This window comes from Folsomia candida, unplaced genomic scaffold (genome assembly GCF_002217175.1).
Source record: "Folsomia candida strain VU population unplaced genomic scaffold, ASM221717v1 Fcan01_Sc013, whole genome shotgun sequence".
Classification (NCBI taxonomy): domain Eukaryota; kingdom Metazoa; phylum Arthropoda; class Collembola; order Entomobryomorpha; family Isotomidae; genus Folsomia; species Folsomia candida.
The window spans coordinates 1,646,876-1,716,311 of NW_019091205.1; the positions used below are offsets into that span (position 1 = coordinate 1,646,876).

Genomic DNA, 69,436 nt, shown 5'->3' on the forward strand with positions numbered 1-69,436 from the left:
AATTCTTTAATTTTCTTTGTTAAATTTACGCAAAGCTTGGGATAAGTTTCCACAGGAAAGTGTGCGTAATCCAGGCGATCAGTTTGCCATCAGATTTTGTAAGTGTGTGTGCTCCAGAAGAGGAAATTTGGATATTTAGTATTTTTATATTATACACAGGTATATTATGCATCCGTGTGGAAAATTTTAATTAAAAATTCTTACCCGTTATTTTCTGCAGTAAAAAACGTTTATCAAAGAATTTCGTACCCGACTACGAAAAACAAAACAAAAACTATGGTATGTATTTTATAATTAGAACTTTTTTCTTGATTATTTTGGTATATAGGTTAAGTGGCCGACCTTCTAATGCTAAGTACATTGGAAATGGACATTGTCCCCAATTTGTCAGTTGTCTACCGATTTTCAAAGTTTTGACCGTTTTCGAAACTTTGAACGTTTCTACGAAATATATATTTTCAGAATTTTGAAATACGACCACACCCCCTTGAAATGAGGGTCACAAGTTAAAAAAATGTGTAAAATTCAACTTAGTAATGCAATTGAGTTTCAAAGCACAAAATTCTAATTGCATGGCGAAAAGATAAACCGACACCCAGGTCAATCCCTGCGAGGTTCAAGTGGTCACATGCCCCACCCCAGTGGGTGTGGGTCTCGGCGACTTTTCGATTTTTGTCAAAATATGGGGTGTGATATGTCATTTTTTCAGCTCGATGAGGAGATCCCGATGCACTCATTACAATTCACCAACCACACCCCCAGTGGGTGTGGTTTTCAGGAAACTTTCACTTTTAACCAAACCATGGCATGTGATATGTCATTTTTCTCAGCACGATGAGGACAACACGACGCAAAAATTAAATTTCCGAAACCACACCCCCAGTGGGTGTGGTTTTCAGGAAACTTTCACTTTTAACTAAACCATGGCATGTGATATATCATTTTTCTCAGCACGATGAGGAGAACACGATGCAAAAATTAAATTTGAGAAACAACACCCCCAGTGGGCGTGGTTCTCAGCGCATGTATTTATCTACCAATACGTCGAAACTAAATAACCACACCCCTTAGGGGTGTGGTTCTCAGCGCCCTTGTTAATCTAAATAAACCATGGCATGCGACTTATTATTCTGAAACAGGTAACGCGGTCTTCAGAAAGTTAGAAATATGCTAAAGGCATGCAATTAACGAGTCTAATAAATATCGATGAAACGTCTCATAAAAACTATTTGAAGTGTCTGCATGAACATGTCTCCTAATACCACATCCCTCAGACAACCACACCCCTCAGGGGTGTGGTTATTTAGTTTCGAATGTTCCCTCGAGTTCGCCTCAACCGGATGATCAAACTGATATCCCGCAAGTCATGGTGTTGGTAGATAAATACATGCGCTGAGAACCACGCCCACTGGGGGTGTGGTTTCTCAAATTTAATTTTTGCATCGTGTTCTCATCGTGCTGAGAAAAATGATATATCACATGCCATGGTTTCGTTAAACGTGAAAGTTTCCTGAAAACCACACCCACTGGGGGTGTGGTTGGTGAATTGTAATGAGTGCATCGGGATCTCCTCATCGAGCTGAAAAAAATGACATATCACACTCCATATTTTGACAAAAGTCGAAAAGTCGCCGAGACCCACACCCACTGGGGTGGGGCATGTGACCACTTGAACCTCGCAGGGATTGACCTGGGTGTCGGTTTATCTTTTCGCCATGCAATTAGAATTTTGTGCTTTGGAACTCAATTGCATTACTAAGTTGAATTTTACACATTTTTTTAACTTGTGACCCTCATTCCAAGGGGGTGTGGTCGTATTTCAAAATTCTGAAAATGTATATTTCGTAGAAACGTTCAAAGTTTCGAAAACGGTCAAAACTTTGAAAATCGGTAGACAACTGACAAATTGGGGACAATGTCCATTTTTAATGTATTTAGCATTGTGGGAGGATTGGACAATGTCCAATCCTCCCACTATAGAAAACGACGATAGTTTGTATCTTCCGACGTCACTAGAATCTGTAGAAATTCTCGTCGGATGTCCGATGTCATCTCAATTTTCCCACGACGAAACCGTAAAAGTACGTCCGAAATCTGCTCCAACAAATTCGGACCTTTTTCCAATGTCTCGTTGGGTGGTGGGGTACGTTTCGTCTTGCAACTCGCATCAAATACGGGACGAATTGACGTTGTACCAATAATGTTTTCCTGTTTGATTATTACTGTACTGCGTACTTCGTCAACATCTGCAATTTCTTCAATAATTACTTCTTTCCGCCACGGCTCAAAAACCTCGTCATTCTTGTCGTAGTAACCTGGCTGGATAATCTGTTCAGTAGCAGAAAGAAGTCTTCTTTGACCGTCCTCCTCACTACAAACGGACTCCAAAAAATGCTGCTGTACTTCTATGTCTCGATCTTCTTTCGTAAGATGTTCAGCGGGGTCCTTTATTCCGATGACTTCAATATCCGATAGTTTGACTCATCCATTTTTGATGAATTATCACCACAGCCATCTTCTTTTGATTGAGTTCTCCTCCGTTGTCATTCCAAATCCGGAACATGTCAACGCTTTTCTCTCATGTACTTCTAATAAATCTCCAAGTTTTTCCAGTTCCAACTTCGGTAGACGATTCGTCTTCTCCTCACGGTTGGATACAGCCTCCACAAGACTCCGAACGCTGGCTAGACAAGGGCTGACTGACCGCTCCTTATTCGAAAGAAGCCTGCGTACTGCGTACCTCATGGTCACCAGCTCCTTGTTGTATTCCTCACATGAATATATCTCTTCATCTAGTTCTGTATCCGTTGCATTTGCATCCAGTAATGCGTCGAAAATCACATTATCAAGCTGAATCATCTTCTCAGCATAATCTTCCAGACAAATAAGTTTGACTTCAAGGACCTCTTCGTCGGGGTCTTCCTTGGCTAACTCCTCCTTTATTTTATTCACTCGGCCGAGTCTCATTTCTCACCACTCGGTGCATCCCTAGTGTATATACATATATATATTTATATTTATGTAAAATTTAGTCCACCGTCTTAGTTTTCGGATTTGCGTTAATGTTTTGGCTTTTCATCAACTAAAATATCGCATATTCAATAAATTATTCAGGTGAGCTGAACACGAACTGTAAGCACTATCACACGATCAGCCCTTAAGCATGCTCGACAGCATATAAAACTTGATGGAGTGTTATATGTAAAATTTCAACTCAATGCAATTAAAATAATTAAAACATGTACATTGCTTCTTGCTTATAACCATAAATGTTTTTTGAGGGAAATTTTCTTAGCTTCTAAGCAAATTCAGGGTGCTATACTGTCGATTGGTAAGTTAAGGTAGTATGTATTTAGTTACCCTGGGCATTTATTTTTCACGGAGGTAAATCCGGCACGACACGCGATGCTTATCGACTTTATCGTGTTTTAAACTCTATCCAATTGTCTACCCTGCCACTATCTTATTCTGCAGGATAACTAGTTTTCTCTCATAATTCTATAAATTTGAAATATTTTAGTGAAATACGGCGAAGATTTCTGAACAATGACTCACAATGTAAGTCATTTACGTGTAAAACTTAGATATCCATGGGACTATTTTATTTTGTTCACCACAAAAACATAGACAAAGCCGTATTATTTCATTTTTCCTAATGCGCCAATTTGAACGCGAGGAGCGAATTTTAAACTATCCAAAACCTGAAAAAGTTTCTAAGTTAAGCAAAGTTTCTAAAAATTCTGTAAATTTTTGAATTTTCGAATCCAAAAAATTCGAAAACATGCATTATAATTCGAATCACATGTATTCAATCTTTCTCTTATTGTGCTGTGATACATATTTTCTTTTTATCGAACCCACGATGACATTACCCGCAATTAATTTGACTTCTTTCCTATCGCCCCACGCTCCTTGTCGATATCACCTCGTCTTTAACAATATTTCCATCTCTGAGCTACCAACTACCCGTGATATTCCGATTCCATGTCAAATTGACCCCGTCAGATTTCCCCGCGACAGATTTCCCCGGTCATATTGACCCCGCGACAGATTGACCCAACGTCATATTGACCCCGCGACAGATTGACCCCACGCCATGTTGACCCAGCGACAGATTGACCCCACGTGATGTTGACCCCGCGACAGATTGACCCCATGTCATATTGACCCCGCGACAGATTGACCCCACGTGATGTTGACCCCGCGACAGATTGACCCCCGGCAACTATTAGTTAATACACACATAAATAGGTATGTCCCATGGACATTGTCCACTAGCGTACCAGACGCAATTAATTAACATTTACGCCATCTCATAAAGTGTTAATTTAATGTATGAGATGAATCGACATGTTCAATCATAATTTTGTTGACAAATTGTTATATTTTTAGCCCGAGTAAGGGCTTATGGAACCGTCATGTCCGTCCGATAGAGCCAAAACGGCTGAACCGATTGACTTCAAATTTTTACCATATGCATATTGGGCAAAGTTAGGAAACGAGTTCGAAGATGGGCGAAATCAGTCCAGTGGTTGACCGGTGGGGGTCATCGGAGTGGGTGGGGTATGATGCACCAAAATTTCAAAATTATCGTAGAGAGCTAAAATTTAGTACAGAGGTTGCTAATGGCTTATAATGCACAAAAACTCATTCAAGTTGGAAAAATTGTTATCTTCAGGGACCCTATGGGGTGACGCATACAGATTTTTCAAAAATCATCATTTCAAACTGAAATTTGGTAGAGATGTTGAAAATTTTTATCTGGAGCGACCCTATGGGTTGACCCATACCGATTTTTAGAAATTGCTTTAAAAAGATGAAATCTGGCAAGCTAATACTTAATGGCTTCTCATTATAGAATATGAAGTTAAAAGTGAGCAAGGTGTAACCAGAGTGACCCTGGAGGCTGACCCATACCGTTTTTAAAAGTTGTTATTTCCATCTGAAATTTGGTATGGGGATAAAAACCACTTCTGGATAGCACACACAGCTTTGAAAGTTCAAGATGTTAAGGGATTTGGTGCCAAATAATAGAAAATCTAACAAATATGACTCGGGCTATAGGTCTGCACTGTAGATGTTTTAGCTTAAAATGAGGATAAAAATACATTATGAAATTTGCATATCAACAATTAAAATATTACATGATGTTTGTATACTTTTGAGTGGAATACATATTTGACTTAAATTTGAATAGGAAGTAAAATTAACTATTTGTGTGTAAATACATTAAGTAGTACCTGTATCTATGGCCTGGGGTCAATCTTTCGCGGGGTCAATATGGCGTGGGGTCAATATGACATGGGGTCAATATGTCGCGGGGTCAATATGGCGTGGGGTCAATCTGGCGTGGGGTCAATCTGTCGCGGGGTCAATATGGCGTGGGGTCAATCTGTCGCGGGGTCAATCTGTCCCGGGGTCAATATGACGTGGGGTCAATCTGTCGCGGGGTCAATATGACCGGGGAAATCTGTCGCGGGGAAATCTGACGGGGTCAATTTGACGCCCTACCGATATTCCTCTTACTCTGACCAAACGAAACTTTCCGGTGGAGCCATGTCCTTGGAAGACATATAACAAATGTCTTTCCACCCTCCCCTCGATATCCTCCAAAATCAAGGCTGGCTGTGCGAAATTGTCATTCTCTTTGTCACCATAAATTCACCAAATTATACACAAACCCACGAGGAATCATTGGGATATTGGATGTCCGCTCAAAGCGGACGCTATTTAAGACTAAACGAAGAAATCGATTTTAGACTTTATCCAGATTTCTTTCATTGTGTCTTAATTCCAAGTAGTTTCAAAATATATTTGAATCTGGAATCTTGCCTCCATGGCATGATTTAAGCCTGAATCGGAGCCAATGTATCCGTCATTTTCTCTTTTGATATCTCCCTCAAATCTAGAACGATGGAATAGAACTTGGTTATTTGTATTATGGATTTGTCGTACATTGGTTGTTGTGAACTTAAATTTGTTGCATAGCCGCCCAACTTTTACTAGTGGAAATATAATATTTAATATTTCGCCGGCACAGATCTTTATAGAGTTTTTACTCTATAGTCCATAGGTACTTAGGGACTTATAACCTACATATAGTCCAGGAGAGATTGGTTTGACAAATAGTTTCAAAGTTTTCTGATGTGCAACTATTCGCGTCATGTTTTGGGAAATTTTACCAGGAGACAGGAGACAGGAGACAAGAGACAGACCCAGGAAACATTTCGACCTCCACACGGCATTTATAATTCCACCCCCACCCCCACCCATATCCACTCAAATCCACTCATATAAATATTTGACATATTCCGCCTAATCTGCCGTTTGCCCATTTGAGAAGGTTTGTAAGTATCTAAACAATAAAATTAACTACGGAATAAGTGGACAATAAATATTTATTATTGAATGAGGGCTTACTTGTATTACATGACAGCTAGAGACGTGTGCGAGACGTGGTGGTGTGAGGTTGCCCTCTCTGCAACTCTCCTCGACTGTATAAGTGGGCGTATTTAATTAATTAAGAAATTAATCACTGTTTGAAAATTTTGCAATTGTTATCTTGCCGCTAATGTACTACGAAACTATTTGTACATTTCCAACTGTATTATCAATTTTGGACTTGTGATTTTCATAAAAATTGCCTCTACTCCAAAGCTTTTTAAGCTCAGGTCCCCACATTCTGATATGAATTAAAAACCGATAATAATAAATAGTTTGTAAGTAATTAGTATTAGCAATTATTTTTAGTATAGGTATGAAAACATAATACACATACTAACATCTCTTAAGTGGTTCCAGCAATATCTACTTTGTGCATCAGGAAGGTGTTGCCTTGGATTGCAGAGGATATTGCTGCCTCTCGAGCAGTTATAATAATTGTCGTATCAGAATTTAATAACGGTAGTTCTGGACATAAAGTATTTTTGGAAACCATGCCTTCATTATACGTTGAACACAGGCCAGATACAGATGGAAACGTTTCCTTAATTGTATATGCAAACTTACATACATATTTATGCATAGTTTCCTTCACGATCATTGTCTTCAGACTTGCATACGTCAGAGTTTTGACTTCTCATCAACTAAATGCACAGTTATTAAATTATTTACGAAAGCTGATCACGACTTCTTTAAACCTCATGACACGCTCAGGTCTTATCAAATTCCAACTGCGTAAGAAGCTCACAATATAGCCTTTTTTCAAGCTACACCAGGATTAGCCAGCGAGTTATATAAAAAATCAAGCCAAACATCACGACTCACGTGGCACTCATCTTCGCATTAAATGTGCTCGTTAAAGAAAAATATAATCCACAAAGCCAATTTTTTGTATAAATTTGCTCTCGCTTTTTCCTCCACGGGGCGGAAACCTAACCCACCTTGGGAGCTTTGCCCGTTAATATTATTCTTCAAAGGAGCCATTAAGCGGAAAGATGAGAACCACGTGATCCCTAATTTATGACTTGAATCTGTAATAAAACTCGCTACAAAATCCCGGTGCAGCTTGAAAGAAGCTACCATTGTCAGTATACTTTTATAAAGCTCAACTTATTATGCATAGAAGCTGAACACGAAGTTTTTTAATCCTTATCGCACGCTAAGGTTTGAGCAAAGCTAAACCACGTAGAAAGTCTTATCTATTTTTGTAAAATCCCAACCCCATGTATGCAATTATGCTAATTAAGATATTTTAGTTCATACCGTTCTGGTATTAACCTTAAATACTTTTTAGAGACAGTTCTCTTAGCTTGTATATGTACCAATGCCGGCTACAAAGAAATTATTTAGTTCCACACGGCATTTATTTTGCGCGGAGTCCAATCCGACACTACAGACAATGCTTATCCCCTTACCAAAATTATTTTTCAGTCATGTCAAATGGTTAGGACCGGTTGGTAAAGATTACTTGACTCAAGAGTTACTGATATTTTGTTTTTATTTTTGTCAAACTTCTTATTCCATCCGCTTATATTTAAACGGCTTATATTTTCATCCTAAACTCTTGTCAATTTCGATTTTGCCGATGCCTTTTCCTATAGGTTGACTAGCTTCAGTTTCCCCCATAACTTGGAAAAACTTGTAATCTTCTAGTGAAATCCCAAGATTTTTGAAACACGAGAAAAATGACTCAATTCAATCACCTTTATCCAACATTAGTTGTGTTGTGCTGCACTATAAATTTTATTTTCATCGATTCCAAGATAACGTTACCCGCCATTAATTTGGCATCTGTTCTATCACCCACACCCATTGTCGATATCGCTTCGTCGACAACAGTATTTCCAGCTCAAACTTACCAACTACCCGAAATGCCCCAGTAACACTGACGAAACGTACTTTTACAACATACATTCTCTCTCTGTTGATAGACAGATCCCTAGGCCTTGACCTCTTTAAACTTGACATACTCCAAAATCGAGGTTGGGTTTGCGAAATCGTCATTTTATTTGTCACCATAAATCCGCCATATACATACATTGACCGACATTCGTTAGGATCTTGGCTTAGGACTGAAAGCATGGATTATTTCAAAGAGCTTGACGAGTATCGCCAAGTTCTTCCGGATTGTTTTGATTTTTTCTTTATTCCAAGCAGTGCTAAGGTAATACAGTCTGAAACTAATTCCCTCCTGTACTATCTACCTATCCGGATTGGGTTTGGGGGGCAACTACCCGTGAAATTTGCAGTGCTATTATTCCTCCCCGAAAATAGGGTGACATTATGTTACCAAAAAACTATTATTCCAATTCTACAAAATTTTATCTGTACGACTACCAAAACATCAAGTGAAGCTACAGTAGTAGAAGTGTCTAGGTTTTTTCGCCAAAGATTTCTCGCCCGCTTTATTTCTTATGGGGAAATCCTTGGCTAGGTTTTCTCGCCAAGGATTTCTCGCCCGCTTTATTTCTTATGGGAGAAGCCAAAGATTTCTCACCCACTTTATTTCTTATGGGACAAGCCAAAGATTTCTCGCTTGCTTTATTTCTTATGGGAGAAGCCACGGATTTCTCACCCACTTTATTTCTGATGGGAGAAGCCACGGATTTCTCGCCCACTCTATTTCTTATGGGAAAAAAGACGGGTCCTCATCACACACTTCTTATGAGGAAAAAGAGGGCTCCTCGCCACATACTTTTCCTTACGGGAAAAAATACGGGTTCTCGCCACCATACATTGCCTCATGAGGGGAAAAGACGGTTAGGGCTTCTCGCCACAAGGCCTTTATAGCATGGGTATGTATTGCAAGGATATGCTGACTGCTTATAGCCGCTTTATTTCTTATGGGAGAAGCCAAAGATTTCTCGCCCACTTTATTTCTTATGGGAGAAGCCAAAGATTTCTCGCCCGCTTTATTTCTTATGGGAGAAGCCACGGATTTCTCGCCCACTCTATTTCTTATGGGAAAAAAGACGGGTCCTCATCACACACTTCTTATGAGGAAAAAGAGGGCTCCTCGCCACATACTTTTCCTTACGGGAAAAAATACGGGTTCTCGCCACCATGCATTGCCTTATGAGGGAAAAAGACGGAACAAGAAAACGTTCTTCCAAGAAAATGGAAAAATGACCAGTATTTTTATAAATATGAGAAATGCGGTTAAAAATAAACGTTCGCTTGCAGGAAATGAGATGAAAATGTCCAGTAATTCTTAAATGAAACGTTTCCTCAGAATAAAAGTAGCAAAGAGGAGGAAAATAAGTTAGTAGAAAGAGTAACATCGTGCAAACCTGTGGCAAAATGAGAATTTCTGATTTTATAGTTCCAGTGGCTACTGGTTATCATTGCTTATTATGTAGCGAAGCAAATTCTAATTCACTTCGTATCATCAAATATCATATAAAAAATAAACATGTTCAACAATGTGACAACTGCCAAAAAGAAGTTATTCAGCCTCATATCTGCGATAAAATCTGTGCCTTGTGTATGCAAATACATAGTAATTTGTGTGGTATCTGCTCTGGTAATCATTGCCCAAGTGTGTGCCAACTCGTCGGTGAATTAATAAGTGATGAAAAATGCGGTTACTGCCAGGAAAGTCATGATATTAGTTCATGTTCCAAAGTTGGTGAAGTTATGGACGTAGATTATTCTCAAAAAGACGATCCAATTGCCGGAACCAGCAAGTAAGTAAAGTTTTTGAGATTATGAAATGCAGTATTACGCAGAGGGGTAGTTTAGCCCACATGAAGGGCAAAAGAGGGGGAAGTAAAGGTCAGATTAGGGTTTATGATCTTAAAGTGTAAGCAGCCTCGCTGCGGCGCGAACAGTTGCATAACATCGCGGTTATGTCTCAGATTACCTCAAATATCTCACATTGCCCCGGTGTCTCAGATTACCCCAAATATTGTTTCAGATTACCCAGGGTCTCAGATTACCCCAAATATCTCACATTGCCCCCGATGTCTCAGTTTACCCCAAATATCTCATATTACCCCATGTCTCAGATTACCCCAAATATCTCACGTTGCCCTCGGTGTCTCAGATTACCCCAAATATCTCAGATTCCCCCAAATATCTCATATTACCCCAAATATCTCAGATTACCCCGTGTCTCAGATTACCCCAAATTTCTAAAATTGTCTCAGATTGCCTCCCGTGCCTCAGTTTACTGGTTTATCTTTAGCTTAGTGGGTTTTTCTTACCTTTTCCAGCAACAAGCGTCCAAGTGATGAGCCTACTCCCTCTCCAAAACGTTGGCGTGAAGAACCTGACATGACCATGTACATCAACAAGTGTTGTCCCCAGTGTTCAAAAAAATTCTGCACCAATTATGAGTTGGATCATCACATGCAGAAAACACCCCTACAAGGGAATTCCTATTCAAGTTGGTGGTGGATTAATTAAGAGGTACTTGCCCCTAACAAGAAGCTTGTACACAGGCTTGATCAATGTGTACGAACTGAATGTGAAGAACAATGAGTTTAAAGATGCGTTTCAATTCTTTGAAACCATCTTTTCCGAGCTTGAGTTCATTCTGAACCAAGAACTAGATGAAAAGAAATGTCTGAAGATCTCGTCAGAACTAAAATGTCACTTTTATAAGACGTCAGTGGATCCAGTCACCATGCAAATGATAGTTTCTGACCGTACTAATCCTGACCCTGTATTTCGCGGAGTTACCCAATCAGTTTACCGTTCTGATTCAATCAGAACGATCGTCAACTCACTCGCCTGGAAAATGTGTAACTCAGTAGCAGCTTATATCAACAAAAAGTCTGGCTGGATCTTGGATTTTGTGTCTGGCTTTGAGATTAGCGTCGGAAGATTCCAACCAATTGGAGGAACAGGATTCAAGACACGGAACAATTTATTGAAATATGTTAGCCCCGCTACAGTGTTATCGATTGACAATACGGATCCAATGACTGGTCGACCAGACCAAAATTGTTTTTCACTGAGTATTTTGGCATCAAAAATTCTGCCCAGCTTGAAGGCTCAATATAAGGAACATGTGAACCGTTTCCAAGAGAAACGGTCTACTCATATTAATGAACTGAACAAACATGGGTTCAACTGGGATGGTTTATCAACACCTATTGATATGTCTCAATTTTCAACGTTCTCTAAGAACAATCCCGATGTCGATCTGCACGTGTTTGTCTATGAAGAAGAAGATGCTGCTAAGCAACTTTACTCTGACCTGTTAAGCAAGCCGACTCGCACCGCTAAGGATAAACTACAAATCAAAAAAAAATCCGCAATTCCATCTATCCACTTTACTCTTCAAACAAGATTCCCCAGTTCCGTGTTAAAGAAAGAATCTTAAAACACACCCATGCCGATACTGAAGTTTCAAATCTTCAGGAAATCGACATTCTTTTGATTTTGGAGGAAACTGAACAGGGATGGACAGGGCACTATGCCTTGATACGCAATTTCAACGCTCTAATCTCGCTCACTACAAACAAGTCATATTGTTGTAAAAATTGTGTGAACTGCTTCACCAGCGAAGACCGATTGAACGAACACCGTCCCAACTGCTTGGCGCTAGGAATGCAGCAAGTGACTATGCCAGAAGACAAGACGTATTCCTTCAACAAATATGGCCGGATGGTAAAAGCTCCTTTCAGGTACTTGATAATTTTTCTACACTCTGCTATCTTTTCTAAATATCTTTCATCTTTTCAAAGATATTTTGGTGATTTTGAGTCACTGTTAAGAAGCAAAAACGCCCGTCTCCCTGAAAGTGAACGTCAACTTCATCTAGCCGAACACACACCATCAGGTTATGCGTGGATTTGCCTGGATTGGAATAATACAATAGTCTCTTACAAGGTACATCGGGCAAAGCGCGACGATGAAAACGTTGTGGCGAGATTTTTTGAAGACATTTTTGAGGATCAGGAAATACGACAAGAAGAAATTGAAAGCATACAGAAGGAAGCAAAATATAATATGAAAATTAATCCTCAACTAAAGAAACGTCTGACTCATCTAATTGAGAATGACCCTGACAGTCTCGACCCATGCTACTTTTGCAAAAAGAAATTACAAGTAAACCCAAAGGATAAAACCATTTTTCACCACGATCACTTTTCTCGTCAATTTCTTGGGTTGGCCCATGACAGGTAGATCAAAATAGAATGATTAATCCGTTTATATTACTCATCATACTTTTTATTTTTGTAGTTGCAATATTGATGCCCGTATTAGACGAGTACCTCCTGTTTACTTTCACGGACTTAGGTAAACATATACTTATTAATTTTAAAATATAAAAGTTAAGATCAATTTGTAATGCAGAAATTACGATGCTCACTTCCTGGTATCAAATTTCACCGCGGACATGGATGTAGAAGTTATCCCATGTACCAGTGAGAGGTTTGTAAATATTTTTAAATCAAATTTTTGATTTTGTTGACAAGTAATTTTTTTGTTAGGTTTCTCTCCTTCTCGGTACAGAGGGGAAAACGTAAGGTGAGGTTTGTGGATAGCGCCGCCGTGATGCCAGCCTCAATTGACAAGTTGTCAAAATCCCTTGCCCACGGCAACAACACGGAACATTTCAAGACGACCAAGAAAATGTTTTCCAGTTCCAACGGACGAACCGCCCTCTTCCGCGATGGGAATGTTGAACTATTAATGGGGAAGGAATCTATCCCTACACTTATATGCAATCCTTGGAGAACTTCAAAGAGGAGAAATTACCAGGAATTGAACATTTCTTCAATGACCTCACCGAGGAGCCCTGTTCCCCAAAAGACTACCAAAACGCCCAAAAGGTTTGGGACAGTTATAAAATCAAAAACTTGGGGGAATGGCATGATCTATACTGTTTACTGGACGTCAGCATTCTCGCCGATTGTCTCGAGAGGACTAGAGATATTTTGTGGGATTCCTACGGGTTGGATGTGGCGCACTACCTAAGCCTCCCCATGGTGGCCTTCGATGGAGTCTGCAAACTCGGGAACGTTGAACTGGAGTACTTGGGCTTAGACGAGTACCAATGGTTCGAAACTGGAGTTCGCGGGGGGGTCTGTGGAGCCGGGGGAATGAGGTTGCAAAATAAACCAACGTCGTATATATCTTTTTTAGATATCAACAATTTGTATGGTAAGAACTTTTTGTTTCCGCCAAAAAATTATTTGCTTCTTTTAAAAATGTGATCACTCCTTAGGATCTGCAATGTGTGAATTCCTACCATTAAAGGACTACAAGTGGATGACTCAACCCCAGCTCGATTCTGTATCCCTCGATCCTCACAAGTTTTTCAACTCTGTTGCCGATGACGCTACCACTGGTTACTTTTTCGAAATTGATATAATCGCACCCCCAGAGACCCATAACAAGCTAAATGACTACCCCCCCTGCTCCAACACATCGTATAATTACCTCAGAAGAACTATCTGAATTCCAACAACATCAAGTAGAGCAATTGGAAATTCCAAACTCAGCCTTTACGACTTCAAAACTAGTGGCGGACTTGAACCCGAAGCTGAATTATGTCTGTCACAATAGAAACATTAAACGTTTTCTACAATTGGGGCTCAAGATTACAAAGGTTTGTACCTTTCTTTATAGTGCTTTTAATATAAAACTAACATTGATATATAAATAGATTCATCGAGGCATGCAGTTTACCCAGGCTCCGTGGATGAAAAATTTTGTCGACTTCAACACTAGAAAACGTATTGAAGCGGTCACGGAGTACGAGAAGGACTTCTACAAGCTTCTCAATAATGCGGCCTTCGGGAAGGTGGTTACATCCCCTCAAAATTAACCACACCCCCAAAAAAATTTTTTTTGTCTTTTGGGCGCCAACTTTTCGACTTTTTTCTAAAAATAACTTTTTTTTTTTTGGTTCTTATTTGCAGTGCATAGAAAACAAGAGAAAACGACAATCCATGAGTGTCATCAGCACAGAAGCTCAAATGAAACGCGTTCTCCGCAAACCAACATATCAAAGAATTATTGAGATCAACAAAGACGTTCAAATTGCAGTCAAGAAGCGTATGGCAGTCTACTTGGACAAACCGATTGCAGTGGGCGTGGCTATCTTGGATATCAGTAAAACTATGATGTATGATTTTCACTATGACTATATGGTGCCAAAGTATGGGGATGCTGCGAAAGTCTTGTATGGAGACACAGGTGCTGAACGTTTTCCTGCTTTGCAGACAAATTTTAAAAAACGTTTTCCTGCAGTCAAAGTTTTAAAAAAACGTTTTCCTGTTATTTCAGACTCTCTTGTTTGTTTTGTGGAGACGGAAGATATTTACAAGGACATGCAGGCCAATAGTGACATGTTTGACCTGAGCGAGCATGGAGGGATACTAGAGTTCATGAAGGATCCAACCAACCACAAACGTTTAAAGAAAATGAAGGATGAATTTGGCTCAGCGGTTCTGTGGAAGTTTGCCGTTGCAAAGCCAAAAATGTATGCTGCAGAAGCGATAACATGGGATGCTGAAGGAAACATGATCAAGAAAATCAAGATTGCAGCAAAAGGATGTAAAAGTTCTGCCATCGCTCATCAGATTTCCTATGATTTAATTGATGTCATCAGGAACAAATTTCCTTCAGGAGCATAGTTAGTAGTAAACATACCATTAATACCATATTTTGCAAGAAAAATGCGTTAAATGGATTTGATACTAAAAGATTTATTGTAAATCCAATGTTGACATATGCTCACGGTCATGTTGATGCGCCCAAATATATTGCCGAGCAAGCTCTTTTAAATTCACAAGGTTTTTGTAATCACAACATTTTGTGTAGAGGATAAATTGATTGAATTTTTGTAAATAAATCTCATTAACAGTACAGCAACCATGGAAGCTTGTAACGACGTTGATATTCGCTTAAAAACACCATTTACATTAACTATGGCAGGCGGTACCCAGAGCGGGAAGAGCACGCTGACAGCCAAGATCATAAAACGTCGCATGGAAATAATGCATCCGCCCATTGCATCAGTTCATTATTGCTACCAAGAGTACCAGCCAGCTGTGTTTGAGCAAATAAAAAAGGACGCCCCATCCATTGTATTCCAGAAGGGTCTGCCCACAGAGTTTGGAGGAGATGGCGAACCCTTATTGCTGATACTAGATGATCTAATGACCGATGTAGCAAAATCTGAAGAAATGGTCAAGGCGTTTACAATATATAGCCATCATAATAATATTTCAATTATATTTTTAACTCAAAATTTTTTCGAGAAAGGTAAAACTGGAAGTATTACTTTAAACTCAAAATATATTGTTGCTTTGAAGAATCCTCGAGACACCACTTTTGTTGCACAGCTTGGTCGGCAAAAGAATGGTGGTAAAAATAATCCTGTCCTTCAATTTGCATTTGACGATGTTATGAAAAAACCGTATGGTTATCTTGTAATAGATTTAAGTCAGACACAAGACGAGCGTTACAGGTTTAGGTCAAGTTTATTTGAGGAAGATTGTATAATATACACAAAGAATGAATAAATTAAGTTTGCTTAGAACTCGAAGTAGCATGATCTATCAAATTCTTTCGATATGCAATTACTGAAATGTCCACCAAATCCTTTAGAAAACAAGCTAGAGATGCCGAGTTGATTTGAATTTTCTGCTCAAGTCCCTCAATCGTCTGGCTAATGGTGATGAGCGTGTTTCCTTTGGTTGATTCAGTACTTAAAACGTATGAACGACTTCTTTTTTGTATGCATTTTCGTTTAGGTAAATGAATAAGAGTGTCAAAAAACTCTGCATCAGATATGCTCTCTGGTGGTGATGCCATAATGAAGTCAAAACTACAAATGATTACAATATTTACATTTTATTGGTATAAAAACCAAAAAGAGCGCGAGCTCAGGGACCTAGGTATAGATATGGCAATAAGCCAAAGTTGTATATGTTTACATAGGAATATATATGGCAATAAGCCAAAGTTGTATATGTTTACATAGGAATATATATGGCAATAAGCCAAAGTTGTATATGTTTACATAGATTTGCCATATTCGCATATATATGGCAATAAGCCATATGTTGTATATGTTTACATAGATTTGCCATATTGGCATAGTTAGCACAAGGTTAAGCCCGGCGCGTCCCACGAAGCGTGATCACCAGCAGAATGCTCACAAATTCCACACTGTATACCAGAAACATCGAGTGGGGGTGGTCCTGAAGGGCAGCCCTTGTGTTGTCGATAACCTTGCACATCATCCTGGGCAATAAATCGTTGGGTAAGAAACCTGTGCTTTATTCGGTTTTCCATCTTGGATAGAGTTGGCTCCTTATTTTTGTCAAATGGGGCAATACCCGTCCACTGCCTAAATGGGTATGTTTTCGGTTTGTACTGGAGTGGAAGTTCGGGATTGGTCAGATATGTCCCCCTCTTGTGTTGCTTATTATTCATATCTTCCAGCAAACTCTGACACTCACTTGAAAAAAATGCAATGTCCCGCGATGAGGCAGGCGAGTCACGAGCAACCAGTACTAAATTTAGTGCCAAATGTAGCACTGATTCAATTTCAACTTCAATACTTCCAGTCGCATTCTCCTAAACAACACGGTCACTCAAAAAATGAAGAGGAGAATACGAGTTGCCATGGAGTTTGTACGCTCCATGTTTCAGAAAAGTTTGCAAAAGTCCAAAGGACTCTTGAACAGGAAAAACTTTTTGATCGTTCGACGACTCCATCGCAACTGAAGGTTTACAGGCTAGTATCTTGCACTTTATAGCTCGGCTGCAACGTTTTCTTTTCACTCTTGGGTATATTCTTGTTGCATCCTTCAAAATACGTTTTAATAAGGTCTTCTTGAGGTTTTAATGGACATGGAGTCTTTACGTCAAACGGACGAACCCAATTATCCCTGTTATACTGAGAAGGTCAGGGTTTGCCTTCAAGCATAGCTTTAGAACTTCTTCTATATTCTTCCAAATCTTCGTACCGAAAAGGTCTTGAGAGGCCAGCTTCAAGCATGCGTAGTGAAATGTCAAAGAGTTGAAGTTGATGAAATTCCACACGCCCAGTGTCGTTCATCAAGACATAAAGACTCCGTGGTGCGCACTCGGCTATTCCATTAGCCGAAACCAAATATTGAACGTCCTTTGGATATAGCGATAGATAACCTCCACACGTTTCATAAAATTGAAAATGATTGGCGTAAAGCATGGGGTTCACAACTATTGTACCGTCCGAGTTAGAGTGTAAGGATTTCTTGCGAGGTAGTTTTGACGGTTTGGGTTTTCTAAATTTTTCCACGTCTGGTCGACGTTTTTTCTTTATGTTATCCTTCTCCATACTTGAGTTGTTGTTGTTGCGTGAACGTTTGGAGCAAAACTAGTTGAATTCGGCATTATTTCGTGCTTTATATTCTCGAAAAAATATATAAGAAACTCACGATAGTACGCCATGCAGTAAACTAGTGTCACAATAAAAAATATTCCAACAAAGAGAATAAGTACAACGCACAAACAGCCGAGCACTGCTTGACAGAATTCAAGCATACAACGTTCACACTTTGTCTTTTTTCGACGGGGGGTCTCCATCCTAACGTTTTTAGACTAGTCCAAGAGTAACATATGTAAAGTTTTTAGTAGTGTCAATATGATGATCTAATACTATGCGTAAGCTGGCAAATGTTCCTATATACATGATATAACTTGTAACAAAAATAAGACAGGAAATGCAAAGGATTATGAACGAGTAAAAACGTTCTATAAACGTTTTTACTGACTGAGCTACAGACTCCATTACTATGGTCTTGTCACAAACTGCAAAACTCAAATGATTGTTTTACTGTATGTAAACTTGCTTTTTAGTCAAGTCCCATGAACTTGAAAGGAAAAGGTCTGGTAACCACAAAATGATGATCCAACACTATACGTATTGTAGCAAATGAACCACTATATATAATGTAACTGAGTACCAAAAGAAAGCAAGAAATGAATATGAAAATGTATGAGTTTCGTTCAACAAACGTTTTCGTCTTTGATGCTTCCATGCTCCTTGGATAGCTGTATCATGCAAATACAAGATTCAAACTTATTACAAAACAATGGTGTGTATACCAATTTATTTACTCTTGAAAAAAATCAAATAATTACATTTTTATATTGATCCATTACATCGGCATCAGAGGACATTTTAACTTGAAGTATTTATTGTTGCAAGCTTTCGATATTCATACAGAATTTCTTCATCAGGCAAAAATATATTTGTAAACTAAAATTCATGTGTACGTTTCCTCCTCCAAGTCAAGTTTTGTTTGATATCAAATAATTACGTGGTTACATTTATAAATTTTTACGTGGACTTTGAGGGCTATTGTGTATATGTTAAAAAGTTTGTTAGTGTACTTGACCAGATAGGGCTGACTGCGACTCCTCTCGAAATATTCATCTTGTTAGTGGTACTTTTGATGAACAGTGCTTCTTTAAATTTCCGAAAATATCTTCTAGGTTCTTTTAGAATTAATTTATACGAACTTGGGTCCAAATTGTGTTCATGTTCATGCATGTGTAGAGCAACAGGAGATAATCTTACATTTCCACTTCTAATGGCATGAATGTGTTCCTGAATCCTTGTAGTATAATCACGTCCTGTTTCTCCAATATACTTTGCTGGACAATTACTGCATTGAATTTAATAAATCCCACAATTTATTGTTCTCGGTTTCTCTTTAGTGTTGGTTAGCATTCTGGATAACTTCGGGCCAGGAATGTAACCTATTTTCATTTCTAGTTTTCTTTCTAGAAATCGTGCAATTTTTGCGGTGGTTTCACCTGCCCACGGTAAATAATTCTTTTGACTGGTTCGTCTAGTGAGTTGTTGTTATTGTTATACTGCATTTTGTTTTTGACTTTCTTCAGTCTGTATTCAATCATTTTTCGTGTAAAATTACATTTTTGTCAATTGCCCGCAGTTACATTTTTCTGGAACGAAAAAAACTGGAACCGTAACTTCACGTAAATCTACATAGTCCTTCATCCATATCTGCCCCTCTGAATCCACCAGCCAGGCGTTCTTCCGCTTTCCATTGGTATTGGGTGGAAAATCACCATACTTTGCTACCCGTTTCCATTTTCGCAACTAAAAGTATTTTGCTGGCCAGTTACCATGAAATTGGTGATGGGGATGCATGCATGGCTTTGCGTCCTTCCCATCTGTAATGGTTTTGTCATTTGGTTCTTCCTCGCCATCCTTGGGTTTGCATAGCTCCTCCAAAACTCCTTCCCAAATCTTTACGTCTTGATTTGCTTCAGTACGAAACTTTTGCCAAATCTGCCCCGTTTCGTCAATCCCAAAAACGTAGACCCCCTCTTTCTCGGCTATGTCTGCCCAGTCATCTTCCGCAACTGGTGTCCATCCAGACGTCTCATAGTACTCAGCCATCATCATTATGTCAAACTTGGGCTTGGTTGGTTTTGTACGTTTTCGAATTTCACGCAACATCCTCTTCTTGGCACACATTTCGGCTGGTGAGATAATGCCATAATTCTGCAACGGATGTTCGTATAAATTCAGCAGCCATGGGTTGAGCAGGATATCAGTTTGGATTTCACAACCCAGCACTTTTCTTTCTTCATCTTCTTCATCTTCATCTTTGGCTTGGTTAAAGTCGGGAATGGAAACACTAACCCAGTTATTCATAACATAAAACTTGGGCGTGGCTCCCTCTCGAACTTCGTTGAATCCAAGCTTCATCATTTCACCTTTCAATCTTTCGTAGGTGTTTGCCATGTGGAGATCTTCACAGGCGTACAGGATTTCGCTTAAAAATCGTTCAAAGCATTGGAAAAATGCAATGTATCGACCCTCATCGCCAACCACGAGAGGGAATGCAGTCTTGGCAATTTTGTGGATAACATCCCATGAATCGTCAAGTTTGAAATTAACGGACACTCCTTCTTGCTTGATAAACACATAGTAGTCGTCATTGAAGGGGCTTACCCAAATGGCTGGATTCTCACTTCTATACGCAAGCTTGCTTTCTTTGAATCCATGTTCTTCAGCCTCTTCGTAGAGCATTCGGCTCGCAAAGAAAGGGAACTCTTGGTACATCTGCATGCAAAGCGTACTCAGTTGGACTCGTATAGCAGGATCCTTGTGCATTGCTCCAACGAGTCGTTTAATCACGTAGAAACAGGTTGGCAGATCCAAGTAGATGCACTTTTTCTTTCTTTCAATTACAATTTGGATCTTTTCAAGTAACTCGTTAGAATACACTTGGATGATCCGATCATCTTCAATCTTTATTTTCTTGTCGTCGGTTGCAAGAGTAGAGGTTTCCAATTCTCGCTTGTCAGCTCGGGTTGCAAAAGATTGGGTGGGGTTGGCACTTGGGGTTGCAGCAGACGTCGGAAAAGTGGGGTTGCCCTTCTCTTCTTGGTTTGGGGAAGCTGGGGAATTTGGGGGTGGGACAATTCCCGAAATGTTGGATTGTTTTGTAGCCATAATGATTTTCGAAAACTTGGTTGGGTTTACAAACTTGATGATATAACCATATAAACATTGAATATATGCTTTTGTATATTTCAAATGTTTGAATTTCGCCACGGTCACGATTTTAGGCCTCAAAACCGTTCTTGGCGAAAAATTCCTGTGGGCGTCAAAAAAATCCTACACAGTCAAACGATAGCTCATTTTTTTCGTGAGGCCTTGCCGCAACCAATAAAAAATATTAGAAAGTCAAAAAAAAATTATTCGTGAAGTTTTCATTTTGGCCTCTCATTTTGAAGTGGTAAAAAAATGCTGACCTTTGACCGGGCGGTGACCTTAGAAATCGGCGACGAGGGATTATTCGCCAATTAGTTTATACAAGTGCATGCAGAGTTTCGAAGCTCTAAGTGCATGGGATCATATCGCAATTAAAAATACGTAAACGTGCCTTCAATTTTTTGAGACACTGTATGTACATCTGTAAACATAATTAAATTCACAGAATCAATAGTGTAATTTACTTGGATATTTACCTGTAATCTTGTACATGTACTTTCAAACAACGCAAATTTAACAATTCATCACGGAACAGAAGTTGTTCAAAAGTGCATTTTTATCTATTAAGGTATACAAAATGTATTTATCTATTAAAATCATATACCTTTTATGAATGGACTTTCGGAAATGTTAAGGTAAAATTTAAACTGATTGAGGAGGAGTTATTGCAATGTGACAGATCCGCTTATGGCGGACCGTCGACTGAGGTCGACACCAGCTACGAATATATGATTAGAAATTATCCCGTTAAAAAATGGTATCGCGGAGAGAACACAATATTAGCCGGGCCTGTCGGATTTATTGTTCAAATTTGGCGGGAATCACGCATGCTGCTATATCTCAAATTGTTTTTGAGCTCAGGGATTTACAACCACGTGGCTCGTCAGGTTAATCTGAACGCGACAATGTTACGTGAAAGGGAGGCCAAGTCTGCAAAGCTGGAGGAAATTCGCTCTGCCGCGACCTCATATCACGTGGTCAGACTTGGTGGCAGTATTCAAACCGTCTTCATTCTACTCGTCACCTGTCTAGCGACATGTTTGTGCCTGTTTTTCGTCGAGTATGTGAAATACAATAGGGCAAACATCACAAAGAGCTTTGCATTAGTTTGGGCACGGTTGTCAACAATTATGGAAGAATGCAGGTTTTGCAAGATAATATGTACGAAATGTGTAGGTAGAATTAATTTGCGAAAGAAAAAAATGAGGAATGGTTAATTATGGTACTGAAAACCGGTGATTATCGAAGTTCATGTTACGATTTGTCGCGGAGAATGGAACATGACAATCAACTTGAAACACTGTGAGCAAAGTTGATGCAGAATTTTATTCTACGACTTCTCTTTCTTTGACAATTGGTGATTTCGGAATTTCTATATAGCGAAAATCAGGTTCCCATTTACTTAACATTGGAGCCGGAGTGAAATAAGGTGGAATACATCGTGTATTATACAAGTAACTAAATAAAAGAAATGTGTTGGTTATAAAATTTATGTATGTACTAAAGGGAGGGCAGCCTGGTGGATACGAATTTGGCCTTGAATAACCCCGGAACGGTTTGTCGTAGCGGGTCAAAATTTTGAACAGAAGAGCATGTTATCCTCAGATAGTTGTGTGCAAAAATTCAACTCTCTACTTTCAAAAATGCCTCCCCCACAGCCCCCAGAAGTTGAGACACTCGTTTCAACTTTTTCCAAACTCCGTCTAAAAAATTCGGTCCCCACAGAAAGATTTTCTTTTCATCTATCCGAACTCAAACAAGTCGATTTGACTTATATCAGGGGATTGTATAGGTATTTCACTATTCCAAATGATTTTTATCCCCAATCTAGTTTCAAGGTCATTTGCATAATCTTGGGTCAACTTTGCCGTCTGGGAGGACGCTCCGTCATGATGAAAAATCACCTTAATTATTATTTTACCGTGCAAATTAGGAAAATTGTATTCTAAAAGTGGTTTCAGTACAAGGTCCACATAATACTTCGAAGATTCCTTCACTTTTTGGGGGACTTTGATAAGTGGGAGGACACCACGACAGGACATTGCACCCACGACCATCAACTGTTTAAAAAAGTTCTCCTCACTGAAAAGCACCAAATTTCTTGAATTTTTTTTCGGCATTTGTCGTGTAGTAAGCTCTTCGAACCCAATTAGTAACTTGTAGGGAAAATAGTTCTTCGTCAATTGTCACCAATAGCTCACTTCTATTCCTCAACAAAATATTCAAATAAAATTTTTTGCAAACACGTGCGAGATTTTTTCTGGAACTATTTGAAATGACTGTCTCAGCTTCTGGGGGCTGTGGGGCAGGCATTTTTCAAAGTAGAAGGCTGAAATTTTGCACACAACTATCTGAGGATAACATGCTCGTCTGTTCAAAATTTTGACCCGCTACGACAAACCGTTCCGGGGTTATTCAAGGTCAAATTCGTATCCACCAGGCCGCCCTCCCTTTGGTATATGTATGTATGCGTATGTAATTAAGTATAGGACGAGTACTGCACAAATAAATTTTGGAGTTTAGAAACCAGACTCGTTTACTACTTAACTCTTTTTATGGAAGACTTTCAAATAATTCTGTATAATGAATTGATTATGTACTCAACAATAAGTTATCAAATATATATTTACATACTTACAATGGAGGTCGGTAAACGTACGCTCACAGAATTGGGCCAAAGTAATGTCAATCAATCACAAATATAATTAGTATGAAATTTGCAAATGGAACAATCTGCCAATGCGCGGGTTTCGCGAAGATATTTGCATAAAAAGGTGAGAAAATGCACCCCCAAGGCTGGCAAATTTTTAATTTTCCAAATTTGCTGCCAATTTTTCCCGCTTTGGGATGCAATTATCTCCGCCAAACCTGCACATTGTCGGATAGTTACATACATTTGCAAATTCCATACTCATTATATTTGTGATCGATTGACGCTAGTTTAGTCCAAATCTGTGAGCATACGTTGGGAGACCTCCATTGTTAGTTATATATCCGTCACAGGCCTTCGGAAAATAAAATAAACCCTCGCAAACGCGCGTACGCAAGCAGCTTCAGACTTATTTCACCCCAACCACTCCCACGACATCGAACACATAATTTCACTGTATTTCATCTACAGGGTCCTACGTATGATGGCGAAAACCGATTTCCTCGATCCGTTCTTCCGTAATCCTGCTGACGGACAGACAGACGGACAAAGTCTTCACATAAAGTAGCTGAAGCTACTTAATAATGATTAAACAGATAACAGTTATTGCTCTTGTTACAATTATGTATTTGAGAATGAATTTCATGAATTATACAGAGAGTGGGGCACTTATACCGAGACTTCGAGAATTCTATTTAATACATGGTAGCATACTTTAGTATACACCGTTACTAAAAAACAGATTTAGTCAAGATAAAATTTTACAAGACATGTATGTATGGATGACCCAACTACTTTATCATGTCATGTAACGGAAAAAAGGTGTAAGTAATCAAGTGTGAAACCTCATCTTAAAATTAGTAACATATTTATTGATCCTTCATCAACCGCAATCATACTATATTCATGCAGTGCAATTTGAGACGAAAATATGCCCAAGATGTGTTTGGAACAATGTTAAAAATGTGGCGAAGTAACATATTTACATATAGATTTCGTGCTGGTACTGATTTGGTAATAACTGCAGACTGTACGGTAGTGTTAGTAATTACAGTGCTGGTAAAGTTATACACATACATATGTATCTACTCCGGTCAGTAATGATTTACTACCAATTTTTTGGTGAGAGGGTAGATATTTATGGGGTACACTCCAAACCGCATTTGAACAATAACCTCCGGTACAAGTTACAACCTGAATATCAAAATGGCAACGGATTAACAAAGTACGCACAACCGATTTCTATTAGCATTGACGTGTTCCGATACTGATACTTGGACGGACACAACAGTCTTACACATAAAGGGGTCAATAAAACTTTGTGCCTCAAAAGAATAAAACGCAATTCATACAGATAAAACCAGTTTTAATTATCAGGAAAACTTGTCAAAAATGCCCAATCATGTCATCATTTAAATTAACTTATATGTATAGTAGGTATAATTTGCATTAACTAACCTCAACGAATATTGAGGTCTAATCTTTTTTGTGTTATTCAGAATGCGCTACTTAAATCTCGAGCATGAATTCTGCTCTAAGCTCTTCTCGTATCTAGCTTCACGAATATTGGCATGAGTTTAACATTTCAATTGGAGTAATCCCATTGAATTGAATGTGCAGTGCATAAGAGCACAAATGTCATTGTAATTAGGTGTATCTATGCATATCCTTTATGCATAGCAAAGGAAGGGAACTAGTTCAATTTTGGCTACTCTGGAAATGGTTACATTACACAGATTGACTCATCCTTAAAACATTTTCTGAAACTAGTTTGCTCCTACTTTCCCACAGTTTGATTCTTTTGATTAAGTCAAACCTTTATTCGCATAATTTTGAAGCAAATACAGGTTTCATGCATACAGTAACTCAAATTATTGATGGCACCATACGCAGTCATGACACAAACTATAGTGTTCTCACGTTCTGGGAATATGTCATTATTGTGAAATATATCGATTCTATAGGAAATTTAATGGGGATTTCAAAAATCAAAGCAGTTTGTTGCTAACTTTAAGGGGTTTCGAAATATTTTAAATACAGCCACAAAACTTCCAAAATGCATGCAAAATAATTAATGGCACCTTCATCATTTTTCGACCTTGCTGTTTGTCTCCCAACTCCAAACTAAAAATTGCCCTATTTCCACACACTACATTTCCTTATATGTAGAATTTATTATGGGAGGCAAAATATATGGTACTGTATACAAACTTTTTGATCTCACAGATTGGGGTGCGGTAGCAGCTTGAAAATTTTCAGGTGGTAGGCTTGAATGATTGTGGTTGTCAACCTAAACGGCTTGTTGTAGATTTGAGAAAAAGTTCAATCGTAGATAATGCAATGGTGGCGCACATACCTATCCGTATATTAATTAGTTCAAAGAAGCAGTCGGGGTCGCTAATGTGCAATGTTTATTATTATTTCCACCGAGGGCGCTCAGTGTGATTCCCATTCTCTCCTATCTTGTCCCTCTTCCAGTCTAGTAATAGTAATCTTATTCCATGGTGGTTGTATAACATTTATGTTGTTCAAACATCTCCAATGGCTTATAATTTACGTCAAAGTCCATTTTTCAGCCACGTACAGCTATTTTTTTGCCTGTGTGTTTTTACTTTTACGAGTTGATAGCTAAAAATGCTCTTCATGCATTTATGAATTTCTAATATTAGAAATTTTAAAAAATTCTTCCATAATTGCAATATTAAGCTTTTTAAATCTGGCAATCAAAATGAAGATATCAAAATGTTTAAGATGAGTTAGGGTATCAAAACATGAGTCAAACCTCGGGGACAAAAATTACAAGTGGCAAAATGTATAACTGCAAAATAAGTCAAAATTGTTACACTTGACTTTTTGTTACATTTCTCAAAGTTAAACATGTAAGAACGGCTTGGAGCAACAATTCTTCTAGACTAGTACCCTGAAAATTTCCTAGCAGATTTTCTACAGTAAAATTTATTCTGTTACTCAGTATACTATATTTGTGGGAACTGATTATCAATTAACCCTGATTAGCCTGATTTCGTATTTGTTAAAATAATAAACCGTTGCAAATCAAATGTAGAACAGGGGTGAAGCGACACAGTCACGCCGTTATGGCACTTAAAAACTATGTCGATTTTTGAAACCCCCACCCAAAACTATGTCTAAAACTACCAAGACAAAAAATTCGACATTATCGAATTTGTCGTTCTCTACACGGTCACACGGTCATTGCACGTCAAAACTACATCGATTTCTGAAATCCCCGTCGAAAACTACGTCCAAAAAAGTCCAAACAAAAAATTCGACACCTTTTTCCGTTTACCTTATCACCACGGCGTCGTTACCTTATGACCTACCACGTCCATTATCGAACTCATCCGTATTTCAAAAATTAGAAGCATATGGGCGAAAAGCACATGTCGAAATTTGAATCCGTTCTAAAGTTATCGTGGACACGGACCGACGGACAAACGGGCAAACGGGCAAGACATTTCAATAAAGGGATTCCGCTTTGCTTCGCCCCTTAATAAAGATGCATAATACGCAACTACATATTATGTAGTTGCTTACATAAAGCCCTTGCGATGGAGTAATGAGCAGACCGCGAGCGCCGAAGGCGCGAGCGGGTTGGGGCGCCTAATTTCTTTGCCCAGGTAAGATTTTGGGTAAGATCGGGGCCTGCCTGATGGCGAACTATAACGCCGTGTGACCAATTCAAAAACTTAAAAAAAACTGCCAATGGTAACACTTCATTAATACCAAAAAGAAGTAGAAATGCACAATTATTGACACTCTGCCCATAGATTATATAAATTTTAATGACATTTATTTGCCTTGTTAACAATCACATTCATACTAAAGCTGACTTTTATAAGCATTTCGACAATATGAAATCCTCACAAGGGTTGAGGACTTGATTGGATATAAAATTTTGCTAATTAATTCGACAGGAGTAAAGATCCGACGTGATAAATCAGGCATCAAGTTGTGAATGTGAAAGATTGAAACGAAATCGAGAGTTACAGAAGGGTTTGGCACGTACGTGGATACGAATTTGACCTTGAATAACCCCAGAATGGTTTGTCGCAGCCGGTCAAAATTTTGAACAGACGAGCATGTTATTCTCAAATACGTGTGTGCAAAAATTCAACTCTCTACTTTCAAAAATGCCTCCCCCACAGCCCACAGAAGTTGAGACAGTCATTTTAACTTTTTCCAAACCCCGTCTAAAAAATTCGGTCTCCGCAGAAAAATTTTTGTTTTCAAGTATCCGACCCCAAATAAGTCCATTTGACTTATATCGGGGGATTGTATAGGTATTTCACTATTCGAAGTGATTTTTATCTCAAATCTAGCTTCAAAGTCGTTGGTATTATCTTGGGTCAACCTTGCCGTCTAGGAAGACGCTCCGTGATGATGAAAACTCATTATTTTGAATCATGATGAAACTTAATTATTTTTTTACCGTGCAATTTATTAAAATGTTATTCTAAAAGTGGTTTCAATACACGGTCCACATAATACTTCGAAGATTCCTTCACTTTTTGGTGGACTTTGGTAAGTGGGAGGACACCACGACCCTACATTGCACCCATCACCATAAACTGTTTAAAAAAGTTCTCCTCACGCGGAAGCACCAACTTGCGTGAATTGTTCGGATCTTTCAACTACCCGTAATGTCCCTGTTACACTCACCAAACGACCCTTTCCGGAGGAGTTTAGTCCGTGGTTTACACGAAAGATTGTCCCCTCACAATTCGATTTCCTCCAAAACAGAGGCTGGCTTTGCGAAATCGTCATTTTATTTGCCACCATAAAGTCGCCAAATTATACAACATCCCACCAACAGTCGTTACAAATTTGGATTGCTTTTCAAGGTCAAGGCTACACAGTGCGAAAGAACGATTTGAGACTGTACCCAGACTCATTTTATTTCATCTTAATTCCTAGTAATCCCAAAATATTGGTTGCACATATGCATTCGCCCCTGCTCGTCGAATCTATTCCGTCCTATTTATCACTACCCGTGAAATTCGCGGTGTTATTATTTCACCCTGAAAATCTGGTGACACTCTGTTACGAAAGAAGTATTCGAAGTCTACATGATTGTGTCTGCACTACGACAACTTTAAGTAAGGATACGATTTTATTCACTCCTTCAAACTACCCGACAAGATTGGAGCAGTTTTGGGTCGATACTTCTGAACCTTCACATCCACTCGCAGATAGTTTAATTGGTATTGCAGTCCGTCAACTTAATGCAACTTGGGAAAAGGTTTTCCGTTGGGGTTTCGGCTTTGCTCACTGGCCAACTACGTGCCTCTACTACGAAGGTAAATGGTTGGATGACTTTTCGGGAAGCGAACATCTGTATAATTCACAACTTGTCACCACGAGTTTTTCCGGGTTCTCGTTTTTCTCTTACTTCCACCTTTCCAGAGGACTTTCATTTTCCCTGTATTTAGCTCCTTACGATTCATCCGTGTGGATCGGCACAGCTTTCATGTTGCTCTAGTCAACTGGCCTCCTTTCGGTAGGATTTTACCTGACCAACAAAGTATTCTACCCGCTGAAACTATTCTTGTACTTTTTCGGTCTCCTGATCGACGAGGTGGACAAGGTGCCGACAAAACTGAGCGATTTTCTACCCTTCCGATTCCTAAGCTTTCCCTGGCTCCTCGTCGGCATGCTGCTAAGCACGCTACCTGAGTAGTTTCATAAACAACTTAAACTCACCCCTTCCCGGGGATCGGGGCGACACGTATGATAAAGTTTTCTGTCAAGACAAATCACAAGCAATAATAAGTGGGAGGATGATGGTGGACAGACATAATTCAACATATTTTAGGAGCTTCCTCAGGAAACCGGGTTCCCCGATTGAGAACTTGGGAGGATTCTGCTACACAATGTTGTCTGAATTCACTCCGCAATGGTTTACAAAAAATCAAGACCATGAAGCTTATACATTCGGCACCTACTTTCACAAGAGAGTTTACGTTGCTTACAGGGCCGATCTTTCGGAATATCCACAGCATCTAGCACGATTACTGTATGCCGCCATTGGTCCAAAAATTCGGTGGTACCCGAATAAATTAAGACTTTTAGGAAACAATGGAACCGCCCGCGAAGTAAACGAGGCGATCGAGGAGGAGCTAGTGCAATGTGACAGATCAGCTTATGGCGGTCTGTCGAATGAGATCGACACCTACTACGACCATCTGAAGAGAATCTATCCCGCCAAAAAATGGTATCGTGGAGAAAAAACAATTTTTGCAGGGCCGATTGGATTTATTGTTCAGATTTGGCGGGAATCTCGGATGCTGCGATATCTTAAATTGTTTATGAGTTCAGGAATTTACAACCAGGTGTCTCGTCAGGTTAACTTGAACGCGACAATATTACGCGAGAGGGAGCTTAGACGTGGTAAAAATTGGAAACTTCGACATGAAACGACCTTATTTCAGGTGGTCAGGCTTGGCGGGAGTATTCAAACTATTTTTATTTTACTCGTTACCTGTCTGGCGGTATTTTTTTTGTTGTTCTTTATCGAGTATGTGAAATATAATAGGGCAAACATCGTGGAGAGGGTGAGCTTAATTTGGGCACGATTTGTGGAAAAAGTCAGACGCTGCTAGAAAATACGAAGTAGAATTAATTTACGACGGAAGACGAAATTGAGGAATGGATAATTATGGTCCAAAAAACAAGCCAGAATCTGAATATTAAGGTTACGATTTGTAGTGAATAAAGAGGGTATTTCTTCGTATCCTTGAAAATAGTTTACGAACAAAAAGCAGGGGTTCAGGGTTCGTAAAAATTGTAAGCATGATTATACAATAACGTGATTTTAGATGACAAAATCTCGCAAATATATACTTAGCTTATATTACGAGCCGAAGAATACTAAGGATGCGAATAAATAATGAATGCCCTCAATTGAGACAGGGTAATAAATTTGAAACACTGCGTGACCTAAGTTGATGCAGAATTTCCCGTTGTAAATAATCTTTCCTTCACACGGGGTGATCTCGAAATTTCTAGCCAAAACTGTATATCCATTTAGTTTACATTGGAGGTGGGTTGAAATACATTTGAATATGCAATTGTCCATTGTGAAAGAAGTGGAATATGTATGCACATGTAACTAAATAGGAAAAGTGTGTTGTGTAGAATATTTAAATATGTATATGTACATATGTACTGGTAGTTACTTGTTAGTATGTTACGTATGTAGTTATGTAAGTATCTAGAACAAATAAATTATGGGATAAGAAGTCAGACTCATTTACATAATATAGAACTGTTTTTGTGGCACACTTTCAAACAAGGCGATATGTAATGAATTAATCATACGCACAAGAATAAGTTATCAAAGATATATTTACCGATATATGCATTACAAACTAGCTTGAACTAAAATAAAACAGAAAATTAACCGATAACAATAATTGTTCATATTACATTTATTAGGGTGATGTGATGGGGATGTGCATGAACCTTTGTGCTGGAATGCTGGTGTAAGAAATTGTGGGTGTGACTCAAAAAACTATAGTTTTTTCGCAATTTCTATTTGGTCAATTTAGTTTAATGTATTACAAGAAGTTGAATTTAAGTAGCTTGACCAACCGTCGTTAAATTTAAATTTACAAGAGGATTTGGAGACTGGCAAGGAAAATAAGATGACAATCGTAGATATGAGGTTGAGTATTAGCATACATATTTAGTATTTATTTAATAGAATGAGTCAACCGACAGATAAGGATTATCTTTGCACTTGTATTGTGACACTTATAATTGCCACATATACTCATGCCAAAATACAATTTTAACCTTTGAATCTTTGTTTATGTAATTATTTTGCCGCATTTGAAGGTTGTCAATTTGGCCAAATGTATTTCGATTAGTTATCCTACCTATATCCCCTCATTTATTTATTAAGTTCAATTACTCAATTTGTTTGTTTAAGTCGTCACCCAATAACATAGTGCCAGGTTACAATATACATCAACACAATCAAATTAGCATCTAAAATTAACATCCAATCCAACAAATGGCGTTAATGCGAGTCAAAAAGTTATTTATTCAGTTTGCTTCTTTGGCATACCTCAGTTTATCGCACTTCAAATAATTAAATTTTTGTTTATCATGACTTCTCACAAACAAGTTAACCCAAAAACACCTCTCCTAAGCCATTCGAAGTTACAGGTTGTGATAAAATGTATGGGAAAAAGGTTTTCAGCATTAGCGAAATTAAATCCAAAAATTCACCGAAAATCTCCAACATCTTTCGTACCAATTTTAATTTTTCTTACTACACTGGTCATTGTCCATTCAAAATTACATCATATTTATCCCAGTCTTCTGGCTTTTTCTCAAAATTAGTTTGCGGAATAACTTTTCTCCTCGCATTTATGAAAAAGATTTCGAAGCTGGTGTTACAGCTGAGAAGCTCACACGGGCAGAATCCCATTGACTACATTTACACTTTAAAATCCGCTATCTCTGTAGTGACAATTGTAAATTTATACTACATTGTTTTCAAAATGGGAAAGGAAATACAAAATTTGTTATCCCATTTGGGCCACATGGAAACTAAAAACTGCTGGAATATTTCAAAAATTTGGGATTGGAGACTTAAAATGGTAGGTTGGGAAGAAATATTTATGGGAGTATGAAGAACACAATTTTTAACTAACAAGGGATACTTTATAATAATATCTCGGCCGAACCTGCGCATTGGCAGATAGTTCAATTTGCAAATTTCATACTAATTATATTTGTGATCGACTGACGCTAGTTTGGTCAAAATCTGTGATCATACGTTGGGAGACCTCCATTATGAGTGTCACAGACCCAGCTACAATTAGAGACCGGCTGTAATTAGAGACCCGGCTAAATTTTGTTGCGCCCTAATTTTAGACGTTATTTATAAAATCATGAAAAAATAATGTTCATTTAATTTGACTCCTCTTATTTAGCCAGTTATGTCATCACTGTCATCAGTTAACCACCCACTTTAAATCTACGGCTATCAACGAGGATTAGCTAGTCTTTGTTTCAAGTTTATGTCATGATTATATGCAGCCTTATTAAGCTGAAATTAACAGTTTTGTAAATTTTCATCTCATTTGTTAATTAAACGAACTAGCATTTTTCTTGGATGAGGTTTGCATAGGGAAACAGCGGACGAGACAGGCCATAAATAGAGACCCGGCCATAATTATGGACCCGGCTATAATTGGATTATCGAACCCGTTTTTCGTGGTGAAGTCTGATAAATATTCATTCATTCATTCATAATTGGATTATTTTAGATCATTTTTGTATTCATGTCTAATTGATTAAAGGGTCCAGTTATAAAATTCCTATAATAATGTTACGTATGTATGTATGTACTTTTTGTTCTAGAGAGGTGACTAATTTTGTAATGCAGATAGTGTGAATAGGTAATATTTAACTTGGGTGCTTAACGTATGTCTGAAATTTATACCTTACATGTGATTATGACTGAACTTTGTAATGTTTTGTGGAGTACATTTTATCAGTTATCTCATAACATTTGTTTGTAAAAGTAAAAAATACGAACGCAATTTAATTGTTTAGCCTTCAGACTACATACTCTTCAACTGAAAGTGTACGATACCATCCGCATCGGACTTCAATCGGGTTGCTATAACTCATCAAAGATCACCCCATCATTCCACGAGATGAGCGAGTCTGACTGACGCGTACTCATGAAATCCACCAGAATACCACCTTGCCCACCATGAAACACAGTGGCCACGAAAGCTATGGAGACCTAAATATTGCTCGATTGGAGAGGGTTAGGTTTTTATAACATGGGCAGATTCTGGGGGCATCGAAAACCGTGCGGATATTTTCCCCATCTCACCACGATTCCGCGGCCACTGTTACATTGAAAAAGCATGAGAACCTCTCATGCAAGTAATAAAGCGTTCCAATGTATTTATCTGTACAAGAGCACATCTCCATACACCTGTGTCTCACGAATCGACTCTCGTTACCACTTCACAGCGGATGGAGATAAAAAATGAGTCATGTATGTACGCATTCATCAAAAAGTGTATAAATCTCGATAGTCAGCAGCATAGCAAGGAAAACTGATTCTCATTCACACCCAACCAACAGGCAAAGGAAGAGGATATTGAATTTATTTTTGGCTGCAAGAAACTTTACATTTCCTAATTTCCAGGAATTAGCTCGTTAATTTCATCCTCATATTTTAGAAACCAAAATCATCATCATAATGTCGTCCTGGAAGGTTTCGGGTCCTGACGCCAACGCGGATGCAAACTTCAAACTGGGTGAACAGAAAGTAAAAGCAAAAACGCGCTACAGTAAGCCAAAACCATTTGAATTTCAAAGTCAAAAGTTTTGCCTGCCCGTGCCAGGGCAAATTATATGCATGAGAAATATAATTTCCCAATACCCTCCACTTTTAATTTCTTTGCAGCCCCGTCTAAAGGTTGGAAAGACCCTTCAGCGGAATGGAATCTTGTAAATGTTGGAGCAAACGCTGGTTTGAGCACGGTCAAGGCGGAACGAGAGCTAACGGAAAATTCTAAGCTGAGCCTGCAAGGCCCAAGTTGTGGGGTGGACGCTGGGGTAAAGGTCACCGGGGAACGGGTCGGGGTTGACCTAATGGCTGAAGCAAGTGCCGCACAAGCCATGGTTTCAGCAGGACCTGCCTTTGTCAATGCCAATCTAAACGCCAACACTGGTGTAAAGGTAGGAACGGATGGGGTCAAGGTGGGTTTCCTCGGTTTTGGGGTGACCTTGGGTGTTGGAGGAAAATTTTCACTGGATACTCCCGTCGGTTCGGCCGGAGTTGCAACTGGAACTCATACACACGAATATACAAATGAAGATAAAATGACTTACACAAATTAAATTAAGTGAGAATATACTTATATTCGTCATGCAATCCAAAACATGGTAAAAATAGATAATAAACTTTTATGAATGCATAACGTGACAAAGATGCACAAATGCATTGACTATGCTATGTATGCATCCCAAACCTGGGTGAAATAAAATAAAAGAGTAGTTAAAAGATAGCAATAATTATTTGGGAATGAATTACATGGGCCCTTTTGTAAAAATTAAATAATCTGTGGACAAATAGTCACTCGCAGAGGTGCTCTATTTACTTATTTAGTACTTTAGTAGACGTTTTGTCATCAAGGGGAAATATATAAATAGGTAAAAATTCGTGGACGAATTACATGACGTCGTTATCTAATAAATGAACATCCTTTTGATCTGAATATAAGAGTTTTACATGAAAGCATTAAGTTTTTAGTAACGACGTCACAAATTTTGGAATGACTCAATACATCCAACGTTTCTTGAGGCTGTTTGTGGGACGTCCATAAATTATGTCACGCAAAAATTCAGATTTTTTTATGTATACGCTTCCTCCCCTTGTCACGGCTTACGATCCTTTTATGTTTGGAATTAACAGCTTGGAAAAGGCTACCTTTTACCAGGGATGAATGATGGGTAAGAAGCTAATTCAAATATTTTGATTGGAAACAAGATCCATTATTTTCATCATCGATTGATCATCATTACAATCTAAATATATGTAATAAATATGTATATACATTCCTACTACTTCTAATATGTATGTATGTAAATAACAATTTGTAACTTAACCGACTGGCCATAGTAATTTGTTCTTATAATGCAAACACAGGATGGGAATACTAATTTATAAAGACGGTGAAAAACAACCACAAAAATCAATAAACCTTTAGCATGCAAAAACATATGTAATTACAGGAGGCGAATTACTTGCATTTGGGAACGTCCATATATTACGCCATCAAAAAAAATACTACTCACCCGCCCCTTCCCTATTCTACTCTTAACTATAAAACGTAACACGATTCTTAAGCGATCGTGAATAGCAGAATTCGCAATATTAAATGCAAGTCTTCTTAGCGGAGTCGGCAATTAGCCTTCGATATGCTACCGCCGTTGTTTCGGTTAACGAGTAGTCTGGTCACCCCTCAAAGTATATACATACACAAGCGTAACACGAGTCAGATGGGGACCCAAACCTAGAAAACCACATTTTGATGGAGTAGTATATGGACGTTCCCAAGGCACATACTCAGTTTTCATAGATAGTTAATACTTGTCTTACGTTATCTAAACCCTACATGACTACCATTTAAAGTCAGATCAACTTCTGGAAATTCTAATATACATTTTGACAAGTCTTATACCTTTTCCGTCAGAATACAGACGAGACATATCAGTACGAAATCGAGAATCATGTCGAACATAATTTACTTGATGGGGATTTTAATAGTATTATACTTAATTGCAAATTTTAACTTTATCAAACTCACCTTAGCAATAAATTTGTCATCCGTCCTAACAAACCACAACCCCTGTAGAAACCACCTCGTCTTCAACAATATTTCCACATCGGAGCTATCAACTACCCGCAACGTCCCTGTTACTTTGACCAAACGAAACTTTCCGGCCGATTTTGTGCGGTGGGTAACACCAACAGATATCATCTCACAAGTTGACATTCTGCAAAATAAAGGCTGGCTTTGCGAAATTGTCATTTTCTTTGTCACCATAGATTCGCCAAGTTATACAAAATCTCACGAAAAATCGTTAGGATACTGGATTGCAATTCAGAGCAGTTACTATTTCACTTTAAACCGTAACAACAACTTAGAAATTTACCCGGATAATTTGTACTTTCCCTTAATTTCTAGTAGCTCAAAAATACTGTTGGCTACCAATTCACCACTATATTCACAGTCCTTAAATTTTAAGAAGCAACTACCAGTCCATTTCGCGGTTTTATTATTTCTTACCGAAAACAGGGTGCAATTATGTCACAAGAAAAGTCTAGAAAGTTTTCCAATTCTACAAAACTGTGTCTGCACCACTACAAATTCAGTGAAGTCTGCAGCTTTAATAAATCCATTAAACTACCCGCCTATTTCGGAATCTAATTGGATTTATCATCCCTATTTTAAGTCAACCCGAGTATAAGAAATTTTAATGATTACCTTATTGAGAAAACTTAATGCAAGCCGTCATTTCGAATTCATCGATTACCGGTGTCATGTAGTTCTCTCTGAACTCTGTTACTACCCGACGTTTCGACACGAAGGTCTTATCGAAAGAAACTTTCGTGAGACTACCAAACAAACATGACAGCTTTCCCCGGTTTTTCATTCATCTCGTGCTACGTGGTACTGGGTGGGGTTTCATTTAGCCTGTATTTAGCCCCTTACAATTCAATCGTGTGGATTGTCACGGTTAGCATGCTGCTCTTATCAACCTGCCTCCTTTCCTTAGGATTTTATCTTTCAACCCAACAATTCTACCCGTTCAAATTGTTCTTATACTTTTTCGGTTGCCTCATCGACGAGGTGGACAAGCTGCCGAAAAAATTGAGGAATTTCCTTCCCTTTCGAGTCTTAAGTATCGCATGGCTGTTGGTCTCCATAGTGATGAGCAATTGCTGTCTGAGTAGTTTCATCACCAATTTAAACTCACCCCTTCCCGGGGAACGATTCGACACTTATGAAAAAATTTCTTGTGGCGTGAAGGCCCCTGTATTTGTAAATTACTCCATGATTTACGTCAGGTTTAAGATGGGGACGAAATTGGAGGGTAAAGACATTGCTAATTTTACGGTTCCACCTTTCGTGAAAAATCTGGGTGGATATTGCTACACAATTTTGTCTCAATTTGCACCTTCTTCCGGAAACAAATATTACCTGAGAGATTATAAATTTTCGCAATATTTTTACCACGAAGTCACATTTCAATCGAAAAAATTTTTACCGCACTTGCAACGTTTACTGTATCCCCTGTTGAATCCAAGGATTCGTTGGTACCCGGAAAAGTTGAGACGTTTAGACGATAATGTAACGATCAATGTTGTTAATGAGGTGATTGAAGAGGAAATTTTGCAGTGTGATAGATCCGCTTATATGGGACCATCGAGTGAGGTAGAAACCTACTTTGAATACTTGAGGAGAAATTATCCAGCCAAAAAATGGTATCGTGGAGAGAAAACCATTTTTGACAATCCGATCGGACTTAAATTTCAGGTTGGGAGAGAATCACGGATGGTGAAGTATTTAATAATATTTTTGAATGTAGGAATTTATACCCGGATTTCGAATGAATTAGCCCAGAATGTGACATTATTTCTAGAGAGAGGTTTGAGAAATGGTGATAAATTTCGCTATGAAAGAGCTTTAAGGGCGATCAAGCTTGGCGACAGTGTGCAAACCGTGTTCATTCTACTGGTCACCTTGCTAACCGTCTCTTTTTGTGTAGCAATTTTTGAATGGGTGAACCATAATCAGGCACTTATCGTGAAAGGGATTAAATTAACTTGGGCAAAATTTATTAAAATTTCGGAATTCAGTCGTAATAAAATAAGGTTAAAGTTTAGTGAATTTTGTGGGTGTAAACAGTACTTCACTGTGCAAAAGCTAAAGGGGAGAAATTAATGTAAACATTCTTGTAATGAAACGAAAAGGTATGTATTTGTGTAACTGTAAACAAGTCGGCATAAATAACATACTGAATTAAACTAAGAAATGAGACACATTGTCAAATAAATATGATCTCAAATCTCAAATCTCAACAAACCTCACGTATTCGGCTCTGACCTCCTTGACATACTATAAAATTACACAATCCGCAGTGATTAAATCTAGATGCATCGTACGTGCATACATACTATGCCAGTTCGTTCTTCCCTACTGTAACAAATCCGGTAGATTTACTCCGCGCTGATATTAATTTCTGGTATTAATTTCTGGTATTAATTTCTTGATAATTTTCTGCTAGCTTTGTTATGATTTTATACAGATTGTTAAATTTTGTCTTCATTACAAATACTAAGCCGCAATTCTCGCTAGGACGATACCGATCGAGGCGTGCGAACATGGACAGTAATAATGCTTGTAAATTTAGTACCGCTTTTCTAAGAGTGCATGCATTGGTTATGTATATTCAATTATTTTATCCAGCACGTATGTACATATTCAGTACATAAGTCTAGGCAGGATTTGTGCCCGGATATTTTCTTCCCTCTCTAAATTTATTTGTAATATCTACTGTGCCAGTGTTATTAAATAAATAAAAGGATGGGACCATACGTAAAGGATGATACCGGTTTACAGTCAGCGTTCAAATCCGTGGATTGTTCAGTTAAAACGCGTGAATTTGCCCGATAATAATTTTTGGGGATCAAAATGGTTTCGAATTTAAACACATGTATTAAGTTTGACCATGAAATTCTTCATTTCTTCATCCGTTCGAGCAAGGTTCAAATTTCATCTAGTAAATTCTACACCGACCTCAACACTTGCTGTTAGTTCAAATTGTAGAAGAAAAGTTGCTTCTCAAATGCATGCATAAATCGTGAAAATATTAGCGATAAGAATGATATTGTGAATAATTAACATTGCCAATTATGCAAATATATTTTGTAGTGTTCAAATTGTCTTATTTATGTAGACATAAATGTATGAATGACCCCTTACATGCATTGTTCGATTTAATTCCATTACGCATTTAGCAGCGACTGGAGAGTTTGCAAGTTGGCTGACGTGGCAAGATCGTCTCAAGATCACGACATGATGCATTCGTAAATTCTCCCTGGATAAGAATAGAAGAGTAGTCATACTGGAGGGCCAGTCCTGCTAAATTTTATCCTCATATTTTTTTAATTCTATAAAGTGCAATTTTGAAGAAACATATAATAATTCAACTGGAGTTAAATAGAAATGGTAAGTAATTGGTTTAACTTACCTCTATGCACCATTCATTTCAGGTGCAAAAATCACTGAAATGTGTAACAAGGCCATCCCTTCCAAGTTAATTATTAACCTAAACACATCCAACTAAATACTTTTCCCACACATCTCAAAAACGTTCATGATTACATACATGTCTACTTACAATAATGGAACCTTTTTTCAAGCTCCATCGGAATCGACTGCGAGTTATGTTAAAAAATCAAGCTAAAAATTAGTCGTCACGTGAGACTAATCTTTTCGTTGAATGGCTACTTTGAAGAAAGATATTGGCGGTTAAGTTCAATTTTTGAGCAAATTTTGTCTTGCTTTCGCCTCCACGGCGCGAAATCCAGGGAGGATCGCGAACTTTGACCCCAATATTTTATTTCAAAGAGGCTATCAACGGAAAGATAAGTGTCATGTGACTCCTAATTTTTGGCTTGATTTTTTAATATAAATCGCTAGTCGATCCCGGTGTAGCTTGAAAAAAAGTTCCATTGTAAGTAAAAACGATTGTGTTTTTAATAATGATTTCTAACGGATTCTTTCAGTAAATTTGACGGAACCAATATATGTACATAACTCTGCTCTGGATCGGTTATCTAAATTTAGCAGGAAATACTTTCCCTCAGGTAAATATGAATACGATATAAATATATACGTATGTTCATATCTACTAATATAACTCTAATTGAATTAAATGTTAACCCCAGCTTGTAAATAAATATGTATTCTTGTTATCGACGATATTACATTACTTATTTATACAAATTATGGACACATATATCTAATTAGGCAATGATTTTTAAATTCCAGATGCTCCAAAATGACTGACAAGGTATTTATGCATACTCCCTAACCTTTCGCTAGTTTCTAAAGGAAATCGAGTCGTCGCAGTCATCATCTTCTGGCCGTGCTATTCAGCTCGTCTCATTCAGTTAAGAAAATGTAAATTGGCCTGCCATTACGGCAGACAAATATTTTCATATGTACTCTGACTGTGCGGCATGAATATTTACAATTTATTTATCATTTAATTTTATTTAACATGTAAAAATATATACTTCGAAGCTTGTTCTGTACCATTACTCTGATTTTATATGTATGTATATGTGGCTAAGTTTGCACTTCATGATTATTTCCTTATCCGTCATAGATTCCTATGGCGTCGCAAATCTGTGAGAGAATCATCTTAATTTCATGGCGTATTGGCAAAGCTTATCGTATTAAGTAGTAATCTAATAGTTAGTAAGTATGACACTTGATTTACAAATTTATCACACCATGCTTTCAAATATGATATCACTAGTTTTTCCGTGATAGAAATTGTGCTGGTTGCAGCGTGATTTGTTGAATCAATTAAAATTTAAAAAATATATATTTGCTTATCACTGGCTTGAATTCTACGTTTGGAATGAGAAAATAACTATTTACGAGATGATCAACTTTTTGGTTGCATGTCAAGTACGCATACATAATTACGTATATGTACGCCGTTTAAATAATACCTAAGGAATAGTAAGTAAAATTGTGTAAAAAATTTTCATTGTAAACTCTTTCATCATTGACTTTATCTATATTTACAATACGTACTATAGTACACCTAGACTACTTTGAACAATGACATAATTGTCTGAATATTTTAGCCTTCCTAATTTACAAATTCGTGGTAATTTCTATTTTCCACCGCCTTGTGTATTTCAGCTAACACGAGGTCATGATTCAAAGAATGAAGGTTTTTAGAAATCTCAATGATCTTGAGATTGTTATTTTGCAAGTTTTTTGTAAAATTATTTTGTATGCTTTGAACCCGTTCTAATTTGATTCATTGATTCACTGATAAAGATTTATTAGACCCTCTCGGGCCATAGAGTACAACAGAATTAATAATTCTGAAGAAAATAATCTATTAAGCTTAAGTCATTTGAGTCCGAAGAGAAGATTTTCGTGAAGCAAGTGAGACTTAATATTAATCATATTCAGATTAACCAGAGCCTAAGATATATGTATATATATTTAGATAATTTCTTAAATAGACACCGAATGATAATTGTAGCACTGACATATTTTGCATAAAATGTAATACACATTATGCACTAAGCTCAGACACGAAAATATCTCTTTGAAATTTGCAAATGAGAAAAATATATCTTAGGACAAAACACGACAATTAAATCACGTAATTTTCCAGATTTTTGAAGCGATACTATTAATTTACAATTAGTTGGCATGAACAACATTTACGTTCTGCCTGGTTGCTTCTTCCTTATTAATAAGACACATGGCAAAGGAATGCATTATTGCTTGATAAGCCAAAATCATGGAAATAAAAACAACTGCGTACAACATATGCTTATCGTATAATGTTTCACTATCGAGCAATTTCTCCTGCAATTCTTTCTGTTCAGCGAGGACCTGTCCTAATTCAGCGAGTTCAACTACTTTATCTAATTCTTTTAAACCTAATTCTTTCAAATTATCGAACTGATCATGCGTACCAACGTTTAAAATTCAAATTTTGTCAGATTTCACCTCATCAACTATCGTATAAGGTCTTTTCATGATTTAATTGATCCATTTGTTTTCCTGTATTTTTCGCGATCCATTTCCTCATGTATTTCAAAATTGGATTTTCAAAATGAACCTTGAACTTCTGTTACAATTTTCCCAACTTGGTTTGGAAATTTGCCCTCCTTACTTTTCTTTGTATCTGTGCCAGCTAGTTCAATTAAATGAGCCGGGTCAACATATTCCACTCCCGAATAGCCTCAATCGTTCTTCGTACCATAGTAAAATCTGACTCCACTAAACTAATTTTGTCCATTGTTTCGGTGTTTGTGTCGCATCTGTGGTTGGAGAAATCAGGCGATAACCTTTGTCCTCCTTCTCAATGCGACTCTCCATAAGGTCTACCTCTAGAAACTTTCTCTCAAATTCCACCACCTACTCATAGTGTTATTTGGGCAGATTTTCCAGTATATTAAATTATCATGATGGAATGCCTCGTCATGGGTACCCCCACTCAGTCAAATGGAAGTTCCTCCTTCATCACGAAGACTTTTAGACTTCAGATTTGTTGCTGAGCAATACCTATGTACACCTGTGGAATTACCTCTCGAACTACTCCAACATCGATAACTGCCGTTGTCATTTTCCTTTGAAGTGGAGCTATGAATATCAATTACAATTATAGTTATCAATTACGTGTTTCTTTTAAACATGACTTTATCTGCTACGACAGCAATAAAGGCCGGAAGTCCTGAGGCTGGAAGAGGTTCACTTATTACCTCATTTAACTTGTCTTTTGTGAGGGTGAAGAGTGCTGTAGTAAATTTCGACGCAAAGAATTCACTATGATTTATATCCCCCACACCTACAGTCAATGGAAAAAGTATTGGCAACCCCCACGCTAGCGCAATAAAATTGGCTATAACCATGGAATGCATTATACAATTGGCATGAAAATTTGTACGCATTTAGCAAATATAATGTAGTTTTCGATTATAATCATGATTTATTAATTAAAATTAGATCAACACAGTTTTTAAATAAGTTATTGCAAAATTTGCAAAATTCACCCGCAAAAAGTATTGGCAACATGTGGCCAAATTAATTACGCGAAACAATTTTCTTAATCACCTGCCACATTTCATTACGGTAAATTAATTAGGTGACAAAATATGACGATTTCAACATTTTAAGTCCGCAGTTGTATTGTCTGGAACCAAAATGGCGACACCAAACGAGCTGTATTTGTCGCGGCGAGAAATATTCATTTCTTTTTCGCAAAAAAAACTTGGATATCGAAAAATCAATGGAAAACATACTTTTCCATATCTACTATTGGAAAAGTAGCCAAGGAATATAAAATGACAATTTTAGTTTCTGCTTTTCCATGATGCGGAAGAAAAAAGTCACCTACGCCCAAATGCAAATGATGAATCAAGCAACAAATTACTTGAAATCGGAAGATTTTAATACCCAAAAGCATTTAGAATTTGAGAACCGACTGTGGAGTCAATATTTCATACAATTTGGTGATCAATAAAAAATCATGCCATGGGGTTTCAGGGTCCAGTAGCCCCATACAAGAGAAGGCTCCCGAAACGAATTAACTCAAGATATTTAAGTCAGCTAAATACCACCCTAAATAGACTTCCAATGGATGAAGAAGAGTCTGTTGGTCTCGCAGAAGCATATTTAACTTATTCGGTGCACGTTGGATGGTTAGAGTTTGGAGGAAGCAAAATGAGGCTTTGAAAATGAATGCATTCTTCTGGCAGTCAAACACGGAGGAGGATGGATTATGGTTTGGGGTTAAATGACTAGGCCGTGGCGTATTTACCTGATCATTATCGATGAAATCATGACCAATGCGGTCTAAATAATTATTCCAAACGATAATTTGAAATTATTTGGCAAAAACCTGACCTGGGGAGGAATTTAATATTCCAAAAATGCAGTGACCAAAACGGTTACCGCAATTAACGATGCAACTTTTTGGAGACCTAAGAGGTTAAGCTTCCTTCGTTGGTTGCACAGTAAACCGATGTGAATCTGATTGTCCGGGTTGAGATAGGAGAGACTGGTGGAAAACCACTCGTCCAAAAACGAGCTGGCCAAAATTTCGAACGAAGATTAGGCAGCCATGTTAAAAAGCGTTATAAAAAGATTTTTCGAATCAATTCCAATGCGTATTTCTGCTCTTATTGCGTCGAGGGGAGGTGATATGTATTACTAGAAGCAGTTTGTCGCAATAAAATTGGCTTTTCTTTGATTTATAATTTTTTAAGCTAAGGGTTGCCAATACTTTTTGCGGGTTAATTTTGTAAATTTTCCAACAAATTATTTAAAAACTGTGTTTATCTAATTTGAATCAATAAAACATGTATATAATCAAAAACTACATTATATTTGCTAAATGCGTACAAATTTTCATGTCCTTTGTATAATGCATTCCAAGGATATAGCCAATTTTATTTAGCTGGCGTTGGGGTTGCCAATACTTTTTCCATTGACTGTAATCCATTTGCAGCTGTATTTGTGATGGATTCTATGTAACTTTGCTAGCTCTGCTGCTATCTAATAGCCGTATATGCCGATCGACTGCATGTCATAGCAGCTGTTTTCTCTATATTGTCACTGTAAGTTTGAACTTCCTTCCTTAAGATTGAGATTCTGTCGAATTACTTATACTTTCATATTTCCGCTTGTAGGGCAGTAGAAGTTTGCTTAATACCTGTGTCGTCAACTCCGTCAGGTAGACCTTTAATACAATAAAGCCCTTCCGATTCCCCCAGCTTATTCACACTCTTACTTGTCCTGTTTTCAAATGCGGAAGCTGTGTTGCTCTAATAATTTTGCAACATTCCTCAGATTTCTTCCTTTTTCATAGTCATTCATGGCTTATATTGATCTGCATAAGTGAATTTCGGTATAGTATCATCTCATCGTATTTGAGTTCCTTTTGTCTTGTAATTCCATGCATCCTAGGCAGGCCCGTACCGACGATGCTTCTAGGTGGAGCGCTGGCTCCAAGCCGTACGGCCCGAAGGGCCGTACCGGCACGCCCTATGCACTAGATATAATTGTCCTATCACACGATGCAAGATAAATGCATATCAAGTGTGGAAAAGTGCATGGTAGACGTGCTTCATTTACGATGCCGGATGTTCCTAGTCAACAATTTAACAATTATAAACCCTAATCTGTTTTTACGGGGAGAGACGTTTAGTTAATAACAATTTTGATATGTGTCATACAAAATATAGCATTACAATTTCAGACGTACCTCAACGAAGTCATAATTGTATGTAACGTTTGATTTCAAGAAATGAGATAGATAAGATTGAACTCCGTGAGTTGCAAATGAGTCTCGAGGGGTTTGTACGTTGGGCATCCAAAATTGGTTTTTCTAATTTCATAGAAGATGTTAAAAACCGGTTTTCAATTTAACGGAAAACTGGTTTTATAATTTTCCAAAAACCGGTTTCAGAATTTGCCGAAAAATCGGTTCTTAAAAGCTCGAACTCTAATTTTCGGTTTTTTTTATAAAATACATTTTTTAAAAGCTAATGATTTCTGTTTCGAATTGTTGAGATAAGAGTTAGTTTTGCTGTAATCCCTTATAAGTTTACATTTAATTTTAATTTTGCATTCTTTGAGTATTACCCAGTACCCGCAAAAGTTCTGTTATTAGATTTCCCGGGTAAATTAAGCAGGGAAAACAATTTTTTAGAGATTTGTACTATTTTTTATTGATATCTCCATGCTTTTGTCTATCAGATACCATGCTTCCAAGTTTTTTGTGACCTAAGGTTCCAAAGTTACAGACCAGGAGAAACAACGTGTCGCAATTTTTCAACAAGATTTTTGTAAACAACAAAAATCGTCATTCTTCAATTGTTAAACAAAAATCGGAACTGATCGCAAGATGGTCGACCGTACCATAAAATGATCCTCTGACACTGGCAGTGTCGACGGGCGAAAAAGAAGTGGAAGTGAACGGCGATAAAGGTCACCAACATTGACCAAGGCGCGAAAAACCAGGATTCGCCCGAATCCATGCCGAGGCCGAAGAAAAATTCCCTTACGAATGAACGAATCAACTAAAACCATGTCCCTAGCCCATAAACTGGACCTTAGACTGAAGTCTTCAAGACATGAGGAGAAACACTTCCTAGCTACTCGCCAAGTAAAAAAAGACCCATCAGAACCCTGGTGCTGATCATGCGGTACGCATTTGAAAAATGGAAACAGATAGTTTTAAAAAAATGAGCCAACCTTTACCGGTGAGGCCTAATAAAATAGCAAAATGGCCACTTCTACACCCTACCAGTCTAGGCTATTCGTAAAAATTTCAAAAATGTTCATCGTTCCCACCATACTGGTTTTACGATTTTTTAATTGGACATCAGTTGGATTGGGTGGAAAAAGTGAATTTTCTTCCTTTGGGGGTGAAATTTCGTATGAAAAATTATTTTTCTAAGCTTTTGAGCGGATTGTGAAACCCTGGAACCACAACGTGTTCAAAAACAGCGAAATGACAGTCAAGTAGGGCTCAGGTCCTACTCATGTGGTCAAGATGGTAATTGGGTGATTGAAATCTCAAATTCCCGACTCCATTTCGGATCAAGAAAAAAATTGACTCTCACAGAACGAGAACTCAACGTTCTGAACTATGATATATTTTCTAAACTGGAGCTAGGTGTGTGTGCTAAACCCCACACAAGTTTAGAATCCACAAAAAAATCAATGGTCTAGAAATGAGGCCAATCTCTCCTGGAACGCGTGCGTACTCCGATCGAATGGTACAAACGAAGACCCTGGGCTCGTTTCGCCGTAAAAAATTGAGATTTTAAAAACTGAATAGTGTTTCTTATACGAAATTTCATTGGCTTTTCAGTTTTATACTTATTTTTTCGAAATTCGTTAAACTGGGTTCGCTACAATGAGTTTTTCTTATAACAGTTCTTTTGCGGGTACTAGGTATATTTATTTCCCAACTTTTTACGATTTGCAATGAAACCGTTTTAAAATCGGTTTTAAACCGGTTTACGCAAAATATTTGCGTTGAAGAAATGTGCGATTTTTACCAAGCGGAAGAAGCAAACCCCACTACCGTTTGCTTCAAAGGGAAAAATCGTAAATTTTTCAATTATGACCGCAAATATTTTGACAAATGCCGACCGTCGCATAAACTGCCTGAGGAAACGTTGGTTGTATTGACATGGACCACATAATTCGAAATTTCAACCAAATCGGAGGGTTACACTTCACACCATCGTATTGTAAGCTTTAATTCTTTGATTGGAGTGAAGACAATTGTCGTATTATGGAAAAATTTTTATTCTGGAGGAATACTAGTCGCCCTGAAAAATTGCGGTCATTGTGCAAGTTGAAGATAATTGTCGTTTCTCCAAGGACACTTCGCCATTCTGTCTCCACGACGTGTGTAAAATCTTTTGTGGTTTTGAAGGATTGTTTTATGCAATTGAGTGTTAGATTTGAACACTTTCTTCCTGAAAATTTGGACATATCTTAATCTAATGCAACATCAGACTCTGCATCTTGTTTCGACATTTACATATTTGAATCAATGAGTTCTTAATCCCGCACTACGACCATAACATCTTACTTACATATCTATATGGAATGGTCCCAGAATTAATGCATCTTATTGTGGTTAGTCATACACATCCTGTAAACGTTGAACTATGGATCTCCCTCGGTACCGTTTTTTCAGGTCCCAGTACTGATCCTTAGGGGCCCAGACAGCGGAATTATAACAAAAAATTCTAACTTAATGAGCTGCGTTAGAAATTGTAATTACAATTACTGCTAAACAAATTAAAATTTGCCGAACATTTTTTTCATGTAAAATATACTCCCTGGTTTGAAAGATGGATATAGAGAGCTAGATGGAACTTAATTTTACGACACACATTGAAACAAGACACATACAATGTCTTAATGCCTAGATATTTTACACTATTTTTGAAAAGGCCGGACTTCATATGTGTGCTCCAGGCCGTCCCAATCCAAGGAACGCCTCTGATCCTAGGTCCTTTAAAAGTACAACAGCTTGTTGCCCATCTCGGCCTACCGCATTTATTATCAAAATATTGTTTATGAAAAACTGTTTATTTCGCTAACGTCTTTCATACTAAGGTCCGTTCTGTTTATACTATTTTTCAGTGTTCATCTTGAATACCCGGATTAAATCCTGGTGAACGTTCAAGTGAACTTTTATCTGGTGGACGGTTTCTTGCAGATGATGCATCCTAACAATTTAGAGGATAAAAATTATGATAAGCTAGGGAAGCTTATTAGAAATCAAAGGTTTCTTTGTGTGCTTGAAATTATTCTTGCACAGTATTGCTCAAAACTTACTCAGATATTATAAACAGAACTGGCGCTTGCAATTTGGTAGCCTTGGCACGAGCATGTATACATACTTGGCTTACGTATATAGGTAGCTTCGTCGTCAGTTTGCAGATCATCGCACTTGCATCCCGCTGTGTGGTAGCAATAAGCTCCAAGCCAAGAACAGGTAACTTTGATGCAAGTGTCACCAATGCCTCGTAACACCATAGTCAATTTGGAGATGAAATAAAAGTGAATGAAGGTGAGGCCTCTCGCGGAGACAGGCCATAAGTAGTAGCTCCTCTCATATCATCATCATCAAATCCATCATCATCATCACTTGTTTACAATATAAAAGTCTCGCAAATAATTGCAAACTATATTTTGAAATACTGAAAAAAGTGTATCTGGCCATCGCAGCAGTACACAGTAAGTACATAGGTAGTTTTTTATATTTTTTTCATATTGAATTGATTCATTGCGTACGTTTATTTGAATATTTATTATTTGATGGTGTGCATTTGTAAGTGGAAGGAAAGTCGAGGTTGTCCATTCAGTACGGTGCGATTTTACGTTTTTAAAATTTAGTTTAAAACAGTTTTCAATGAGTAAAAACTAGTCTTTTCTGTACACCGTAATGGATGGATGGCCTCGCAAGCGAGCTAGGATACGGCCGGTCTTACGGAGCAGGGGCCGAATTCAGTGCTAGGTTACCATGGTTACCAAGGTGCATATTGACTTTAAGCCCAGCTAAGACTAATTTTACCTACGTTTCAACTGGGATTTAATTTCATGAAGCCATTTCTATTATTTTACGCTACAAATTCATTGACACCGAAAGTAAGCATTATCACCCATTTTGGAAAAATAAGATCGAATTGTAATTAAAATTCCGAAGTCTTTTTAGACCAAAGTAGGATACAATCTCTAATTTTACGCGAATGTAGTTGAATAAACAAATAAGTTTCATAAATCTTAAACGTCTAAATCATAGGTCCAACGTGAACAATGGCCTGTGTACGGAATGAAATACGTGGGAATTAGAGAGTATAAGAGGTCAGGTAAACGTGCGGTGTACGAGAAAAGGCTGATAGATAGTGATTCAAGACGGGCTGCATTAGGAATGATGATATCCATCAAGTCAGTCATTGCTATTAGCAAAGCTCTTCTGATCAGAGAGTTTAATCCTTTCAAATTCGTGCTGACGTATCGGTTTTGCCAAGATCCTTTAGAACTTTTTTTTAATACCGTGAGGGGAAGATTAGGTAATAACAACAATCCAACTGTGGTCGAGTTTAGGAACATTATGAAATCCATCTGGCACCAAAATCTCCTCAAGTCCACCAACACGGGTAACTGCATTGCGCAGATTGACGAAGGTGAAGTTCCTGGTGGTATGTTGCCTCTCAAACGTGTTCGGAAATTGAAGGTGCTCGATATGGATGACATTGATGCGTTGGACATTATAGATCTTAGCGCCCTCTCTGATCCACATTATTCAGATTTTTATAGGAATTGTCTAGCTTATATTAGCGGGAATGTGGTCAGAGTAGTTGGGACGAAGTTGAAGTGTGAGATTTGTGCCAATCACTTCTTAACACAGACGATGATCTTCTTCCTTCTCACTTTGCTAAGCTAATTGAGGCTAAGGATCGCGGAGGCTTATTCACCCCTGGTCATTCCGTTTTCCGTATAGTTGAGCTGACTGATGCATGTTATCGGCAAATTTGCAAAACTTCTGGTGGTTTAATGAAGGTATCTAATCTAAACCGTAGGATTTCTATGATGGTTACTGCACGATGCTTAGAAACCACAATTTTCCCACATCTGACGCATCACGTAGTTGATTTTGGTCCATTAACTGAAACTAGTCATTTGTCTGATCTCATTTCTCGAATTTCGATGCATTTTTTGAAAATTCGCTTATTTGATCATGGAAATAGGTTTCAAAAGATGCGAGAAATTTCAACTTCTGTACGGCACAAATTTGGCAAATTAACAATATTTACCGAAGCGCATTAGAATAGGTTTAGATCGCATTATCTTACAGATGCTCCTTATAATTTTTAAGAATATATTTTAAGTATTTACAACTATTTGGAATTATTTAAATGTATTTTAAGTTGTATTTAGCATTATTTGGGATTACCTAGTTTAATTGAAGTTGTCTTTAGAATTATGTTAGAGTTAAAATAGTTAAAAATTATGTAAACATTATATTAGAATAATTTACTGATTATTTTTAAATTGTTCTACGTGACTGATTCACGTTAAGATGCCTTAAGAGACTTGTATCTCACTAAAAATTGTTAATCAATAAATAAATGCTGTTTCATAGTTGGACTGTGGATTCTGATTATATAACTTCACTATTTGCACATAAAAATATTAAATAGAATGCATAATGTTTTATTCTCACAGGTCACCATGCCTTTGCATCCCGGCGATTTGGAAATTGCGGAGGCAATTTTTCGATTGTTCGATCATAAACTGATCGATTACGTCGTGCGTCAAAATTACAAATTACATGTAAATCATAATGCATAATAGATTGTTATTAATGAAATTTTTGTGTACAGGTCCTGACGGAGCGGGAAGAGCGAGTTGCCCTCCAGGCAATTCCATTGCACCTCCGAGAGATGGCGAGGGTTTGGTGCTACGCATCTATTTGCCACTCCAAGCGTTATAACGCAACTTCAGCTTTTAAAAGCTTGTGTACTAATCGTTTGTACATGAGATTAGCGAAGTTGCAAAAATTTCTGCGTATTTATGGAATTAATGTTAATTTTTTTTAAGAAATATTATTAAATAAGTTCCAAAATTAATCAAGTTAATTATATGATGATTTTATTGCACCTCGTACTGAATTTGTCGTAAGCTGGTCTTAACTAAGTGATTTTCAACTCGTTTACTGAATTCAGCCCCGAATACAGGCCAAATCCGACATGTTGCTCTGGCAACAAAGTACTGAAGCCGATTTATCCCTTCCTTTAGATCCATGAGTGTCACCGACCTTGCCTGCCAACTGCAAAGTCATGGTAATGCTCGAGCTTAGAATGCAATTGATAGTATTTGTATATTTCATTTTTTAAGCTTACAATTTTGTGGTCCACGAAGAATTTCATCAGACTCGACCTAGAGTAAATGATTGCATAAGTCGAATTGACCCAACAGCAAACGCTGAGGTAACCATGAACCGCAATATCGATGCATAAATCGAAGTGTTGCAAATTATTGAATACATAAATGAATATATTTGACATTTATTAAATTATATATAGCTCTATCACTTGATGTCCCCAACTGTAATCATACAAGTGAAGTGGAATCCATGCTCTTTGAGTTCATTTCGTGCAGGCCCACACGATGAACGCTCAGAGTCTAAGAACTTACGAATTACTAATAACGACATAATTGAATATTTAAGTTCTGAACACACAACCTGTACTATACATTAGAGTAACGTGATCCTCCGAGTCTAAGAAGTCGTCGTGGTTTCCAGAGTTGAGAATGAAAATCCTGTCGAATTCGTACCAAGCGTCATCGCCGTCATTTTGTACTCCTGAGTTTGTGTAAGCTATAAAATTAAGTCGTTATTATTTCGCCTTTCAATAACAACTCGCATTGTTATTTAACATTTAAACACCATTTAAGTTCTTACCTGAACTGTGGAAACAAAGAAGTATAAGGAATGACAAGCTTTTCTTTTGCATCCTTGACATTTTGAATAATATTTAGAAGTACACACCGGAAGACGGAAGGACATTGTACGATAACTTCTTTCTACTTATATCTTGATACACTTTGCTCTTTAATTGCAATGTTGGACAGAAAAGAGCTAAGAAATTGTCGTACCCTAATTTTGATAAATAGAATTACTTTCTGAATTAATATAAACTTGCACAATCATGCACCAATTCTTCTTGAATTCGGCCGTTTTCGACTTCCTTTGACTAGTTAATATATACATATATATATTTATAAAAAAAATTATATATGTAAACATATACCTGCAAACACAGACCTATCAAATTTTTTACACTACACTACATAAAATCTTAGGACATTACAATAACTGCTTGCATGTTTCATGGGTTGAGGTTGAACTTCATTCTGGAAAGTCAAGATGACGAAATCCAAGAAAATGTTTATCATAAAGAAGGAAATGGCAATTTGGTAGGAAATGTAGTAAGCTGTGGCCATTCTCTTACAGTCGTGAATGGGACCACGATCTTCAACACTGCTATCTATCGAATAGTAGAGCATAATGAAGATACGCAATTATTTCATACATTTCGTAGTTGTAGTAAAGACGGCAGCCAATAAAGCCATGGTAAGATATTCACCTACCTTAAGTCCCCGTTGTTAACTCCCATCATATTTCTGGCAGCAGCGCTATTTTAGATCGTTAGTAAAGTATTTACAAGCTTACCGAAATGCATTTCGACAATCCTGAATCCAACTGTAGTATATGAATAAGAAATAAATTCTTACTTGTGACTTGTAAGATGCAACTCACAGACTTATAATGTTATCTTAATTTACAATAGCAGAAAACTTGAATTGATTCTTATCCAAACCAAGGTTACGAGCAGAGTGAGATTACATTTCCAACATCATTCTTCTTAGCCTTAATTTTATCTGCACACATTCTGAGACTAACCTACGTTTCTCACGATTGCAAGGGTTAAGGAAATTTGACCAGTCGCCATTTCTAGGGTCAAATTGTCCAGTCAGTTTATCCCTTCTGCCCATAAATACTCTGCACATACACAAAAATGCTAAACCGTTTCCTCTTCTCTTATATTGCATTGACCACATAATGTGTCTGAGTCAAATAAGTGCCTTTATTTCTCATGAAAAATGCTTCCATCATGCAATCTAAGCTCAGCAATGATATTAAGGTGTTTTTGTGGCAGTTGTAATAAGAGATACTTTGCTGGATGCATTTCATTTCTTCCCACGTTTCATTGTATTGACTGTGACGATTTGAATTATTCATTGCACAAGTGTCCTCTTGCCTTCTCATATCAATTACTCTAGTTAATATGTGTGGGATTTCGGCATACATGTCCGCTATGTTGTCCATTTTGTAAAAGAAAGCAAAACCAACCCTTTGCAAGCACAAATGCAACTGCGCCACCCAATTGTAAGTAGAACCACATGCCATACTTAAAATTCACACTATTACATCATACCTGGGTAACTTTTAAAATTTAAATACGTCCTTCTTCCCGTGTAAAATTTCGAACCTAACCATGCATGAGATATGGTATTTATGGCTGTTTACAGTTTTATTTAACAATAGCAAAATAACCTACATATTTCTAAGATAAAATATTATTTAAATAATTGCCCTCGTATGCAGATATACAACAATACCTATGTGTATGTAGATCTACATAAATAATTTTGTTTATAATTAATTGCACTGAGGGTCTTATCATTATTTTGTCCTGTACGTACCTACAATGTATTCATCTAATAATTAGTGGTGCTTATGCCTATGCTAAAAAATTGATTTAAAATTCCTGCTAAAACAAACCTGCAATTAAATATATTAAACAGATATTCTGTGCGTAATTTTACACTTTTTTATCATCCCACGGAAGTGGACACTTTCATATAGACTCACCGTTTCCTATTAATTACTGCATGAATATCTTCTGCTTTACACTGAACGTTACTCATGCGTTAAAAAAACAGAAACAGCAGAATTGCTTAGAAAAATCAAAGGTATTTATTACTTCAAACGCGTGTGTAAATATTATTTAATACCAACAACTGAAACCAGCCAAAATATAAAATCCGTAATATATCAAACACAACACGCATATATGCAACTCTTCCTTGAATTCACATTCTCCAACATCGAATCAGCTACAATTTTACCCCACAACAGGACCAAGTCAAAAGGTAAGGACAAAATCATCAACCAAGTCAGCCAGCCAAGATTACGACGTTTATCTGTGCTAAGTAAGTATGCATTTGTCTATCCAGGTGATTAAGTATACATATGCACATACATCTTTAGGTGTACGAGTTAATTAAACGATTTAATTTTTAATCATTAAGAAGGAAATTTGTTGGGTCGTTCTACATATTTTATTGGACAAAATGGATGATGGATATTCTTATTTATATTTAGTACCCAGTGTACAACCAGTTAGAAAGCAATAATTATAAAATCATACTGGTCAGTAAAAATTTGGTACTGATATGGTACAACTTTATTACCGAGCCAAATACTAGTTGTGATGCTAAATACGAAGATGAAGTGAATACACCCAATATTTTTATTGATATATGAGATAGCAAAATGTAACGTAAGCCTTAGTAAGTCCGTATTGCCTAACATTAAGTTATCAAACCCAATAAAGTGCCGCATATAAATACGTACATATTTTGATTTAGTGAATTGTGTAATTTTTGAAAATTTATTTAAATAAGGTTAGAATTAATCTTATTTCAAGTCCGTCGACATGAACTTCGTGAATGGCGTGATTTCTGGCTAAAGACACTAATATTGTGGAATTTACATACATTAGTGTATGATTTAGTTCTTGGCTCGACGCATTGCACTATGTTAAATTGAGATTGTTCTACGTACGTAAGCATTTTTACTGACTGGGAGAGTTGCATTATTTATGACATTGCTAGAATTTCGAGTCTCCTTTACGGTTCGAAAGGGTGACGTACTTTTTTAATTGGGCATTTTAAAGTAGCATAATTAATTCGCATTGGTGGCTATGTGTAAATACTTATTTATTTACTATATACAGGGTGGTTTTAATGTCACCGTGACATTGTCACGCTACAATGGAAAAATTTTGCATGAGAAAACTTTGTTAGTTTCCATTAGTTACCGAAATTTTGCTTCTGAAGTTCAAAATTTGAATAATTTTATCACATGTGTTCCATTAGTATTGAGAATAATTAATGAAAAATGTAAATCCTAAATCTTGTAACTAATTGCATTTTTAGTGTTGTCCCATGAAAAATTTAAACCACCATGCATATGCATGTACTTATTTGCATAGGTATAATATACCTATGTATATTATACATAAATATGTATGTACATAAACATATGAACATAAATGCATATGTTTTTGCATGTCAAGTAGCCTCCTCTGTTCCTCACTTGTATTTGCTCTGTAAACAATCCGGTAGAGCCACATGGGTGCTAGTATGTATTAAGTCGGTAATGATTTGCTACCAACGTGGTTAAGAATTTCTACTGATTGGGAAATTTTTTATCATCACGACATTACCAAACATAATACTCGTTGTCATTAATACGAGTAATGTGACAAGTACTTCGTGCATTATTGCCGAGTGGAAATTTAGTACCCGGTTTCTTAGAGTGTTTGAGTTGGCTCTGGATTTAATTATCTTAGCCAGTACATAAATCTAAATATGCGGCCTGGATTTGAGCCCGGATATTTTCCTTGCTGTGCAAGTTTAATATCGCTAGTATTATTCAGTAAACATGAGGGACTGGATCCTGCATAAAGGATGTGACCGATTTATGACCTACTGACACAGAGGCATTTTGCGCTTCAAATTTTTGAAGTATTCTCAGAGTAAAAATGTAGAATTCAAAATTCGTTAAATTTTATCACGTGCTATAAGCATGTCCCCGAAACGGTTCCATTTGGTCTTGTATCTGATCAGGGTTCATATTTCACAAGTTAATTTTGCCCTCATGTAGATACTTTTCGATATTTAGGGCCAAGCATAAATCGTGAAAAAATTTAAAAAAATTAAATTTTTGAAAAATTTTATACACAATTAGGGTTGCAAACTTCGTATCTAAATTTATAAGTTTCATGCATACTTTCCTATTTTTGTGCATGGATGATCCTTAGCATTGTTCGACTTGCATACATGATTCGATTACTCATTTATTTATTAACGACTGGCAAGTTTTCGAGTAGCTGACGAGGCAAAATCACGTCATTTTACGCACTTAAATCCTACCTGGACAAGAGTGATCAGTAAATTCTGCTTAATTTTGCATTTATTTTGCAGAAATTCTATGCACTGCAGTTTTTTATAAAAATGTGACAATTTGATTGGAGGGCTGGAGTCAGAAATGGTAAAACAAATAACCTATTTAGCTGACTTTACGCATAATATAAAACTAATTTGTCTAAAATAATATTCAATTTAGGACTAGGCCTCACTAAAGCCATCTCCTTCAGATTAATTTACATCCCACATTCTGCACTCGATTGTCATGCAATTTTTTTGACCACCTAATTGACCCACTTGACCTCAATTATTTTGATGATTACATTTTGAGCAAAAATTTTGCACTCTTCAACACAGCTTTCTAATTTATGAAGAAGATGAATGGGTCGCCCGAGTTCAAGAATTGTAGTTTCCCTTGTGGTTCTCTACCTGCAAAAATTCTACAGCACATTGCAGTTTTTATGGAGGGCAGGAGTTAAAAATGGTAAGATATTAATCGTACCTTGCTTTAGGCACTCTATGTAAAATATTTAATGCTCAACTTATCCTTTGAACTTAAACAAACCATCTCGTGCTGATTAATAGTTACACTCTTAGCAACTTGGTAAAGAATTCCTAATAAGCGTCTTTACCGAGCTCTTGGTAATGACGCGTCCTACAAAAATTATACCGGATTATTACCGTATCAATACCAACCGGGTAACTGGCCTTCCACCACAATATTTTAAGTTATCTTTATAATTTTGGTAATAAATTCCTACGAGCTGGTAATTATATCCTTCAAATTTAGATAACATTCTTTACCATAATTTTAATCAAGTGCACTACAAGTTGTGGTGCTGACGAGATCTACATTTTGGTGTGGTTTATTACCATAGTGGTAAGAATTTTAATACATTTGGTATGGATTGTGAGACGCTACACAGTGGCGCATTTTTCAGTTTTAGTTTCTGCTCAGCTCAACTCAAGTCAAAATGGCGAAATTAATCCTATTCTGCCCGTGGAAGAAAGTGATAAAAACTTCTGGAAATTATATAGAATTTTTGGAAACAGGTAAGTATCAAATTATCATATGTAGGTGCCTTGAAGATGGTGATCGAGCACGACCACCATCTTAATAGGAACGAGTAAATAATAATGTTATGTTTATTTTTTTCAGTGAAGCAAAAATTTGAGTTGGAAATCAGAACAGAGATTTTTCTGCAAGACGTCAACCGGTGTGGGCTCATCCAAAATCGACTGGAGATTCATCGGAATTTGAAGGGGGGACAGACGAGTGTCAAAAACCATAGTTTGCATTATACTTAAATTTTATACTTATGTAAGTATGTTTTAAAATGGTTTTACAATAAATATAATTGAGTGAAAGATTATTGTAAAGAAAATAAATAAATGTATTATTTTCGGTGGAAATCTGCACAACATTTGGTAATATTGGGGTATACATATAAAAAGCATTAATACCGGTATGAGTAGCACGCCGTGTACAAAGTGGTATGGTTTATTACCAGGCGGTAGACATTTTACTACATATTGTAGTACATCTGTCATACATCACGGTATTGATTTTATCCCTAAAGGTGTTCTTTATTACCACTTCGGGTTCAATCAATTTCTTTACCAGCCGGTGGTTATTATTACCGTTTTTGCAGAGTCATATACGTGTGCATTTTGGTAATGATTTGGTAATGATTTTATTTAGAGTGTACTAAATAATTAATATTTTCAGTAAAAAATATGAAGTTTAATTTTAAAAAAATCATATTTACCAGATCTTACGCAAATTTGACCGCATCTGCCTTTCCGGTGGATCATTTTTATTACTCTGGCGACACAACACTTTCCGTCATTGAACATGGACAAGATAATTTCATCGAAATCTCTTCAGGCAAGTAGCAACACGATCTATGTGCACGAATTATAGGAATACAATTAAAGTAAAATTGGAAATTACTTTATTTTTAAAGGCACTAATTATCGTCAAATGCAAATGTTGATAACGGGTTTTAAATTGCAGATACACGAACAGGTACATATGTACGTCCTCTCATCTTTCTCAACTTTGCACCGGAAATATTGTTGGGATGATGTCGTCATCTACTTCCAATCTTATCTAGATCATTCTACGCATTAAGTTAAGACATAAAAATATTCAACTGCCATTCGAAATTTACATATGCAAATCTCATACACATATGCGGAAAAACTGTTGGCGAACGATTAAAACCTAATAGCGTGATAAGTATAAATTGTGAAATTAATTACCAACGTAATTGGTAATTAAGCGGTAATTGCGAGCGTGATAATTGCGAGCGTGATAATACATCTGTACGAATCAGCAAAGCTGGTAATGTTGTTGAATTTAAGCTAACTTTTCAATTTGTGATATTTCGTAAAGAAATCCCACTTAAAATTAAAATCATATCAGTCAATATATGCACGCTTTGGTTAATATACATATTCTTCGCATAAATATCAATTGCAAGCCAAATTAGCGATACCAATTTATCACATTGCTACTGCCTTTTTCTTTTAGCTGTCCACTTCCACTTAAAGAATAGTCACATTTATTTTAGACTAGATTTAAGATGGTAATCATAGCAGTTTAAGCTGCAGTTAATGAAATTGGTATAAGTGGTGTCCAGTGTGTAGTGGCACCGTTGTAATTTATACGGTTAGATAGATATTAGATTAGTTAATCCATAATAAACATTATGAGTGAGTGGTGATAATCGCTAAAGGGTTCCCTACTCGACTATGTACCTCATGACTGTACAGACCTCGACTTACCCGACCCTTTAACCTTACCGAACCAGATTCCAGGCCCTAGTCCTCCTTTGATAAGTCGACATCCTTCTCCCCGTATGGTGGGTGTGGTTAGTTGGGGATGATGATTAATGGATGATGATGGTAGTGGTGTACAAATAATATGTAAGTGGAGACTGGGGAATATTTTACGGAGAGCACATTTTATTGTGACTGTACTCGCCAGCCGCCACCCGAAGACTGACTCTCTACTCACTCTACTCTACATACAATGCTTCTCTCTCTCTCTCGAAGCTTCTAGAACATTCTATTCATATATCCATATTACATTTATCATGACTATACATATTAAGCTGACGCTATACCTATACTTATACACATATATATATATTATAAAGGACCATGTCCTGATACTCTCCCCCTCCGAAAATAACTCCCGGGGGGCAACAAAGGACCCGTTGGTAGTTTTAAAAGTTTCCTCGCTTCAGTCCTCTTCCTATGAGCTAGTCCTGCATTTCTACTTTTAATCATAATTGGCAAACCAGCTTTCACTCTTTCCTCATTTTTGCGTTTGAAATTTTGCTTCTTCAAAGTTCTACTCAGAAAATTTTTATACTTTTTGGTCATTGGACGATCTATACTTTGAGAATTGACATTTAAACTACTACTTTCATCGTGAATTTGCTCAATTTCCATTTTATCTACGACAAGGGAACTTTCATCAGTCGCCCTCCCAATTTCAGGATTATTTTCAAGGGAACCTAAAACGGCTACCCTACTGCAAAGTGATTCAATTTCTGACTCAGAGGGACCTGCGGGTTCGGTCACCTCCCAACATTCATTTATGTCAATTACGCCTTGACAACTTTGGGAAATCTTTACAGATTTTGACTCATCTTTCTCAATTGGAATTTGTAAAATTTGAGCAATCTCACGAGACAAAAATTTTTGAATAACAACAACAATTTCTTCTAAGAATTCAGATCGCACCAAGTGACCACGAAGTATCTTTTGTAAATAAATAGAATTCAGAGGAAGGAAACGAAATATTTTGCCCAATTCAATTAGACTCAAAAAACTGTTAAGCCTGCAATCTAACTTTCTAGCTTTTGAAAATCTCCAATCATGTAACTCTCTAAACAAATCTTTTCGTGACTCAAAAATTTTAGAAATATCATTCAAAACTTGAACATTTACAATTTTTAAAAGATTCAACATTTTAGAAAAATCTGATTCTACAGAGGACTTACTTCTCGGAAATTGATAACTTATCAACGTTGACTGTTTAGACTGATTTAAGCTATACATATCAATCTTGTACTCTAACTTAAGCTTATTCCATAACTTTAGTAACAAAATTGTATCATTTATCGCATAACTAGCATACTTATCAACTATCGGTCTCAAAAACCATGGAGAATTCTGACAAGACTTATCGATATCGACATTTAAAAAATGTTTAACACAAAATTTGAGACTCGGTTTCTCTGACAAATTGAGAATTTGCATACAGATATTTTGAACATCTATAACACCAACTCCAAAAATACAAAAGTCTCTCTGTAACGCTCTCAAATCGCAATTATCAAAAACTAATTTTACAATTTTCTCGTTTAACATTAATTTTCCAATCTTATCTCGAATCATATTAAATACAGTGAAAGGATCAATAATTACGTTAAAATTAATACTTGACATTTGCATTAAGGCGGTACAATCGTGAAAAAGATGGTTTGAATCAAACTCTAAATCTATGGCAATTTCTTTAACTAATAAATTATCCAACATATTACTAAATTGATGAAATTTATCTTCGGTGTCGATATAAATAGTGGGATTATCAGGAACGACGTTCGATGATTTTGACGACGGTGGAATTGACCAACAATTGACTTGCTCGTACTTTGGATGCATAGCGGTAAAGAATTTCATCTCGTTCAAGTGCTTACGGTATTGCTTGAACTCTGACGACAAAACCGGAAGTAAAGATAACGCAGCAACATCACTCTGATCATCATTAGAATCAACAACAGGTGGAGGTGGGAATTTAACGTTAGAATACATCTATATAAAAGAATTAATAAAAACAACAACGGTTAAACCTCCATAATTTATATCTTCTAACAAATTTTGGTTCTTGCTCTAAGCTGACGTTGAGCAGGAATTTCTGGTTTCTTATTTAATTTTACTTCTGCTAATGAAATTGGTAATTTAAAGAGTTTTTTACGTTCAAAGAAAGGTTTTAAATCAGAAACATGACGTTTAGGAATCATTCTAATAGGCATATTCAAGGTATACGAAAAATCATGTTTTTTAAGAATTACAAAAGGACCAATCCATTTTTTACAAAATTTTTTAGCTTTGTTCTGATCAGCATTAGACAATTCATGGTTTCTTACCAAAACTTTATCACCAACATTAAATGAAACATCGCGTCTTTTCGCATCAAAATATACTTTGTTAACCTGGTGAGCTTTTATTATATTATTTTTAACCTGAGAAATAATTTCTTTTAAATATTCTGGAGTTGAATTAGCTAAAATTTCCCTATCTGACTCTAAATTATCGCAAATATTAGACTGTAAAGCTCTGTCAATTGGTAATTGAATTTCTCGCCCTAAATTTAGTAAAGCTGGCGAAGCTTGTGTACTATTATTAATTGAAGTTCTCAAAACTAACGCAAATTTTTGGATATGAAGATCCCAATTTCCATGAGCATTTTCTAAATAACTAGCTATCATTCTAACTAAATCAGCATTTACTCTTTCAGCTCTATTCGGACAAGCGTGGTACGCAGAAATTGTTACATGTCTAATATCCCATTCTTTACATAAAGATTTCATAGTTTTGTTTACGAAATGAGTTGCATTGTCACTCAAAATATTCTTAGGAGAACCAAAACGACAAAATACTTGATCTTCTAAAACTTGAACAACTTTTTAGCAGTTTGACAAGACATTGGGAATAATTCAACCCATCTACTTAACTGATCAATAGCTACAAGACAAAATTTATTTCTATAAATACGACTAACTGGTAAAGGACCAATAAAATCAATAAACAATGTTTCAAAAATTGAGGTGGCTTGCGGGACGTCTCCCATTAAACCTTTAGGCTTCTGCCTTTCAACTTTATATTCTTGACAAATTTTACAAGATTTAACATAATTGTGAATGTCAGTATTCATATTATTCCAATAAAATCGCTGTTTAATAGCTTCTTTTGTCTTTTTAACACCCATATGACCCGATTCGGGAGCATCGTGAAAATAATTTAAAATATCATTGCGCATACTAATTGGTAAATATGGAACTAAAATATTCCTTCTCGGGAGTACTGACCCTAAATTATTACTATTCGAATTCAGTGAGACCGCTACATCACTAGATGGACCCCTATCACTGTTACTATTATAAATTGAAACGGGAGTAGCCCATTGAAAATTACTAAAATATGGTGAGACCGCTACATCATTATTCGATGGACCCCTATCACCTTTATTTTTTAATATGGGAGTTGACCCAAAAATATTGAATTTTGGTGAGACCGCTACATCACTTCTGGATGGACCCCTATCACCGTTACTGAATTCTGGCGAGACCGCTACATCACTTCTGGATGGACCCCTATCGCCTTTATAATTTAATACGGGAGTTGACCCAAATTTTGGTGAGACCGCTACATCACTACTGGATGGACCCCTATCACCTTTATTATTTAATACGGGAGTTGACCCAGAAATATTGAATTCTGGTGAGACCGCTACATAATTTCTAGATGGACCCCTATCACCTTTATTGAATTCTGGCGAGACCGCTACATCACTCATGGATGGACCCCTATCGCCTTTATAATTTTCTACACCTGGCCAGGGTGGATTCGTACGATTATTATTTCTAAGCAAACTATTATTTTCAAACGGAACAATGCTACGATAAACTATATTATTATGAATCGAATAAGGGAAGGAGTTTGTGTCCTTGGATACGCTTAGCGGTGCACTCGCCTTACTATCCAAAACCTTTCTAATTGCCTGAACTTCTATATCATCTAACTGAGCTAACTCGATTTTGTGGAGCAAATTTGGAAAATAAGTAAGACCAAAAATTGGCATATATACGTCTCTACTACCATTGAGGTGATCAGTCTCGTTGGGCAGAGGATCCACAGGAGCTCTCGAAAGACAATCGGCAACAACGTTCTCTTTACCTGGACAATAAACTATTTCGCAACCCCATTCTTCTATTTCTTGTGACCATTTCGTTAAATTTCTAGACTTATTATGCATACTACGTAATTTTGTAAGAGCTTGATTGTCCGTTAAAACAGTAAATTTTGCACCCCAAAGAAAATCTTTAAATTTATTAATAGCCCAAACTATAGCCAGACATTCCTTATCAGCGGAACCTGGGAGCTTTTTGTCGCAATCAGACAAACTTTTACTAGCGAAATAAATTGGACGCTCTTTTCCATTAAAATACTGAACTAAAACCGCACCCAATCCTATATCGCTACTATCAGTCCTAACATAAATTGGTAAATTATAATCTAATCCATGGAGCATAACATTAGATGTCATACTCTTCTTAATCCTATTAAAAGCATCGACTTGCTCCGGACCCCAAACAAATCTAACTTTCTTCCTAAGTAACCTATACAATGGAGCAGCAATCGAACTAAAATTATTAATGAAACTAGAATACCAAACTGCCATACCATGAAATCGGAGCAATTGTTTAACTGTCCTCGGTTCAGGAAAGTCAACAATGGCTCGGACTTTCTCTGGCTGCCTAACTAAACCTGACTGAGTAATTAAATGACCAAGAAAGGAAAGTTCTCTCTTAGCAAAATGAGACTTCTCTAAATTAATCGATAACCTAGCTTCTCTTAACCTCTCAAAAACTAATCGAATGTGAACTAAGTGTTCTTCAAACGTAAGACTAAAAATTATAATATCATCGATGTAAACAAATACAAACTTTAAAATATAACCTTCCAAAACTCTATTCATTAAATTTACAAACGTTGCTGGCGCGTTTTTCAAACCAAACGGCATCACCAACCATTCATACAAAGTTCCATTAGCAAAAAATGCAGTTTTCTTCTATCCTTACGCATACTATCCTTATGCATCCTAATTTGCCAAAAATCGCTCTTTAAATCTATTGTACTATACCAACCTCCTGTAGGAATTAATCTTAAAATAATATTAGCTTTATGCATCGGAGCTGCATTCGTTTGAGTAATTTTATTTAAAGGTTTGTAATTAACTGTCATACGCCATTTGTTACCAGGCTTCTTTGCCAAAACTACATTGAAACCGTAAGGGGAATTACTTGGACGAATTAAATTATGTTTCAAAAGATCATCTACTTGTGACTGAATTTCATTTGCTAATGTTGGATTAAACCAACGAGGAGTTTCTTTGTGAATTGGAAAATCTGGGGCTTCAATTTTGTGAATAGCGAAATCTGTTTGCCCAATTTTATTGTCTCTTCTACATACTGATGGAAAATCTCTAATTAATAACTCAATTTTACTTTCAGGCGAAGAATTTGGAAAAGTCGTAATTTCTTTTAAAGCTAAACAAATTAAACCTTTAGAATCTACTAAATCAAAATGTAAATTTGGCTCATCTTCAAAATAAAAATAATTTGATTTCTGATTTGGGACTATTCCTTCTTTTGTAATTAAAGCACTTCCGATAACAATTGGGTATATCAGCGTATTTACAACTTTAAATGTGTCTGTGAGTGTTCTGTTTCCTAACGTTAAAGTCAAATCAAGTTTACCAATTGTAACTAATTCTGATCCATTACCACATTTAATTGAAATAGGATCAACGTATTCAAATTCTCCATTAATTTTACGAGCTGCTTTTACTGATATTAAACTAAAAGTTGAACAATTATCAAGAATTGCACGAAATAAATTATTAAAATTTTCTAATTTAAAATTTACACAAGGAATTGAAAAATTAACTAACGCTGTTGATAATCGTGGTTGGAGCCTGCATGACTCCGGCCTACGTAGTTTAAATTATGTTGGGGCTGTGAGAAATAATTCTGATTTTGTGAATGAAAAGCTTGATTTGAATTTTGAAAATTTTGGTTCTGACTCTGATGTGTGTATCGTGTGTTAGTGTCATGTTGTGTTCCTTGTTGTGGGTATTCTGGTAATGCCAGAACAACACCACCCTGATTACAATCCTTCGCATAATGACCAAAGTTAAAACACCTTCGACACTTCACTTGAGTAACATCACGAAACTGTCCACGATCATTCGAATAATTACCTCTAGCCTCTCTATTCTGATTATAATTTTGTTGAAAATTACCGCGGGGATTATTATTACTTCCTCTCTGTTGATAATCACCACGTGAATTGAAATTTCCTCTGATCTGACCTCTAAATCTAAAATCTGATCCATTCCGATCGCCTCGATTATTATTTTGATTCTGATTATAACCATACGAATTGAAATTCCGATTCTCAAAGTTTCTATTCCCATACGAATTCTGATAATTACCTCGACCGCGATTACTAATTCCTCTATTATTAAAATTACTTGAATAATTATTACCCCTATTATTTCCTTGCTTATTCTCTGGGTTGGATTTGAAAGGTGGAATATTAGCTGCTTTTCCTGACTTCAATCTACTCTGCCTGTTCAATAAAGAGTGAACATTTGACACCCTCTCAATTAAATTATCAATACTCCATGGCTGAAGATCCCCAATCAAAGCTCCAATATCCCGATGTAACGCATCCCTAATCCTCTTCAAGTTCTCTTCATCCGATTCTAATGGATCAATCTGTTTCCCTAATGTATACATTTCATAAATAAATTTCTCAGACGGATCCTTGTCTGACTGACGACGGGTATGTAAAAGTCTATTTCTATCCCTCTGAGTTGAATGATTATCGAATCTACTCTTAAAACTATTTTCAAAATCTTCCCAAGAATCAATATTAGCTGACACATTATCGTACCATAATTTGAAATCACCTTTTAATATCATTGGGACTAAAGTGTGAAATACTTCTGGCTCATACCCTTGTGCTATGAAATAATTCTTACATTTCTTGAGATAAGTGTCCGAAGTCATCTTCTTACTATCATACTTCGGTACATCAATACACGTATTCAAATTAGTAACCTTTACTACTCTATTATTAACTAATCCTCTTTGCTGCTCTAAATATCTAATAATCTCATTTCTAGCGTCCTCCGGCAAACCCTCTAACGTTTCTCTAATATCAGGACCCGACATGTTTGCAGAATTATTCTCTAAACTTAAATCCAATAAATTATTAACAACTACTTCTTCTTGAATTGATTCAAGCTCAACAAAATTACTACTTCCTCTAAAATCTTGCCTTCTCTCAAACCTTAATAATCTTTTCCGTTGTTGAGATTCAATATCATTATTAGAAAACCGACTGTAATTATCCATTCATTTCAAAATAACTAATCCATATTTACATTAAATCAAAATTAAATCATCAGATCAAATTCCAAAATTAACGGGAACAATATCTGTCACCCAATTATTTAAAAGAAAATTGACGGGAACACTGTGTGTCACCCGACTTATCAAAACAAATTAACGGGAACACTGAGTGTCACCCGACAATGATTAATAAGGGAACCGAACGGCCGCCCTCCAACATACCATACTCAGCACAACGACGATGATGACGACGACTCTTCTTATCCACCACTGCTGCTGATGCTATGTATCTGCACACGTATCACGAATTCAGCCAAAAAGAACGCATTTTGTATTACCAACTATAAATCTTAACAAAAAACAAACAAATATTAGCAACAATTCAATTATTTATCAAATTTACAACATTTACTACAAAATTATCACGCTCGACTCAATATACAATCACTATTGCCTCATTGTACAAAATGGAGTCACCCGTTTTTCTCAATTAGTACCCTCTGCGCCATCTACCTACTAAAGTTACAACAACTCTTCATATACTACGGCAAGATCATCTATCTCACCAACTGAAACGATACCTCGAGCGCCATCTCCGCACCGCTACTACTACTAACTATGGCGTGCTTCCACCACAACTTTTTCTCTACTGCTTTTTCTTTCAATAAAACGATGTAAAATTGCTCAAAAATGACAAATTTTATAAAATTTTACAGCTAAAATGATTACCAGCATATTTATCTACTCAATTTAGGTACTCTTCTTACCAAAATTCACTCCACCACTTGGAAAAAAGGGAATCAACCGATCGCCCTCCAAAAAATGCATAATTTTTTACTTAAATTCTTAAAATTTCGACTAAAAAATTTATCAAAAGGGACGAATGGCAAGGTCGCCAAGTATGAGTGAGTGGTGATAATCGCTAAAGGGTTCCCTACTCGACTATGTACCTCATGACTGTACAGACCTCGACTTACCCGACCCTTTAACCTTACCGAACCAGATTCCAGGCCCTAGTCCTCCTTTGATAAGTCGACATCCTTCTCCCCGTATGGTGGGTGTGGTTAGTTGGGGATGATGATTAATGGATGATGATGGTAGTGGTGTACAAATAATATGTAAGTGGAGACTGGGGAATATTTTACGGAGAGCACATTTTATTGTGACTACTCGCCAGCCGCCACCCGAAGACTGACTCTCTACTCACTCTACTCTACATACAATGCTTCTCTCTCTCTCTCGAAGCTTCTAGAACATTCTATTCATATATCCATATTACATTTATCATGACTATACATATTAAGCTGACGCTATACCTATACTTATACATATATATATATATTATAAAGGACCATGTCCTGATAACATTGGTCTTAATCTCCCAAAGTGGTCGAATGCGACAACATCTCCATGAATCAATTCCTTTTGTAAGCAATACCTTCCCTCAATGTGCTAGTGTATTGTATATTGGGACACATTCTTGTTGTTTTATTTAGAATTTGCTCAAAAAGTATGACAGTTTTCCATTTCCAATGGGTCAATGGCTCTTAACATGGGTGTGCCAAACGTAGTTATGACCTTATGAAACTTCGAAACCCATTACCCATTGGATCCAATTATAGTTAAGAATTGTTATATAGTGTTATGCAAAACCACTACAAAATACATATTTTTAAAATAATATAGCGTTAAAAAATGTGAACAAAAATATAAGAATAAATATAATTGTATATTTTTAAATAAATTAAATCAAAATCACGTATTATACCTTAATTAATTATGCCTAGCATTATGATTAAAACTATTCCAATAGTATGCAAAAATTTTTAATAAATTAGTTCAAATTGAATTTCTTGTTCGAAACAACATGTTAAAATGGGGTATAACCCAATACGAAGTAAAAAAAATCGCCAATTTTGCGTAACGTATTTTATGAACGTTCCCTGTGGAGTCCCATGAACGTGCGCGACAATGCAGGAAACGTGTGATAGATTTGAGGGGGGTAAGGGTCAATTCATCCTATCCTTCCCTTGTTAATTAGAACATGGGTTGTATACATAAGGGTCAAAATTTCCCGGAAATCGATCACATGCTTTAGGCACTGCCTTTATGAATATTTCAAATTCATCTATAAATAATTTTATAAATACATAGTACACGATTGGCACCGGAGAAAATTTGGACACCTTTAATTCCGCTAAATACGGAGACTTTCTAACATATCGAGATACCGTGGATGTTACAGAGGAACACTGCCAAATTTGGTGTGATTCAAATGGAACCTTTTGGCTAAAAAGTTTGGTGAGTTATTTAAATCACCTACATATATATGCAAATATAAAAAAATGGATAACTTGAAATGCACAATTGATCATGTCACAAATTGTATTTAGAAGGGAAGGACTCTTCTGAACGGGAAAGTAGTTCGAGATTCTCCTGTCGAATTAAAATTTGGAGACATGTTTTATTTTTCGAACGTTTTTGGAACATGGTTCGAGTCCCTGGTACACCGCCTGGCCAAGCGGAGGCCTTACTGGAGGATGATGATTTATCGCAAAATCTCTCGGTATCCTAGAGAATATCCCGTGTTCAAATTTGAGGTGAATTAAGAAACATAATGGAATATTTTAAAAACCAAATTGATTAGTCACTAATCTAATAATATTTTTTAGCCGAATATTTTTTAGCCCGAACCAGGGCTTATGTAATTGCCATGTCCGTCTGTCAGTCCGTCTGTCTTTCGATAGCGCTCGAACGAGTTGACCGATTGACTTGAAATTTTTACCATATGCATATTGGACAAAGTTAGGAAACGAGTTCGAAGATGGGCCAAATCGGTCCAGTGGTTGACCGGTGGGGGTCATCGGAGTGGGTTGGGTATTATGCACCAAAATTTCAAAATGGTCGTAGGAAGCTGAAATTTGGTACAGAGGTTGCTAGTGGTTCCTAATGAAAGAATATGAAGTGAAATTGGAAAATTTTTAAACCGGAG

General features: G+C 36.9%; 1 protein-coding gene and 2 long non-coding RNA genes across 3 annotated transcripts; all 3 read left to right on the forward strand.

Moving 5' to 3' along the window:
- The first annotated feature begins 33,231 nt into the window (after positions 1-33,231).
- LOC110855663 lies at positions 33,232-34,852 on the forward strand. The gene is made up of 2 exons (XM_022104075.2): positions 33,232-33,922; positions 34,039-34,852. The coding sequence occupies exons 1-2, from the start codon at positions 33,832-33,834 to the stop codon at positions 34,473-34,475; spliced, it is 528 nt and encodes a 175-aa protein (XP_021959767.1). The 5' UTR covers positions 33,232-33,831; the 3' UTR covers positions 34,476-34,852.
- Positions 34,853-39,247: 4,395 nt separating this feature from the next.
- Positions 39,248-41,730, forward strand: LOC118437352. Its single transcript, XR_004836044.1, has 3 exons — positions 39,248-39,373; positions 39,934-40,014; positions 40,199-41,730. It is a non-coding gene; the product is annotated as an uncharacterized LOC118437352 (long non-coding RNA).
- Positions 41,731-56,202: 14,472 nt separating this feature from the next.
- On the forward strand, positions 56,203-57,592 carry LOC118437414. The gene is made up of 6 exons (XR_004836096.1): positions 56,203-56,348; positions 56,424-56,708; positions 56,810-56,923; positions 57,015-57,104; positions 57,183-57,277; positions 57,384-57,592. It is a non-coding gene; the product is annotated as an uncharacterized LOC118437414 (long non-coding RNA).
- Positions 57,593-69,436: the final 11,844 nt, after the last annotated feature.

Excerpts from the sequence above, each read along its gene's own strand:
- LOC110855663 (XM_022104075.2), top strand. The coding sequence starts at position 33,832 with ATGTCGTCCTGGAAGGTTTCGGGTCCTGACGCCAACGCGGATGCAAAC. Across the intron at positions 33,923-34,038 it reads AAAAGCAAAAACGCGCTACA|CCCCGTCTAAAGGTTGGAAA; the intron begins GTAAGCCAAAAC and ends ATTTCTTTGCAG.